The 71,461-nt window shown below is 48.0% G+C and overlaps 1 protein-coding gene across 2 annotated transcripts; it reads left to right on the top strand.

The window, feature by feature from the left end:
- The first annotated feature begins 33,657 nt into the window (after positions 1-33,657).
- TENT5C (terminal nucleotidyltransferase 5C) lies at positions 33,658-57,776 on the top strand. Of its 2 annotated transcripts, none has more exons than XM_070367421.1 (2): positions 33,658-33,869; positions 52,241-57,776. In XM_070367421.1, exon 2 carries the CDS (start codon positions 52,267-52,269, stop codon positions 53,440-53,442), a length of 1,176 nt encoding a protein of 391 aa, XP_070223522.1. In that variant the 5' UTR covers positions 33,658-33,869; positions 52,241-52,266; the 3' UTR covers positions 53,443-57,776. The 2 variants fall into 2 exon arrangements, with proteins under 2 accessions (XP_070223522.1, XP_070223521.1); XM_070367420.1 differs by lacking the exon at positions 33,658-33,869 and adding an exon at positions 34,353-34,478.
- The last annotated feature ends 13,685 nt before the right edge of the window (positions 57,777-71,461 follow it).

Here is a 71,461-nt window from a genome sequence, read left to right as displayed (position 1 = left end):
GGCATTAGCATTTGTGTTCAGGGAAGGACAGGGTTTCCTTTCCTTCCAGGCGCTCACCAGCATGGTCCTCACCCCCTCACTCCCAAAGGGGTAACTGATGAGAAATCATGAATAACCTGATGACCCAGGGTTAGAAGTCTCCTCATATACACATGCAAACACCGGAGCTCTGGTTGTTGGCTGTTGGCTGGCTAGAGGGAAGGATGGATGGTTTTCAGTCTCAACGTGTCTGCCAGCCCCAGTGCTAAAACAGATGTTTCCTTGGCAGCTCCAAACCAAATGACCATTGACTCAACTTGCTTTGGCCAGCTCAGCTCTGAGCCCCAGGGAGCACAGGCAGGGAGGTTGACATTATTCCTCCAAACTATGAGGTCCTGGTACCCTTGGCCTGACTGAACTCTGTTCAGGCTGCTGTAACAAAAACATCATCGATTGGGTGGCTTAAACAACAAACATTTACTTCTCATGGTTCTGGAGGCGGGGAAGTTCAACAGCAAAGTGCTGGCCGACTCTGCCTAATGGGGCCCACTTTCTTGTTCATAGTCAGCTGTCTTCTCGCCATGGCTTCACATGGTGCAAGGGGCAAGGAGCTCTCCAGGGTTTCTTTTGCAAAAGCACTAATCCTGCTGCTGAGGGCTCTCCCCTCAGGAACCAGTCTCCTCCCCAAGGCCCCAACTCCAAATGCCATCACACTGGGGGCTGTGTGTGTCTTAGTCACTCAGCTGTGTCTGACTCTTTGAGATTCCATGGACTGTAGCCTGCCAGGATGTTTTGTACATGGGATTCTCCTGGCAAGAATGCTGGAGTGGGTAGCCATTCCCTTCACCAGGGGATCTTCCCAATGCAGGGATTGAACTTGGGTCTCCTGCATTGCAGGCAGATTCTTTACTGTCAGAGGCAATAGGGAAGCCCACAATGGGGGTTAGGCTTTAACATATGAATCTGGGTGTGTGGGGGGCACACTCAGGCTCTAGCACTCTTCCAGTTCCATCCAGGGCAACCCAGTCTGGTTATCCAGGCCTTCTAGAAGCACACAGGTGATTATACAGATGGATGGATGGGAGATGGATGCTGCCCTTTGAGGGGGCTGCTCTAGCCCTGATTTGCCACCTACTGCTGTGTGATCTTGGCAGCCACTTAACCCCTCCATCCCTTGTTGCTTCACCTCCCTGACACCCTTGGGAGGCTGCTAGCAAGATGGAACGTGGTCACATGTGGACCCTTGGAAGGTTCGTGGAAAACGCCACATGCCTTGCAGCCTTCAGGAAGCGTGACTTCGGTTGTGTAGCCAGTGAATCAGGGTTGGTGGTCCTCAGGCTGGAAGTGAGGTCTCCCAGACTCCTCTCCACTTTGTACTCCAGTCACCCTTGGCTCAGACCCCTGCTGTGGCCACTGGCCTTGCCTCGAGCTGACCCTACTTCCACCCCAGGCTACTACCAGACTTACCATGATTAGTCTGGGGAAAACAGAGCCTCTCTGTTCAGTACCCCGGGACATCCCTTGGTTTCCAGCCAAAGCAGCCTATGTGCGGCCACTGCCGCACCCCCCCACCTTACCCCATCCCTTCTCAGCACCTCCTGGCAAGTGGCCTTCCTCCCAGTGGCCCCTTCCTCCCTTCACCTCAGAGGGGACTCATACCCTAGGAACAGAAAGACCTCTGTCTTTCATGCTCGCTGTGGACAGTGACTCAACCACTCTGACCCATTTCCTGTCTGTAAGTGAGGACCCCAGTGCCCTGCATGTTGCAGTGTAGATAAAGCAATGACATGTGTGATGTGCTGGCTCAGTGCCTGAAACATGGCATTTGCTCAAGAAATGTGGGGTTTCCTCTCCTCTCCCGGTGTAAGCTCTCAGAGTCTTCAAAGCGAAGTCCCCTGCCCGTCAAGCGTGCACACAGATAAGCCACTGCCATCAACATCATTCATGTGAGACTAGTTGAGGAGGAAAGGTGTCTGAATAGATTGTCAGCCTTTTTCTACCCTCTAGGCTTCCCTGATGGCTCAGATGGTAAAGAATCCGCCTGCAATGCAAGAGACCCAGGTTCCATACCTGAGTCAAGAAGATTCCCTGGAGGAGGGCATGGCAACCTACTCCAGTATTCTTGCCTGGGAAGTCCCATGGACAGAGGAGCCTGGCAGTCTACAGTCCACGGGGTCGCAAAGAGTGGGACACGACTGAGAGATTAACACTTTTACTTCTTGCCCCTGAAGACAGAGGAGGATGAGAGAGTCCAGCTTTAGGGCTGTCAGCCCACACCCCACCTGGAGCCCTCGGGGTCAGGTAGAAGGGGAGCAAGCTTAGCATCCACTTGACAGACAGAACGACTTGACTGGCCCCTCCTTACACATCTTCTTGGGACAGGTGAGCCTCAGAGACAGGGTTGTCCCAGGCCAAATCCACAATGAGCTTTGCTGGGCCCTGCCCCTCCAGCTTGGAGGCAGGGGGTGGGGTGGGCGCAGGTGGCGTCCAGTGCCACAGAGAGCTCCGGATTCCTGCAACGTGGTTTGGTGGGAGTCAGCGCCATTTAATCTCTACCCACCGTGTCCCGAGCACCTCCTCGGTTCCTCCTGGAGATGCAGAGATGAGTGGAGCACAGTCCCTGCCCTCCAGGGGCTGCCAGCATAGATGCTGACAAGCACCACCTACACGAGTGGTGCTCCCCGGGCAGACAGCTGGAAGGAGACTGATGCCCGGAGCCACCCAGAGCACCAAACACAGGTGCACACACGCATACACACCACATATATACACGTGCTGGACACAGCGCCTGGCTTGTGGCTCCTCCAATCCTGTGCCGATCTGCTGGGCACACTCCTGCCTCTGGGTTTCTGTTGTCTGGGGCACTCTGTTATCATGTCAGGCTCATTGAGGAATGTGATTTATATAGGCAGGAGTCATCGCTTTAAAGTGTATAGTTCGACGAATTTGGACAAATGTATGCAACTGTGTAATCACTGCTATAGTCAAGATACAGAACATTTTCCCACAGCACGAAGTTCCCTCAGTGTCCCAACAACTGGTGCCTCCCCTCCTCAGATCCTGTTTAAATCACCACCAGCGTTTACTCCCCTTTGTCCTGCTTATATTTTTCCCCAGCACCAAACATCTTGTGTACATATATACACTCACATACGCATCTTAAGTATGCTCCATCCAGTACGTGATTTTTCTGTTTGGCTTACTATCGTATTCCTGGTGGTGCTCAGGAATTGGAGCTCAAAGTTCCCAGTCCAGAGAGACAGATAACAGAGAAGGGGTGGAGGGTTGGGGAATATTGGGGGGTCTCTTTCAGTTGGGGGGACAGACCTGGAGGGCAGCAGGTGGAAAAAGGAGGAAGGAGCTTTGTCATCTGAGCCTCAGAGGTCGTTTGGTGGGGCTGATGAGAAGCGGTTGGATGGGTGAGCAGAGGGCATCAGGTCTGCTGGGCAGGGAGTTTCTCATGCATCAGACCCCCTGCCTTTTTCCCCAAAGCAGCCTCCTCCAGAGGAGGGGCTGCGTGGGAGAATTTTAAATAGGCTCTGATCCACATGTTAACAGGGACTATCTGGCTGCATCGTGGGGCAAGCCTGGAAGAGAGACAGACCCAGAGGCTGGCTGCTAGGAGCTGGGAGGCGATGGTGACTGAGATTGGATTTAGGCAGTGGGTGGGAGAGGAGAGGACCCCATAAGGTGGCAGCAGCATGTACTAGGGGCCAAGAGGCAGACTTGGAGCTGCCAACCCCTACTGGTGGTGGCCCCGGCAGGACAGTCTTGATGGAGTCAGGCCTGGAGCTGTGGCATCGCGAAGTGCTCTTAGGAGACAGCTTCACTCCCCACAAGGTGCCTAGCTTGACTGACATTACCAGGCTGTCCTTCTGCCCGGAGCCCCCTGGGCTAGAGGTCACACCTTGCTCAGTTTTTCCTGCAGGGCTCCTCCTCTGCTCTTACCTGCAAGTACAGCCTCTCAGCTCTGGCCACATTCTGCTTTTTCATTCTTTTATTTATTTTTTATGGATTAATTAATTTTTAATTGAAGGATAATTGCTTTTCAGAATTTTGTTGTTTTCTGTCAAACCTCAGCATGAATCAGCCATAGGTATACACACGTCCCCTCCCTCCTGAACCTCCCTCCCATCTCCCTCCCCATCACATCTAGGTTGATACGGAGCCCCTGTTGGAGTTCCCTGAGTCACACAGCAAATTCAGTATTTTACTTTTACTTAATTAATTTGCCTTTGTTGCTGCGTGCAGGCTCTCTCTAGCTCCGGCGAGCAGGGGCTGCTCTGTAGTTGTGCGCAGCTTTCTCATTGCGGTGGCTTCTCTCGCTGCAGAGCACAGGCTTCAGAGCATGGACGCAGTAGTTGTGGTACATGGGCTTAGTTGCCCCGCAGCATGCGGAATCTTCCCAGACCAGGGATCAAACCCATGTCCTCTGCATTGGCAGGTGGAGTCTTATCCACTGGGCCACCAGGGAACTCTTGCCTTCGTATTCTTCATTCTTCTGGTGCTTCATATCTCCACCTGCCAGGATGGCTTTCTCACTGCAGGACACCAGCGGGTGACTTCTGAGCCATTCTGGAAGCTTCCTTCTGACTCACCCTTCCAGATGGCAGGCACATCCTGCCTGTGAGGCTGTGTGATGTTTGGAACTTGTCTTGATGTTCATCTTACACATCCAGCCCCTCAGAGGCCTTGAGCTGGGTCTTTAGATTTGCTTTGCTGAAATGGGTGTGTGTGTGTGTGTGTGTGTGTGTGTGTGTGTGTGTGAAGGATGAGTCAAAAGATGTTGTTCTTGTTGCCTTCCCTGTCAGCAAATTTTAGCTGAGCCTTCAGTCAGTGCTAAGCTTTGTGACAGGAGCTGGGGGCGTGGAGATGGATAAGACACACTCATTGTCCTGAGAAAAACAGAGAAGATGACATATGAACTAATAAACCACAACACAGAGAGATACGTAGATACAGAGCATACTGTGGGACACCTCAAGAGGGTGTGATTGAACACGGGAGGGAGTATTCAGGGAAAGCCTCCTGGAGGAGGTAACATTTGAGCTGGATTTTGAAGGATAAACAGGAGTTTGCACATGGTGCCAGCAGAAAAAATAGGTTTTGCAGGGCCTGGAGGACTGAAGGTCCATGATGGGTACAAAGCTATAATCATTGATAAAGTCCTTGCTGGGTTACTGGGGTGACCAGAAAATTCTGAGAAAGCAGACATTCATCTTGGAGAGCAGTGTAGACAATCATTCACTGGCTGCTTTCAGCCTCAAATTCCGGATTAGCATTCCTTGGCATTCTGCATCTGCCATCCTTTCCCCAAGGCCTTCTCTTCTCTTCCCTCTAATGCACCCGACTCTTTCTGGGTTTGCCCCTTCCATGATAGTCTGGGCCTGGGTGCAAGGCACTTCAGGACTCCCTCAGCCACACGGAAGCGTCTGGAACTGCTCCAGCATCTTGTGGAGAGAACAGGTACAGAGCAAGGACTCCAGTGGGCAGCTAAGGCCCAGTGAGTGATCTAGTGGAGATCTGTCTGTGGGTGACAGGAACCCAGCTGTGAAGCTAAGCATACGGAAGGAAGGTCAATCCTCCCAGCTGATCACTGATCACCAAGTGGCGCTCAGAGCAGGGCTCCACCTCGGAGGGCACCTGGGGTACCAGCAGGGGTCTGCTCAGAGCCAGGCATGGGAACCAAGGCAGCGAAGATGGAGCCAAGTCCATGGGGTAGGGCAGAGGCATCAGTTAAGGATGCCTTGCCCTGGGCAGTGACAGGGAGGCTCCGAGTGCTACATGGGAGCCAGGAGCTGCCAGGTGGGGCTGAGTCCACAGTTAGAGAGACCTTCCTCTGATGTAGAGACCTTCGTCAGGCTGGAGCCAATAAGTAGGAAGGAAAACTAGCTCCATTCCTTTGAGAAGGGGTGTGTTTCATATTTTGGACTGTTTCCTTTACAGAATGCTGAAGGCTTGGCAGATGTGACAACTGAAGGTTTCACGCGGATACCTAGTATTTATCTGGGGCTTTCCATGTGCCAGGCACTGTGCTATGCATTTTGAAAACATTGCCTCACTCAATCTTCATCCGCTCTGCTCTGTGTAGGAGGTGCTGTTATCATCTCTCATAGACATGAGAAACCACAGCTCAGGGCAGTTAGATGTGGTGGCCAAGGTCGAGAAGCTGTAAGTGCTGGTGAGACTGGGAGCTGTGCCCCGGATCACCGCATGGTGCTTTCTCGTCCCCAGGGAACAGGGCAAGGGAAACCCCAGTGCCCATCCTGTGTGCCTGCCCTGTGCCCTCTGCTCCCCACTCTCCCTGCAGCCTGTGCTGTGGAGGCTGGCCATGATGGGTCCCTGTGGTGGGAGCAGGGGAGAGCTGGGTTGCTCTGAACTCAGCAAGCCATCCTGTTGGCCCTTGCCCTTCCCCGGCTCAGCAGAGCCCCAGTCTGGGCATCTGTAAATTGGGTTGGCCCTCCTGGGGCTGAGAAGCCACCGGGGCTGAGTCACAGAGATTTCCTCAGGATTAACACTCCTCTGAGGTCCATGATACCTGGTTGCGGTGGAGGCAGTTCACTCTTCCAGCCAAGCACTAATCCTAGTGAAATACTTGGTATTTCCAGTCATTCCGGCTGGAATTAAACTTAAATCAAGCCCCAGGAAGCACAGCCAGGAGAATGTGAGCTGAGTTGCCAAAGAAACCAGACATGTGGCCTGCTCGGACACTGGGCTCCCCTCTCAGGGCAGGGAGGTGGCGCGTCCACACCCGGAGAGCAGGAGGGGCAGAGACAGAGCAGCGCACCTACCGCCCCACAGCCTGGGCACCTCCCTCCTCAGCCCCGCCGGTCTGGCATGTGTCTGTGTCCTGGTAAACTACCTCGTGGTGAACGGTGCCACTCGGGAAGGCTGGCTGAGGCAGCAGGTGTCAGAAGCAGGGTCTACCCTGACTCCTGACTCGGCGTCACAGTTCTTCTGCCTAGGCTCACTCCATGGTAGTTGGTGGCAGAGAGGCAGCTCAGCTGAGTAGGGGCACCGAGGCTAGGGCCAGAGCCCAACTCCACTGCACACTGGGCAGCCACTAACTTGGAACTCTCTGAATCTGAGTGTCCCACTTTGGAAAAACAAGATAATGGGGGACTGTGAGCGTTCAGTGGTTTAATACTTATGAAGAGCAGGGACACTTCCAAGCCTGGCATATTGAAGGACTGTGTACTAGCTGTAATTATTCTCTGAGTCTTGGTTTCCTCACCTGCAAGATGCAGCTGGGGGAGGGTCTTGACCACCAAAAGCCCTCCTGTCCTGTCCAGTTCTCTGGCTATGAAAGGGGCCCACCCCCAGAACAGCTCTTGCCCTCCAAGGGAGAAGAGGCTGACAGACAGCGTTATATACTCAAGCCACCCCAACCAGTGGCTGTGCATGCACGGAGTGAGTATATCTGTGATATTTGTGTATTAGTTCAGTTCAGTCACTCAGTCATGTCCGACTCTTTGCGACCCCACGAATTGCAGCACGCCAGGCCTCCCTGTCCATCACCAACTCTCGAAGTTCACTCAGACTCACGTCCATCGAGTCAGTGATGCCATCCAGCCATCTCATCCTCTGTTGTCCCCTTCTCCTCCCGCCCCCAATCCCTCCCAGCATCAGAGTCTTTTCCAATGAGTCAACTCTTTGCATGAAGTGGCCAAAGTAGTGGAGTTTCAGCTTTAGCATCATTCCTTCCAAAGAAATCCCAGGGCTGATCTCCTTCAGAATGGACTGATTGGATCTCCTTGCAGTTCAAGGGACTCTCAAGAGTCTTCTCCAACACCACAGTTCAAAAGCATCAATTCTTTGGCACTCAGCTTTCTTCACAGTCCAACTCTCACATCCATACGTGACCACTGGAAAAACCATAGCCTTGACTAGACAGAACTTTGTTGGCAAAGTAATGTCTCTGCTTTTCAATATGCTATCTAGGTTGGTCATAACTTTGTGTATACATGTGTCTATTAATGGATATGTGCATGTGTGTGTTTGTGGATACGTGTGTACACATATACACCAGTGTCTTGTGTAGATGTGTACATGCATGTGGCGTTTGTGTGGATATGTGTGTGCATGTGCATATGTGTGTCTCCGTATATGTGTACCTGTGTCTGTGTATATGTATACATGTGTTTTGTGTGTGCATGTACATATGTGTATGTGTGCACGCATGTGTGCACATAGAGACATGTGTGAATGCAAGTTTGTGTACAGGCATATATGTGTTTGTGTATTTTAGACATGTACGTCTGATGTGTGCATGTGTGTGCAGACGTATATATGTGTACCCGGGTGGATAGTGCAGAGAGCTAGCCCATTAGGTCCTTCGTTGAAGCCCAGGTGGAACTGTGGTCCCAACCTCATCACACACCTTCTCTCAAAACCATCTAAGCAGACAATGGAGGTGACATGAACCTAAGAAGAAGGGAGGGAGTGTGGGTTAGAAAGTGAAGGCAGGGGCCAAGAGTATTTTAACCAAAGAAATTCAGCAGGAGAGTGAAGGGGGCTTCCCTGAGGGAACAATTGGTAAAAATCTGCTTGCAATGTAGGAAACCCAGCTTCAATCTCTGGGTCAGGAAGATCCCTTGGAGAAGGAAATGGCAACCCACTCCAGTATTCTTGCCTGAAGAGTTCCATGGACAGAGGAGCCTGGTGGGCTATAGTCCATGGGGTCGCAAGAGTTGGATAAGACTTAGCGACTAAACCACCATCACCATAGCGTGGAGGAGCTGACAAGTAAAAGTGAGGCCAGTCACTAGAGGGGGGCATATGTCGTAGACAAGGATAGTGAAGCTCAAAGAGGTTGAGGAACCTGCTAAGGCCCTCAGCAGTCAAATCAGTATGTGGTCTCTGGGTTGACCAGTGCAAAAAAGCGAACCGACTGGGCGGGCACCATCACCAGGCCCTTCCTCTGCAGGGCTCTAGGTCAGGAAGGGAGTCGGCCTTCCCATATTGCTGGACAGCAATGCCCCCATCCTGGTATAGGGGAGGGGGTGCTGAGGAAGAGAAGACACTAGGTCATTTCCATTTTAGTTCTGTTTACAATGTGTATCTTTGGTCAGGTCAAGTCACCTTTCTGAGCCTCAGTTTTCACATCTGTCATATGGGGTTGCTACCCCAGCACAGCCTCATAGGAAGAAGCCATATAGTGTTGGGGTTGAAAGTCCGGTCTTTGGTGCCCTCAGAGTGAATCCCAGACCCGATCCTCAGCAGCTGTGTGACTTTGGGTCAGTCACTTAACCTCTCAGCCTCAGTTTTCTTCCATGTGAAACGGGGATAACACTGGTCTTGACCTCATGGGACTGGTGAGTTTTAACTCAAAGAATGCCTATAAAGCACTTAGAATGACACAAAGAAAGTGTGTTTTGCCACTGCTATTATTTTGTAAGCTTGTTAGGGGAACAGAACTTGCTCAAAGGAGACTGCTGAGTTGTGGAAAGATCTGCTGGAAGAGAGGGACATGTATTAACATTCAGTATGTAATAACAGTTCTTTGCACTTATTCACACCCTCCTTCCTTGTGAGAGAAATGTACATTCTTACCCCACTGACTTTGGGCTTGACTATGTAACACAATTCAGCCCATGGATTGTGAATGCATGTGATGAGGTGCTCCACATCTCAGCAGAAGTTTAAAGAGAGTTTCCATCATTGCACTTGCTTCAGAAGTGTGTCAGAAAAATGAGCTGACCCTGGGGCAGCTCCTACAGCCAGAGCCTGGGGATGAGGAGTCATGGGGCCAAGCCACAGCAGCCACAGCCTACAGGCTGCTGCAGGTGATGAGCGGGGAAAAGAAATGTGTATGATTGTGAGGTCCCGAGACGCTGTGGTTGCTTATTACTGCAGCCAAACTGACACATTTGTTAGGAAGAAGAAGGGCTGGAATATCACTCAGCCATTAAAAGGAATGAAGTCTTGCCATTTGCGACAACGTGGATGGACCTAGAGGGTATTATGCCAAGTGAAATAAGTCAAACAGAGAAAGACAAATATTGTTATGATTTCACTTGTATGTGAAATCTAAACAAAATGAACAAATCAGTTCAGTTCAGTCATTCAGTCGTGTCCGACTCTTTGTGACCCCATGATCCGCAGCACGCCAGGCCTCCCTGTCCATCACCAACTCCTGGAGTCCATCCAAACCCATGTCCATTGAGTCGGTGAGGCCATCCAACCATCTCATCCTCTGTCGTCCCCTTCTCCTCCTGCCCTCAATCTTTCCCAGCATCAGGGTTTTTTCAAATGAGTCAGCTTTTCACATCAGGTGGCCAAAGTACTGGAGTTTCAGCTTTAGCATCATTCCTTCCAAAGAACACCCAGGACTGATCTCCTTTAGAATGGACTGGTTGGATCTCCTTGCAGTCCAAGGGACTCTCAAGAGTCTTCTCCAACACCACAGTTCAAAAGCATCAATTCTTCGGCTCTCAGCTTTCTTAAATAAACATAACCAAACAGAAATAGACTCATAGATACAGAGAAAAACAGGTGGTTGTGAGAGGGGAGAGGGGTAGGGGAAAGGAGAGAAACAGGGGAGGAGATTAAGAGGTAAAGACTTTCAGTTACAAAATAAGTGAGTCACAGGGGTGAAAGGCACTGCGTGAGGAATATACTCAATTATTCTGTAATGTCTTTGTATGGTGATGTATTGTAACTAGACTTATGGTGGTGATCATTTTGAAATGTATAGTAATATCAAATCATTATGTTGTACACCAGGAATTAACATAGTATAGTAGGTCAATATACTCCTAAAACAAACTCACAGAAAAAAAGATGAGATTTGTGGCTACCAAAGGCAGAAGTGGGGGGGACAGGGGAAGGGGAATAAAATGAAAGTGGTCAAAGGTACAAACTTCCAGTTTTAAGGTAAGTAAGTACTAGGGATGTGAAGCATAACACAGTAAGGATAATTAACACTGCTGTATGTTTTAAATGAAAATTGTTAGCGAATACATTCTAAGAGTTATCACAAGGAACAACTACATTTTTTTTTCTATTTCTTCAAGTGTTGTCTTGTATGAGATGATGGATTTTACTATACCTATTGTAGTAATGGTCTCACGATCCATGTAAGTCGAATCATTGTTACACCCCTTAAACTTATACAGTGCTGTGTTAGTCGCTCAGTCATGTCTGACTCTGAGACCCCATGGACTGTAGACCACAGTCTCCTCTGTCCACGGGATTCTCCAAGGTAAGAACATTGAAGGGGGTTGCCGTTTCTTTCTCCAAGGGATCTTCCCGACTCAGGGATCGAACCCAGGTCTCCCACATTGCAGGCAGATTCTTTACTGTTTGAGTCTTCAGGGAAGCCCATACAGAGCTGGATGTCAATTACATCTCAGTAAAGCTGGGGGAAAAGAAAGAAGGCGGAGAAGAACAAGGAGGAGGAAGTGGAGGAGGGGAAGGAGGGAAGGGTCTCTAAGGAGATGTCCCACCACCTACTGAGAAGAGAGGTGCCAGCTCTTGGAGCAGAATTCAAGGAGGGGATTGAAGTAGACAAAACACATGCACACGCAGGTGTGTGCCCACGCATGCATGTGCACACACACACACACGAAACACAAGGAAACCCTCAGCAGAGTCTGCCCTTTATTTCCATAAGGCCCTGCACTACTCAGCAGGTCCCTGGAGTTGGCCAGCTTTCCCACAGGGTCGCCTCGCCCCCACCCCACCCCACCCTGGGGGCTCCTCCCTTGCTCCTGGCCTTGGTTTCTGGGTCATTCTCATTAGAAAGCCCAAGAAGCCATCTGCATTGGCTCCCGTTTTGTTTGCCCTCACTTATGCCATCCTGCTGTGGACGAGCAGGCGGCACGCCAGCTCCAGCCCCCGCCGCAGACCAACGGAAACATTTCCCGGCCTCCGGTTGGATGCCGTTCCCTTCCCGTGGGTCTTCCTTCCAGAGCCAGGTCTGTAAACTTGGGGAGCAAATGGTGTGTTGCCACATTCCCTCCGGTCCAGAAGTCGTTTTTCTCAGAGGGGACGAAAGACAGAGAGGGCTGAGGTCTCGACCGAGCTGCCTGCCCTCTGGCCCCTGAGTCCTTCCTGAGGGGTCCCAAGGGTCTGGCCCACACCGCCATCTTGCTTTTTGGAAGAGGGACTGCTCAGAGATTCTGACCTCACTGGTCCGGGAAAACTTTCCATCTTGAGTGCTTGCCATCTGGGAGGCAAAGCAAACATCTGGTCACATAGTTCCCTTCCTCCATGCCAGCCTTTCCACTCGGGGATTCCAGGCATTCGTTCCATCAGTTCTTTATTTTCCTCCATACCATCTAGCTGGGCTCTGGCTGCTTCTATCCCCTCCCAGCCAGGGAGCCATTCATGGCCTCTCTCCCCTTGCGTCTGCTCCTGGCCCTGATGGGAATTTTCCTGTGGCTTTCTGTGCTCTCCAATCCTGCAATTTACCACCCAATGCTCCTTGCACTGAAGACTTTCCGGGCAGAATCTTGGTCTACTGTGGTCAGTCTGGGTAATTGTCACAGAAGGCCTTGAAGAAACCGCCTCTGTAGCCAGCTCCTGGCAGCTTTGGCCTGTGTTTGGTGCTCTTGGGGTGCAAGGACCAGACGCATGCTTGGGCAACCTCCTGCATCGCTGGCAGAGTCTGTGAGCAGGAATGAAGCTCTGGCTGGCTCGGCAGGGCTTGTGGAGTGCTGCCTCTGGGCTCCTCCCCACTCAGCCCTGCAGCTTCAACATCTCTTCCCTGCTCCTATGTCTTCAGCATCCTTGCAACTTGACCTTTCTCAGCTGCTGCTGCTCCCACGGCTCCTGCCCTCCATCTTTCTCTCCTCTCTGTCTCCTGTGCTTCTGACCGCTCATGCTGCCTAGAGCTTTGTGGCTTCCACTGACTGCCATCCCTTGTGGCGTCTCTCAGCTCTGCTGCATTCTACTGACTGGAGCCACCTCAGTGTGGCTGCTGTCAAACTTGCCAAGAGGCTCCCAGCCCACCTTGCACCACAATCCTGGCTTAGCTCCTCAAAAACACCAAACTCTGTCTCCTTGGCAAATCTATTAGCTCCATGCAACCTGAGCTGGGATTTTGGTCCCCACAGTGCCCGAATGATGCTAGCATGTGTGTATGCTCAATGAGTATTCTTGAGTGGCTAAGTGAGTGATCTTGTGCCTTGATGTGACTGGAGGGAGAAATCGTAGGTACCCAGTGAGGAGCAGGGGAAGGCAGACATGGTCGGACTGAAGGCAGCAGGCACGGGGCGGTAGACAGGCTGAAGGGAGTTCAGGTCGAACCGTGAGGCCTCAGATGCCAGGCCCAAAGTCTGGGCCTGGCTGTCACCTGCGCCTGAGGCTGAAGCTTCATGCTGAGGAAGTTGTTGTTGTTGTTCAGTCACCCAGTCGTGTCCAACTCTTTGCAGCCCCATGGACTGCAGCACACCAGGCTTTCCTGTCTTTCACCATCTCCCGGAGCTTGCTCAGACTCAGGCTGTCCATTGAGTCGGTGATGCCATCCAACCATCTTGTCCTCTGTCGTCCCCTTCTCCTCCTGCCTTCAGTCTTTCCTAGCATCAGGGTCTTTTCTAATGAGTCGGCTATTCGCATCAGGTGGCCAAAGTATTCGATTTTCAGCTTCAGCATCAGTCCTTCCAATGAATATTCAGGACTGATTTTCTTTAGGATTGGCTGGTTTGATCTCTTTGCTGTCCAAGGGACTCTCAAGAGTCTTCTCCAACACCACAGTTCAAAAGTATCAATTCTTCTGCGCTCAGCCTTCTTTATGGTCCAACTCTCACATCTGCACATGACTACAGGAAAAGCCATAGCCTTGACTATATGGACCTTTGTCTGCAAAGTAATGTCTCTAGTTTTTAATATGCCATCTAGGTTCATCACACAGAGGAAGGGGTATGCGTAATTTAGGAGGAGGCCTTTGGCAGCCACCGGAGAATGTATTGAAGCATAAGAAACCTGGAAGCCTGAAGACAAGATGGGAGGCTCTGGAAAGATGTTGGGCTTGGCTAAGGGCTAGCCAGAGCCTGGGCAAATGGATGATGTGGAGGCCTGGGAGACTGGAGAAGGAGCCAAGTCCAAGAAGAGGGGACCTGCAAGTCCTGGGGTCTCTGCGTGGGTCCCATACTCCAATCTCTAGGAGGGCAGAGGAGTGACAGAGTCTGGACACGGGCAGATGATCAGACCAGGAGCAAGGACAGTGGCCGTGCCAGTGCGGCCTGGGTGCCCATCGGCCTGGCTTGCTCCTTGTCTCTGTCACTTACTAGTTTGCTGAGCTTGACTAATCACTTCTGACCTCTGCACCTCTGTTTCCCGATCCGTCCCAAGGGAATAAGAGTGTCCTAGTTGGGACGATTCCCTAAGAAAATGCAAGCGAAGTGCCCACGTGGACTTAGTCCTCTGGAAAACAGCAACAATTCCTTTGTAACCAACATTATTATAAAATAATAACATGTTCGTTGCACACCCTGGGACCCAGAAGGACTGGTGCTTGCAGATTCAGGGACAAGAGCTCAGCTACAGACCGGGCTTCCCAAGAGAGTACAAACACCTGTGTCTGGGTTCTCAGGAAGGTTGCTAAGCTCCTCAGTGGGGGCGGAGGCAATGAAGGCTGCCCCTCAGGCCAGTGAGGCTGGAAGACTGGGGTGCAGAAGCCTGCTGGGGGTGAATTGGACTCAGCAACGAGGAGCTGGGTGGCAGAGGTGACAGAGGGGATGCCCTTCTGACTCAGTGTCCCCCTGCTCTTTGGCAATGCTTCCGACAAAAGGGGTGAGGGAGGCAGTGGGTGAAGCACTGCCCAGAGCGTGGACTTGGGGTTGGCCGAAGACGCCAGTCACCAGGCAGAGCAGTGACACAGCCACACCCAGTCACTGAAGTGGCAGATTCTATCAGCGGGAGACGTTTTTCAGGCCTGCTTTTGATTGGAATGGCTCTCACACTTCTCCGCAGCGTCTCCACTCCACCCTGTTTTCTGGAGCACTGGGCTCACTTCCCAGTGGGTCCCGAATCACCATTACGTTGCATCTGTGGGACACTGGAGCTTGGGGAGGGAGGCGACAGCTCTGACTCAGAGCCAAGAGCAAGCCTGGGCCTACGGCTTCTAAGCTTCAGGTTCCCGGCCATCCCTGAACGTCTCTCTGTTTCCTTCTGCACATCTAAACGAAATGAACACAGCACTCATGGTCGAGTCCTTAGTTTGAAAGTTCAGTCAAGGTGAGCTGGTTATCAAAGTTCATGAAGAAGCTGTCACATCAGATTTCACCCTTGAAATAAAGCTGCAGTAGGCATGCTGCAGTCATCACTATCCACATTTTCAGAGGAAACAGGTTCAGAGGGTTTTGGAGCCGGCTGAGCATAAGCCCAGGTCTTTCCACCTTGAAGCTGGTGCACTGTTCCCCAAAGAGGCGCTCTGCCTGCTTAAGGTTCAGAGCTGTGAGGTGGGTGTGAGGTGTTGATTTCTCTAACAGTCCCCCCAGATGGTGGCCTGGGGAGCATTTATAAAGCTGGGACTAGGACGGCAGAGGTTGTGCCCCCTGCTGGCAGCTTCTGACAGGGGAACAATGGAGCAAATGGTGAGAACTTCTCAAGGAGAGGTCTGCTTTCCCCTTGTCCATGGCATTAAGCTCCAAGAAAAGGGACTGAAGGACAGTGTGCCCAGAGCTGCCCAGGAGGTGTCTGGAGGCCGTCCCGCCCTCGAAAATTCGAGAAAGGTGCTGCTCTTCAGTAGACGCCAGAGCTGGAACTGGATGCCTAAATTCAAATCTTTTTTCCCAGCTGACTAGCCCTGTGGGTTTGACATGTCATTTACTCTCCCACATCAGTTTTTCCATGTGAAACAAAAGATCCTACCTCTAGGAAACAGCCCTTGGTACGGCTCCCGGTGCGCTAAATAACTGTGAGCTACTGTTCAGATTATCGCTACCACCAACCCCAGCAGCCTCTCCTCCTTCTCAGCTGCTACTGCTTTACAGCTCACGACCAGACCCAGCCAGGAATAAACCGGCGCAAGGATGAGTGTGGAGAAGAAGCAAATTCAGCAGAAGGGGTGGGCCAGCTTTGCTCCAAAGCTCTGTAATCTGCCTTGCTTCCTCCCTGCAGTCTACAGGGCCTCCCCTGTCATCCGTGTGACCAAGGGCCCATGGAACACTGGCCAGATGAAGGGACAGGCCGGACTGAGCCCTCACCCTCTGACTGACATTGCCAAGCACCATCTTGGAAATGATGGTCATTAAGAAGCTGACCTTGCTCTCCTGGACATGCACCGCAGGACAGGAGCGTGGTGGGTGGCACGGACCCGTGGTTGCTCAGCCGCCCCCTCAGAGCTGTGTCCCCTCTACACAATGCCAGAGACACAGGACTCGGTTGGCACAGTGGCCAAAGGCACAAGTCAGGCTCAAAGAGTGGGTGCCTGGAGGAGCGGTCCACTCTTCCTCTCACCGTCCTGGCGTCAAGAAGACTTGGCTCCTGGCCTTAGTGCTGGAAACTGCGTCCTCATCTTGGTCTTTCTCCATTACCACCAACTCCGCTCCGCCTGGATGGCTGCCCTGGGGAATTGGTTCAGTGCAAAACAAATAGAAATGTATTTTGTATTGGATCATTGGCAGCAAGGATGGAGTCTAACTGCCCTCTGGCCTGTTAAACTAGAACCAAGACCAAGCGTCATTCTACAGTAACACAAAGGTCAGCTCACCCAGACACACAGACCCTAGGTTAGAAGGTATGAGACTGAGGGATAACCCCCTCGGTGTGTGGATGGGTGCCCCCAAAGCTCAGAGACACTTGCCCAAGGTCACACAGCAAGGTGAGAGCCAAGAATGGGGACCCAGGTCTCTGAAACCTCCCCACCCGGGTCCTCAGCTGGTTTGTCTGGGGTTGATATAATTCTTGGATGTCTGCCAGGGCTTTAGTCTTAATGAGGTAGAAGCTGGCTTTCCCTGAATTCTAATGATTAGAAATGCCATTTCGGGATTCTCCGATACAATAATAATCTTTATTCCTAATAAGAACAACAGAACTTTGGAAGATTTTAATGTAACTTTCTAACTTTCTTTTCTTTCATTTTTTTTTTACTTTCTAACTTTCTAATCTAACTTTCTAACTTGAACATTCAATTTGTTTAGAGGAGTTTGGGAGTTTCCAGATACTCTCTATATAGTTGTTTTTGTTGTTCTTTAGTCACTAAGTCATGTCCGATTCTTTGTGACCCCATGGACTGCAGCACACCAGGCTCCTCTGTCCTCCACTATCTCCCAGAGTTTGCTCAAATTCATGTCCATTGAGTCGGTGATGCTATCTAAACATCTCACCCTCTGTCACCGCTCGCTCCTCCTGCCTTCAATCTTTCCCAGCATTAGGGTCTTTTCCAGTGAGTCGGCTCTTTGCATCAAGTGGCCGAAGTATTGGAACTTAAACTTCAGCAACTATCCTTCCAGTGAATATTCAAGGCTGATTTCCTATAAATTTAACTGGTTTGATCTCCTTGCAGTCCAAGGGACTCTCAAGTGTCTTCTCCAGCACCACAGTTCGAAAGCATCAATTCTTCCATGCTCAGCCTTCTTTATGGTCCAGCTCTCACGTGTACATGACGACTGGAAGCACTATAGCTTTGACCATATGGACCTTTGTCAGCAAAGTCTGTATAAAGTAACTATTCTCACATATTAATGTCTATAAAATCATCCAAAAAAACTGACTGTACCATCTCTCAAGGTGCCCAGGTATTTGACCACAGAGAATATCCTATTTCTCCAAAAGCTGGATACCCACCCATTCTTGGAATACTATCTAAAAAACCAGAAGTCCAAGACTTGAGTACTCAAGGTGGCTGTACAGTTGGGAGGTCAGCACAGAAGACAGGCCCCCTGCTGACAGGTGGTCTGTTTGGGGGCTGCAGCGTAGACCATGGACTAGGCAGTGGAGCACTGGGCTTCTAGATGGAGGGCTTGGCCGACTGAGAGAGAAAAGAGGAGGCTGTGACCGTGCCTGGGGTGACATGTGTTAGGATTGCCTTGTTTATCAATGAAGACTGTCATTTCAGGGCTGGCATTTCTTCAGGACATTCGAATTACCACTCATTCCTGCAACGTGTCCCTTGACAAGTACAGCTCTGCAAGTGATCTTGCAGTCAGGCTCTATCATCCTTGCCCACCCTCCCCAGAATTTGAGAGCAGCACCTCCCTTTATTTATTCTCCCCACTGCCTCAGTGAGGTTGACATGATTGTTCCCATTCCTCAGAAGAGGAAAGTGAGGCACAGAGATTAAAGAGCTCACCAAAGGCCACACAGCAAGCAAGCGGCAGAGCCAAACTATGAATCCAAGCCCACCTGACACCCAAACCTTTCTCTTAGACCAGCTTTCTTTCTTTCTTTTTATATATTTATTTCCGATTGTGCATGGGCTCTTCATCACAGCTCACAAAGCGAGTGGGCTCAGTAGTTGTGGTGTGTAGACTTAGCTGCCCTGCAGCGTGTGGGATCTTAGTTCCCTGACCAGGGGCTGAACACATGTCCCCTGCATTGGAAGCAGATTTTTTTTAACCACTGGATCACCAGGAAAGTGCCTAGACCAGGTTTCTTTAGTTATGGTCCATGGTCATCTGGATCAGACCTCCTAGGGGTGTTTGTCAAGTCTGAAGACCTCTGGGTCCCATTTCAGAGCTATAGCATAGGAGCCTTGGGGTTGGAACACAGGAATGTGCCTTTTTAACAATACCCTGAGGGGTTCTAACAGTAGGTCTCAAAGTTTGATGAACAGTTTCTTAATTGAAGGAGCAAAGTTGATGCCCACAGATGGGATGCCCTCTCTAGGCACTGAGGTCCAGATGCCAGGGATGGGCTCTCTCCCTGAAGCTCAGCTCTTTCCAGCCTGAGACACACAGCTCTTCCCTATCCCACCCTGCTATGTGGCCACCCCCTCCTCACAGGCGCAGGCTTGTCCCCAGTCATATGTTCTGCATGCTGGCTTAGCACAATGACCACAGCATTTTCTGCCACATGGTTATAGGGGGCCATCCCTTAGTGCTGTGCTGCTCAGTTATCTAGGCTGCCGCAGTCCCACCTGCAAGAACAAGGGAGAGGGGTCAGCTCACCCTGTGTGCATGATGGTGAACAGCTCAGAAACAGACTTCTAAACACTGGAGCAGGAAACCTGCACCCCACAGGCCAGGTCACAGCAGCACCTCATCTTCTGGTTTACCACTGTGTACAGATCAGGGCCAACAGATTGGTATAGTTTGCAAATGGATTTCCCTGGTGACTCAGTCGATAAAGACTCTGCCTGCAATGCAGGAGACCCAGGTTCGATCCCTGAGTTGGGAAGATCCCCTGGAGAAGGGAATGGCAACCCACTCCAGTATTCTTGCCTGGAGAATTCCATGGACAGAGGAGCCTGGTGGGCTACAGCCCATAAGGTCGGGAAGAGTCAGACACAACTTAGCGACTAAATCCTCACCATCATAGTCTGCAAGCACCAGGTCTGTGATTACTCATACAGAAACAAGCCCTTTGGGAGACAGGCTATGATGGCTTCCAGGCTCTCGCAGCACGATCCCTTTAGCTCTGGGGATGGCACCACCTTGACAGGAGAGGCTGTTTGGCTGGGAGTGAAGTTGTCCCAGAACAAGACAAGGAGGAAGGAGGGAGGAAGCAGCCCTGGGAAGGCACCCACGCTGGTGACAGCTGTGTCACTCTGCCATCCCTGCAGCCCCATTCAGCTGTGTAGCCTCAGGCTCTTGGCCCCCCTCTGCTGTCCCTTGATCACCTGTGCCTGTGATCCCATCCCTGCAACCTCGACTGAGAGCGCCTGGTCCAGGGAGGCCACCAGAGGGAAGGTGCTCACATGGTGACGGCTGATGCCAACCTCCCCCTCAGATTGTCCCTCTGGGAGTTTGAATTTTATTTTTTTAAAACTTTTTATCTTGTATTGGGGTATAGCTGATCAACAATGTTGTGATAGTTTCAGGTGAACAGCAAAGGGACTCAGTCATACATATCAGTTCAGTTCAGTTCAGTGGCTCAGTCGTGTCCGACTCTTTGCGACCCCATGAATACCAGCACGCCAGGCCTCCCTGTCCATCACCAACTCCCGGAGTTCACTCAGACTCACGTCCATTGAGTCAGTAATGCCATCCAGCCATCTCATCCTCTGTCGTCCCCTTCTCCTCCTGCCCCTAATCCCTCCCAGCATCAGAGTCTTTTCCAATGAGTCAACTCTTCGCATGAGGTGGCCAAAGTACTGGAGTTTCAGCTTTAGCATCATTCCCTCCAAAGAAATCCCAGGGCTGATCTCCTTCAGAATGGACTGGTTGGATCTCCTTGCAGTCCAAGGGACTCTCAAGAGTCTTCTCCAACACCACAGTTCAAAACCATCAATTCTTTGGCACTCAGTTTTCTTCACAGTCCAACTCTCACATCCATACACGACCACAGGAAAAACCATAGCCTTGACTAGACGAACCTTTGTTGGCAAAGTAATGTCTCTGCTTTTGAATATGCTCTCTAGGTTGGTCATAACTTTCCTTCCAAGGAGTAAGTGTCTTTTAATTTCATGGCTGCAATCACCATCTGCAGGCATACACATACATGTACTTAATTCTCCCCCAAACTCCCCTCCCATCTAGGCCGCCACATAACATTGAGCAGAGTTCCCTGTGCTATAGAGCAGGTCCTTGTTGGTTATCTGTTTTAGATATGGCAGTGTGTATATGTCCATCTATGGGAGTTTGAATTTTAAATAGCATAGGAGTTGGGGATTTATGGAGGGAGAGTGAAAGTCGCTCAGTCGTGCCTAACTCTTTGCGACTCTGTGGACCATATACAGTCCATGGAATTCTCTAGGCCAGAATACTGGAGTGGGTTGCCTTTCCCTTCTCCAGGGGATCGTCCCAACTCAGGGATTGAACTCAAGTCTCTTGTGTTGCAGGTGGATTCTTTACCAGCTGAGCCAAAAGAAAGTCGCCAGTCTCAGGAGCTAGCAGAATCATTAATCTACTGCTGAGAGGGCAATGAGGAATATGAGTCCCAGATGTCCCCTTCATGTGTGATCCCACACTGGATCCTGGGTGCCGTGAGGACCCAGACTCAGCTCTTCCCTGGTGGGGGTCTCAGTGAGATGCCTGCCTCCACAGGATCCCAGCAACTCTCCACCTGAAGCTTAGAGGGCTTATTCAGCAGAACCCCCAGTGGGGACACTTTCCAGCTCTCTTCCCCTCTGAAGTGGCAGCTGGTGGCCTTGGGCTCCAGAAAGAGGGAGGGAGAGCGCTGACACCAAAGCACCAAAGTGTGACAGGCTTTTTCCCACATCGCGTGGCTTATCTTCTGTAATGAACACAGTGCCTCTGAGCAACAGAAAGCGTGTCCTTATACGTGGGTGAACGACGTGAGAGTATTTTAGAATGAACAGCACAGTATTTTAGACCTTTGAACCCATGCTCTCTGCATGCTTGCTCCTGCTGTTGATGTGCTGTGGACATGAGGATCAGCATGGACTGCCCTGTTTTTTCTGCTGCAGCCTCTACACTTAAAACCAAAACCAAACAAACATTGGTGTCTTTCCAGAGGCCCAGAAGGTCACCTGACGGATGGCCCATGCGTCATTTCTGAGGTCAAAGGGGGTCCTTCCCTGCAGGAGAGCCATCTGCTTCGGGCCCCTTGCTGCCCAACCAGAAAACCCTTGGCTCCTGTCTCTGTCAAGGGCAGCACGTTGAGCTGGAGGGGACCCTGGACATCCCTCCTCCTTCGCTAGGAGAGGAGCCTGAGTCCCAGGGAGGGGAAATCTCTTGGATTGTGTCTAACTGACATTTTGGGAAAAATTCCTGGTTGCCACACAAAGGCACAGGACATCCATTATCTCATTTAATCCATGATACATCTAGAGGCGAGAGGTCCTCTTATTATCACCATCTTTGTTATCTTGAGATAAGGAAGCTGAGACTACTTAGCAAGGTCAAATATTCTCCCAGAGGGACAGAAGGCAGAGCTTGAAGCCAGCAGGTCTGATCCAGGAATCGCCCCCCACCCCCACCCCCCTGCTTTCAACTATCCGATGAGTCTGCCCCCTGCCCTGCCACATTCATCCTGTTGCAGAGAATTCATCTCAAATGATGCTCATGACACATGTGTGCTGTCCTTCTAGGCCCCCGTGTTCCATTGCACTTGATCAGCTTTGAATGTTGAGACTTAAGTATGTGATACTTGGTCACTACACAATAAAAGAGGGAAGGAGTGTTTTATTTGGAAAGAAAGACTGAAATACAAAATGCTTATGTGGAAGATGGGGCTAGGGCACTTTGGGACAGTGGAAGGTTTAGAAGGTGGGCTTGAGTGAAGGTGATAGAAAAATCAGGATTGATTGTCCTTAAATTGTCAGATCTGGCACTGGTCAACATGATAGTCCTACTTTTTCTATCCGACAGTATTTAAGTTGGAAAAAAAGGTATTTAATTATATCAGATGCTTTGTTTGCTGAGTATCAGAAAATAATTAAGTTGGGTAAAACACAGGGAATCATGGGCTTCCGAAAGAGAAGAGCTCAGTGGCAGTGTGGCCTTCTGGCTGCGAGTCCTTGGGTCTTTCTTTGGCTCTGCTCTTTCTGGCATATAAACTTCTTCACACATTGGCTTCTCTCATGGCAGCTAAATGGCAACAAGATTCCAGGACTCATCTGCATACCATCCTGTCCAAAAAGAGATGAGAATTTGTGGCTTGGTGAACATGAACTTGAGATAACTTCTCATCCCTGACTCATCAAGGGCAAGGGGTAGGATTACGCTGATGGCCATAGGTCCATCATTAGGACATTGGGATGTCCACATCAGTTCAACCCAAACAACACAGCAGCTTCCCAGCTGGGAAAGGAAAAACGGATGCTTGGCACCAGTGTAGAATTCCTACTATACACATTTTTCTATCATCTCTTCACTTTTAAATAAGGAACATCAATTACTTTATGCCATCCCGAGTGTTAGATTCTAGTCTTTCCCCATGATCGGTTAAACTTCATTTGCTATAATTTCTATTATCTACTAATTAAAAAGGCTTCCTTGGTGGCTCATTGGTAAAGAACCCGCCTGTAAATGCAGGAAACGCAGGTTCAATCCCTGGGTGGGGAAGATCCACTGGAGAGGGAAATGACAACCCTCTCCAATATTCTTGCCTGGGAAATCCCATTGACAGAGAAACCTGGTGGGGTTACAGAAGAGTCGGACACAACTTAGTGACTAAACAACAAAAACAACTAATTAAAAAGCAATTATTATTATTATGTACTCCCCATTTCATAGACTGAAAAAAAATAAGGTACCTTGCAGTCATGTTTTATAAATCTTGAGAGATAATTAGAATTATACTCTTCTACTGAAGACTCATTGGAAAAGGCCTTGATGCTGGGAAAGATTGAAGGCAGGAGAAGAAGGGGACGACTGAGGATGAGATGGTTGGATGGCATCACTGACTCACAGGACGTGAGTTTGAGCAAGCTCTGGGAGTGGGTGATGGACAGGGAAGCCTGGTGTGCTGCAGTCCATGGGGTTACAAAGAGCTGGACGTGACTGAGCGACTGAACTGAAAAATCACAAAGCCTTAAGCTTCCACTTTTGTTCACAAATGAGATCACAAATACTACTGGTGTGGTCTTAAAACCAGATGCTCTCAATTCCCCTGGAGAATTTCAAACCCTGACATGATCTGGACTTGGCCCAGGGGTCCTGGTTAATACCAACAAGGCACTCTCTGTTATCAGCAAGCCCCCATGGCAACCAGGGGCAGAGAAACTCACAGCCCAGCTGGAGCCATCTTCCCAAACCAAGAAAATGGACTGTTGACCTCTCTGGGGACTTTCAGGTTCTATCATTTTCTAGGGTAGAATCTATCTTATACTGTCCTGTGAGCTAGGCAAGGAAACAAGTGATAATAAATTTGATCTCATAATGCAACAGGATGCCCTCCTCTGAACCCCACAGGTAAACAGTACTGCAGTAGTTCTCAAGCTTTTTGGTCTCAAGACTCCGTGAAAGGACCCTGCAGGACCCAGCTGAAGACATGGAGGAGCTTAGTTATGTGAGTTCTGTCTGTGGGTATCGACTGTGTCAGAAACTCAAAAGGAGAAAGTTTTAAAACAAAGAACATCCCAATAGCATCCCAATGATCCCAATGTCATCACATCATGCAGCTTCTGGAAGCTTCCCTAGGCATTCATGAGAAGATGGGAGTTCAAAAGGCAAATGATGACTTAGTATCATCATCAACATCATTTTGGTGCCAGACTCACTGAAATAGAACACCGATTTTGAGAGCGGGTTTTTTGAATTGGATAGCATGGGTTCACCCTCTGGCTTCACCCTTTAAGCTCAATTTCTTTGAGCTTAAAAACCATGCCTCAATTTCTCTGTAAGTTCATTAACCTTTCCATACTAATGGAAATTACTATTTGGGCTAATTACTAATTACTAATTGGGCTAGTAATGTGACCTGCCTTTTTGGGCTGCTGGGAAAATTAAATAAAACAAATACCTATAAAGCATTTTAGAACAGACTAGTATATAGTAAACATTATCTATTATTGATAAATATTAGTTGCTATTGGCTGAAAACATTAGCTTTTATTACCATCTCGCTATTGTTAGTATAGATGGTTGTGCTGTCCCCACGGGACTTGTCCCTCTGCCTGGCTTATGATACTGCTGTTGGGACCCTAAGCTCCCTGTGAGCACGTGGGTTCATGGGGGCCAGTCTGCTCAAAGTCCACCTTAGTCTCCAGTACTGGATCTTACATCATGGAGGAGGCCACACTGGCTGCAGAAGTCAACAACTGGCTCTGCTTCAAATGAGAAATAGAGGAGTCAGAGCCAGCTGCCAGGCTCCTAACTCACTGTATTGAGAGCAATACCACAAAGCAACAGTTTTTTTTTTTTTTTTAATTTGTCACTTTTCCCATATAATTTTAAGTTGATATACTGTTTTTTTATTCTGTTTAAGAAATTCTCCCCCTCTCTCTCTCTCTCTTTTTTTTTTTTTTTTGGCTGTATGGCATGTGGGATGTTAGTTCCCTGACCAGGGATCAAACCTGTGCCCACTGCAATGAAAGCGTGGAGTCCTAACCACTGGACCATCAGGAAAGCCCCAACAATTCACTCTTCGGCTGTGGTCAAAGAGAGAATTAACTCAGAACACTGCATTTCCTAGATCTGGCATTGTAGAAATTCAAAACCAATCGTCACCCTCATAAGTGCACTTACAAAAGTGTGTTGGACAGTGTCCATCTGCCCATCCAGACTCTCCAGCCACTCTTCTATCAAGAACTCTCCACTCTGCATCACGGGGTGGAGGGGATGCTGCCTTCTGGTTGAGTCGGGGCACAGGGAGGCTCAGGCAGGAGGGTGGCGGGCATGAGTAACGAGCAGTCAGGCGGTTTTCCTCTGGCTCCCTCCCTGCTGGGAGCAGACTGCTGTTCAACCAGCGGGTACAGCTCCTGTTAGGTGTCTGTCTACTAGCTGTCCCAGGTTCTGGTTCCCTCCCTCTTCTCGTCCCTTCAGGTGTAGTGTGGAAATGGCTCATTGCTAGTCCTTCAGGGCCCCCCACCCCTTGTTAAGATTTCCCTGGACCTCGCCCAAGACCAGGTAAATGGTCCCTTCATCAAGCTCTCCTCAAGAACCATGATCAAGTGTGCCATCTATTTTCTCTGGGAACCTGACTAAAGCAGAGATAGCATACATGTGTGAGAGTGTGTCACACATATTAGTGTGAAAAGATAAACACAAGAGTATTCACAGAATTGTTGCTGTGGGACTAGCCATGATTTCTTTCTTTCGTTTCTCTGCACTTTCTGATTTTTATAAAAGGCAACGTGCATTATTTATATTTAAAAAATTGTGTGAAAAATGAAGATTCACAGATTTATGAGATCCAATGGTTTCTATCTAGGAGGACTGGGCTCAGTCAGGGGAGACCAGAAACCATCAGGTCCAGATCCTTTGGGGACAGAGCTGAGCCCTGATCCACTCTGATGGAAAGAAACTAAAGACACTGGCCATTGCCCCGTAGATCAGATGTCATGAGGATTAATGAGATAAACATGTCTGCAGCTTGGAATTCTTAATGTGATTAAAAAGAAAATAAGAGTCCCATTATCATTCTTTGGCTTTGGAAGGGCCCTTCAATCTTGGCTGCCCTGAATCTTGCTGCCATCCTGATGGTGTTATAACCAAGCCAGGTGCAGAGTAGAAGCAAGAGGGCAGGGCTGTCATGGGGCAGGGGGGATGGCTCAACCTGGTAGCCTTCAAGATTCAGCACACACAGAACTATCTGTGTGTGTGTGTGTGTGTGTATGTGTGCGTGTGTGCTCAGTCATGTCTGACTCTTTGCGACCTCATGGACTGTAGCACTTCAGGCTCCTCTGTACATGGAATTCTCCAGGCAAGTACACTAGAGTGGGTAGCCATTCCCTTCTCCAGGGGATTTTCCTGATCCAGGGATTGAACTAGAGTCTCCTGCATTGCAGGCAGATTTTTTACCATCTGAGCCACCAGGGAAGCCCATAGAAGCATCTGAGGATGTGCCAAATGCAGATTCTAAGGCACTAACCCAATAGAGGCAAGATGGGGCTGAGGCATCTGCATTCTATAGTTGGCTGTCCTCCACTCCCACACACATACACATCACAAGGAATAAAGGTGCCCCAGCCACTGAGTTTGGGGCACAGTTTCTGCCTCCTTCAAACTCTCATCCTAAGACTCAGTGAGCAGAGGAAGGGAGAAGGGGAAGAAGAGGAGGAGAGCTCTGTGGTGGTGAGAGGCAGTCATGCCCAAACCAATCTGGTCATCACCAGAAGGAAACCCACAAGTGGGACATTGAACCGCCTGGGCGATTAGTGCTCCGGAAACCACGGGGACCCACTGGAGACTTTGACTGATGCTGTGTTCTTTTCCATTTCTTCTCTGATTACATTGATCCTGTACTTTTGCTGATGTTGTGACAGTCTAATTATAGACTTCTCAGCTGCTGAGCAAACAGTCGTACCCTCTCGGTAAATCCGCCTGTTACACAAGCTCCAACTCTGGGACAGTCATTACACACAGCCAGCCCCATGGTGTGCTGGGCAGCCATGCCACACACTCTTCACCTCCTTCATGATGAGGCTGGAGCTGGAGGTGCTGAGCGTGAGCCAAACTGGGTTCCTTTTTGTTGTTGTTGTTAACATATGGGGAAACTGAGGCCCAGAGCAGTGGTTAAAGCAATGCAGAGCTAGGGATGAAATCTGAGACTTGGGGAAGGGTGGGTGATGTGTTCAAGGCTCCTTCCTTCCTTCCTTTCCTCCCTCCCTATTTTCTTTCTTTCCTTCTTTCTCTTTCCTCCCTTCCCTTCTTTCTTTCTGTCTTTCTTTTAGTGAACATCATCCACTCAGGGTCTATTTTAAGGAGTTTGAAGAGGAAAAGTATCACTGGACCAAGAGCAGAGAGTATCAGCAAGGTGGGGCCAGCTGGATGACCTCCATCCCCAAACTTCCCAATAATCCATTTCCTGGTCCTCCAACTTATGAACTTCACAAATTTGTCTGGATCTGTGTCCCAGAGCTAGATGGATCAGAGGATGCTTACTCATTCAAGACATGCTCACAAGAGATGGATGTAAAGGCTGGGAGGAAGAGGTACATGTTCTGGCCATCCAGCATCTGGACCTCCTTGCTCTGTCTGGAGAATTTCCTACCTGAAAAGGGAGAGCCCACTTCTCAGAGCTAAAGGTGAAAACATCAAGTAATCAGAAGGTTTTGAGCCTTCTTTGTGACTAGGGCTTGGGCACATGACCTTGGCTTTGCTGATCAGCTGCCCTCACCCAGATTTGGAATCAGAAACTAGCTATGGGACACAAAGATTCCATCTATCAGCGGGTGGCAGCAGTGTTCAGAGTAACAGTTACATCATTTCCAGAGGCAGCAGCAGCAACATGCATTGACTACACCTATGATGACATCATGGCATCTTCCCTGGACATACAGTATGATTTTTACTTCCCTACAGTATGATTTTTAAGCCTTGTTCCCAGTAGCACAGCCAATCAGCCAAGTTCTCTAGCCATTCTGCTGATTCTGTGGGCTCCCCCAAATCTTTAAAATAAATTTGATTTTTCTTAAATCATCCAGAGTCACTTGTGATTGCTTGCAACTAAAAATCTAGATTAATATGTAGGCTGGAGGACAATGTTTGCCATCCCCTGGGAGGTGAGGTAGACATTACTAGCAGGTGGGCATCATCTTCCTCTGGCAAGCTACACCAGAATGGCAAGAGCCTCTTTCTCAAGAGACACAGACTCCTGCCTGGGGAGGTTTAGGCATTATGGCAGCTGGCAAGACAGACATCTGGGGCCTAAATGTAAGGCAGGTTCAGAACAGATATGAAATGGTCAGTTAACAATTTACACTTTGATGGAATCCCTTTTCCTTGAAGGGACATTTGAAAACATTAATCCTTAGATAAGAGATCTGGAGCCCTAGAGGTAAAGGCAGTCACAGGAAGGCATTGAGAATTTACCCTCCTCTGCTCTCATCCAACTTGCTTGGCAAGCTCTTCTAAATAAAGGGAGAAAAGAGTCCAAGGTTGGCAAAGAGATGGATTTTGTGAACACGGCAACTGCTGTCACATGCATTCACTACCTCACTTGATCAGCACACACAGAGACCTCCATGAAGCTGGGAAGTTTGTTATCTTTCCCATTTTTGGATTAGGGAGCTGAGACTCAGAGCGGTTAAGCCATTTGAAAGAGATACTAGCCCTCTGGATACATCTTACATCCTTTCTCCAGTGATCCCTTTAGGGTGTTGAGCGGGAAGGGTGTCTAGAGACGCTAGCTCAGAGAGATGAGGTCGGCTCTGCTCATATTGGGCACGCTCATTTCTCTGGCAGTGCCACCATCACTCCATTCCCCTTTCTGGTCCCCTCTCTTGGTTCATGCTGCCTCCGTGCCCCAGCGTTTCCCCTTCCATGCTGTACTTTAGGCTGCTGTCATAGCCATGCCCAAAGATGCAGCCATCCTCTCCTCCCTGCCCCATGAGATCTGACATTCTAGGTCCTTTCCTCCTGTGCTTTGCTCTCAATAAAACTCACACCTTCTAATCTAACCTAGCACTCATTCTGCAATACCCAAGAAAAATATTGACCTAAAGAAACCTGAGAAGAAACAGGGGTTTACTGGTGAGAGTTCCAGGTGGGAAGTGGAAAGTTAAGGTATCCCTTGGCTCCACCAGAGACTTGCAAGGATGTAGACAATGCCATTGTAGAGGTTTTAAAACAGGTCTGTTAGTGCTGTGGTGCTCCTGAGTTGCTAGTGATAGGCTTGTCCAGCTTGTGAAAACTCATTGAGCTGTGCTCTTACGATCTGTGTGCTTCTCTATGTGCTTCTCTTTATGTCAATAAAAACTTTACTTAAGAATCCTTTTAAGACAAGATATTTAGACAAGGGCGTTTTAATAAATGCTTATTGAGGTGATCCATCTTGGGATAAGGTAATACAAATACACAAGAATTCAGAAAACTGCTAAGTGAGGATAGCTGGGCACTATACAAAAGGTTTTTCTTGCCTTAAAAAACAGGATTAATGACGGAATCTCTTTGTTTCCTTAAGTATTTAAATTAAATCCTATTGAGACATGCAACTTTTCCAATGTCATGGCCAAAGTTGAGTCACGCCTGCATTTTAAAGTCTATTTCCTCCTTTTCCTTTCCTCTTCTCAACTTTTCTAGGTACAGATCAGTGAGCTGCTCAGAAAGCAAGGGTGTTTAAACCATTTTGATTTGGCAAGGAGGAGTCTTGGAACGACAGTTTCAATATCTGGTTCTGTGTCCAACGGGTGGTACGTGGTGACTTCTTAAGCTCCAGGATGCCACATGGGGTAGAAAGAATAGTATATATTTTCAAAAACAAAACAAACAAATTTTAAAAATGGAAATAAAATTCTATAAAAGTCAAGTAACGCCCCAGGAAAAAAAGGGGCCTCAAAGAAAAATACATACACACATACAAATAAGGAATTTCTCTTCTGGCTCTTCCCTCCTTCCTACCACAAAACTGACTAAGGGTCCGGGAGTTGAACAAAATTTGATCTAAGCAAAGGTATAAGCAAATCAGGCTAGATCAAATTCTAGGTTAGAATTTCTGAGGTTACTTGTGCTAATGGTATGCATGACGTATCCAAAAAGTAGAAATCGTTCTAGGGCCAATGTAATATAACAATTGGCATTCACCTTATTATGATCATGCATCCTGGACTTTTCTGGGCATTCTAAACTTTAAGTAACTGGTCACTTTGTTTTTTTAATTGAATTTTTCATTCAATAACTATCCATTCATTCAACCATTCAACAAAGCTACTGGACAGCAGTGCTGGACTAATTGGATATCCATATGGGAAAAATAAACCTTGACTCCAGACTACATAAAACATTCATTCAAGATGAATCATAGGTCTAAATGTGACTAGAGATTGTTAAGTCATTTTGGAAAAATGTTTGGCAATATACTTAAAGCCTCATATGATCCTGCAGTTCCAACCATTGAGTGTAAACCCAACATAAATGGATGTTATGTCCACTAAAAGACATATATAAGAATGTTTGTAAGTGACAGGGTAAAGAGGTTCAAAACAAGTTTTGGGGAACTAATGAACACCATGGCGACTATAGTTAATAATCCTGTACTATAGACTTGAAATTTGATCTTAATCATTCTCACCTCTCCCTATGCTTACACACACACACACACACACACACACACACACAAAGTAACTATGTGAAATGATGGATAAGTTAATTAGTTTGGCTAACTAGCTTCACAATGTACATGTATATCAAAACCACATGTAGTATACTTTAAAAATATACAATTTTTGTATACCTCATTTAAGCTGGAAAAAAAAAAGGTTTGCAGCAGCTTCATTCATGATAGGTAAAAACTTTGATGGAACTCAAACATCGACCAGTGGAATATGTACATAAACTATTGAACATTTACATAATAAAATAATACACAGGAATGGGAAAGAATGAACCACTGTTATGTGCAACAACATAGATGAGTTTCACAGACACTCTTGAGTGAAAGAAGCCAGACACAAAAGTGCACATCCGATGTAATTCATCCAAATCAAGTTCAGATGTTGGTGACGGAGATCAGAGCATGGTTACCTTTGTGGGACACTGAATGGGAAAGGGCATGAGGAAGCTGGAGTTGTTCTGTATCTTGATCTGGGTGGCAATTATTAGGGGGTACAATGCAAAGAAATAGAGAAAAACAACAGAATGGGAAAGACTAGAGATCTCTTCAAGAAAATTAGAGATACCAAGGGAACATTTCATGCAAAGATGGGCTTGATAAAGGACAGAAATGGTATGGACCTAACAGAGGCAGAAGATATTAAGAAGAGGTGGCAAGAATACATAGAAAAACTGTACAAAAAAGATCTTCACAACCCAGATAATCACGATGGTGTGATCACTGACCTAGAGCCAGACATCCTGGAATGTAAAGTCAAGTGGGCCTTAGAAAGCATCATTACGAACAAAGGTAGTGGAGGTGATGGAATTCCAGTTGAGCTATTCCAAATCCTGAAAGATGATGCTGTGAAAGTGCTGCACTCAATATGCCAGCAAATTTGGAAAACTCAGCAGTGGCCACAGGACAGGAAAAGGTCAGGTTTCATTCCAATCCCAAAGAAAGGCAATGCCAAAGAATGCTCAAACTACTGCACAATTGCACTCATCTAACACGCTAGTAAAGTAATGCTCAAAATTCTCCAAGCCAGGCTTCAGCAATACGTGAACCGTGAACTTTCTGATGTTCAAGCTGGTTTTAGAAAAGGCAGAGGAACCAGAGATCAAATTGCCAACATCCTCTGATCATCGAAAAAGCGAGAGAGTTTCAGAAAAACATCTATTTCTGCTTTATTGACTATGCCAAAGCCTTTGACTGTGTGGATCACAACAAACTGTGGAAAATTCTTCAAGAGATGGGAATACCAGACCACATGATCTGCCTCTTGAGAAATTTGTATGCAGGTCAGGAAGCAACAGTTAGAACTGGACATGGAACAACAGACTGGTTTCAAATAGGAAAAAGAGTACGTCAAGGCTGTATACTGTCACCCTGCTTATTTAACTTCTATGCAGAGTACATCATGAGAAATGCTGGGCTGGAAGAAACACAAGCTGGAATCAAGATTGCCGGGAGAAATCTCAATAACCTCAGATATGCAGATGACACCACCTTTATGGCAGAAAGTGAAAAGGAACTCAAAAGCCTCTTGATGAAAGTGAAAGTGGAGAGTGAAAAAGTTGGCTTAAAGCTCAACATTCAGAAAACGAAGATCATGGCATCCAGTCCCATCACTTCATGGGAAATAGATAGGGAAACAGTGGAAACGGTGTCAGACTTTATTTTTCTAGGCTCCAAAATCACTGCAGATGGTGACTACAGCCATGAAATTAAAAGATGCTTACTCCTTGGAAGGAAAGTTATGACCAACCTAGATAGCATATTCGAAAGCAGAGACATTACTTTGCCAACAAAGGTCTGTCTAGTCAAGGCTGTGGTTTTTTCCTGTGGTCATGTATGGATGTGAGAGTTGGACTGTGAAGAAGGCTGAGCGCCAAAGAATTGATGGTTTTGAACTGTGGTGTTGGAGAAGACTCTTGAGAGTCCCTTGGACTGCAAGGAGATCCAACCAGTCCATTCTGAAGGAGATCAGCCCTGGGATTTCTTTGGAAGGAATGATGCTAAAGCTGAAACTCCAGTATTTGGCCACCTCATGCAGAGTTGACTCATTGGAAAAGACTCTGATGCTGGGAGGGATTGGGGGCAGGAGGAAAAGGGGACGACAGAGGATGAGATGGCTGGATGGCATCACTGACTCAATGGACATGAGTCTGGCTGAACTTCGGGAGTTGGTGATGGACAGGGAGGCCTGGCGTGCTGCGATTCATGGGGTCTCAAGAGTCGGACACGACTGAGCAACTGAATCGAAGGGAACTGAACTGACACATGCGTAGAAATTGTCAGTACACAGAAGCACTTAACCAAATTGATACCCTCAAAAACAAAAAGTAAAAGAAAAAAAGAATTAGACCATCCATCCTGATTTCATGTACAATAATAGTCACTGTGGTTTTCTCTACAAGCATTCATACTGATATCCTATTTCCTTAGCGTTCCAGGGGACCTTGCCCTCCCCAGGGAAGGCATATATTTGAGAGCTCCATCCTGGTAGACAGTGAGAACCACACTTGTATCAGGCAGGGACGGAAGGGGCAAGGTAGAGAAATACTGCGTGTAGGAAGTAATCTTTTCCCCACAACCCAGCAGATTAGTACAAGCTCCAAAAATGTTTATTGATAAATAACAAAAGCTACTACTTGATATAAATAACATTTACCAAACACTTTATATCAGGCACTGCACTGCTAGCTTTCCATTTTCTTATTTAATACTTATATAACCCTACAAAGCTGTTTGATTTTTAATTCCACCGTACAGGTGAAGAAACGGAGATTTATGGAGGGTTGGTTAAGTTACTTGCCCAGGGCCTTACAGATAGTTAGGTGGTGACTGGAGATTCAGTTAATCTGAATTTAGAATCTGGACTCGAAACCACTTGCTATGGAGTGCCTGGACGGCGTCCAAGCCCCGCCTGCATGTTGTATAACATACACGGCTGAGCCCTGTGACATTCCGAGTTGGGCCGACGCTGTCGCAGTTGCCAGCCTTGGCGATGGATTCCTCCAGGCCCTGAGTCCCTCTAACTGCACACAGGTGGTAACTGCGCCAGAGAACCAACTGTGCCGGTCCTTTCCCCAACGACCTCCAGGCAATTTGCGTGGGGAATCAGGAAGGCTCTCCTTGCTCAGCATCAGAAGTTTTTTCCGACTTCAAAACACACGTCGGAGGTAGGTTTGGGGGTTTCATTCTCCATTCCTGGAGAGAGACCTAAAGCAAAAATCCACAGAGAAGCAAAAGAAAAACAGGCCTGCGAGGGAGCGGAATAGAGATGGAAAAAACTTGGGTGAGAAGTTATGATAGGAATGGAGGAAAAGAGGGTAGCGGAAAGTAGAAAGAAAGGAGTCCTATCAACACCAAAGTTATGGGGTTGTCGACGCAGCCCCTGTCTATTGCGCCTGCGCAGTGCTACCTCCTTGGGCACCCCGGCAGCTTCCCGCCGCAGAAGATTTACTCGTCTCTCAGCAACCATTCACTCGAGGAGCCAATCAGAGGGCACCTTTCGCCCTGCCCTTGCCGTCAGCGCCCAGGCGGAAGGATCCTGTGGGCGCCGGCTCCGCCCCGCCCCGCCCCTTGCTCCCCCGGGAGGGCAGGCTAAGGGGCGGGGGTGGGGGCGGTGGCGGAGGGCGGGGGCGTGGTTAGGCCGTATAAGAACGGAGGGGGCGGCGGCAAGACGGCTCACTCAGTGCCGCTGCCCGGGGGCTGTAGTGACCGCGCCGCTCCTACTGGGGGGCTGCCCACGCCAAGGACCTGCCTCTGTGGTCTCCGCCGCCGCCCAGGTGAGTCCACGGCCCCCTCCTCTAAAGGTGCGAGGATGCACAGTCCCGGAGAGCCGCGCGCTCTGCCTTCGGTGGGGGGGGGTCTACCCCGGCCCAGCAAAGCTCTAGTCTTCGCCGAGCCTGGTGGGGGCGCGGGGCCGGAGGGGGAGGTGCGGACAGGTGCCGGGCCCCTATGCTCCCTTTCCCTCCCGCTCCCGCGACGTCACCCCCGCCCCCTAGACGGACCAACCCCGTGGGCCAGGCGAGACGCTCCGAGAGGGAGCTACAACTTTCCAGAGACTTCGGCTGGGGCTGGCAAACTTCAGCGAGTTCCTGCTGCGCGCGTCCCGCTGACTGCGCAGTGGCCGGGCGCGGGCCTGACGGCCGAAGAGTATGTGATGGGGGCCTTCGGCTCCTTCCCCGGTCCGATGGCGCCCGCGCCACCCCTGCCTCCCTTGCGGTCATTCGGGCTCGCCCCGGCGCTCCCGCGGGCGTGCATACCTCGGCCAACCGGTCAAGAGAGAATTCAAATGCGGCGGTTTCGGAAGGCGCAGTTAGGGACGCAGCGGTCGGTGACTGTATCTGGCCTGGGAGCCCGAGCCGGGTTTGAAGGAGAGGGCGGAGATCCCTAACTTTTCCTGGGTTTTCACTAGACTGGGGACCCTGAGAGCCGCAAAGAGATCCAGTCGAGTGACTGGTGCGCTGCTCCTCTCTCGGAAACTCCTCGGGAATACTGCGTCGGTGATCTGGTTCCTCCCTTTGTAGGAGTGAAACTTGCTTAGCCTGTCTACTGAAAGCCACGGCCGTCAGTCAATTTAGCTAGCGGAGCCGCGGGCGGCTTAGAGGCACGGTGCCCGGGAGGTGTCGCAGTCCAGATCGCGGCGGTGGGAGGGAGTCGGACGAGGGGGACGAACCTGAAGAGATGCAGGTTGGTAACCTGCACACCTAAAGGCCGAACACTTGCCGGAGAAAACAGAACGGAGCTACCTCGAAGGAAAGGGAGGATTTCCAGGGAAATGACTGGCGAGTTTCTCTGGAGAATGCGAGATGACCCGGGCTCACTGGAACCGACTGTTAGGGCTGGACCCCGCGGGAGGGATCCGCTCAGTTGCCTTGCCCCCCTACCCCTTCTTTTTTTTTTTTTTCTTTTTGTTCCGAAGGGAGGCTTCTGAAGGGTTGACTAAATCTTTGTCTTAGGTAGGGACCTGCTGTCATTGAAATGTCCATTTGTTTGTAATGGAGTTATAACATGCACACCGTGGAGTGTTGCAGGGCACTTATTACAGGAAGCCTTTGTAAAGACCGTGTAATCATTTGTATTGTGACAGTTGGTATTCAGGAGATTTGGTAGGTGGGATGGGAACCTGAAGCTCCCCAGGAAGTAAAGTGAAGATTATTAAATCCTCCTGAAGTAGGCTCCTGGCCTGGCCCAGCTGCCTGCAGCGGGTGGTGATGGTGGGGGTGGGATGTGAGTGGCCATTGTTGGCTACACTAACCTTTCAGCGTGAGTAACTTGGCAGGGAAGCCAGCTGGCTAGTGAGCCAGAGCTGTCAGGGGGGTAGGAGTGCTTACCAGGAATTGCGCCTTCTTAAATCCGCAGAGGTGTTATGGAGGGACTGAGTCCTGAACTGGAGACCCTGAGACTCTGCTATCCAAGGGGGTGGGGGTGGGCACTGGAAAACGCTGACTCTCTCCCTTTCAGGGAAGCTTGGAGGTGAGCCAGCAGGAGTTCTGCCCTTTGACATTCTTGTTTGTGAAGATAGAAAATTTAGTATCTCTGGAGTCAAGCTTTTACTTGAGATAACTCAAAGCTTGTGTCTTAAGGTATACCCACACCTTTAGAGTCCACTTATTCTCAATAAGAAGTTTTTGGAAAGCAGATTTGGGTATATTGTATATAATTGTTCAGGTAGCTGTGGATAACTTTAACATCAAAGTAAAAAAAACAACAACTTTTTTTTCTGCCTCTAAATTGTTACCCAAACAACAGTCCCAAATTTCCTAAGTTACTGTGTGTGCAGGGAATAAGCAGCAGCACTCTGAGTTTCTTCCACGATACCTGTGTTGTATCCAGAGATTAAGCTGGGGCAATAGAAGGAAAGGATTGGCTGGCACTTGGCCTGTTTGTCAGAATGGCCATGATTTAGTCGAGCGCCCGGCTCTGCCTACTTAGCATCCTCAGCTCTCCTGGGAGTGCAAGTAGCCATCCGAATCACATCCTGAGTTGCAGCCGATCCCCGGCCCCACCCCCACCCCCAGCAGTGCCCCACTGAGTCTGCGTCGTCCTGTTCAAAGCCAGGCCGGCTTGTACACATTGAGCACTGCCCATCAGAACACAGAAGTCTTCACACTTATGAGAGTCTGAGGAACTGCCTGGCAGTAAAGATAACTTCCTGTGGACTATAGCGTCCTTGTTCTCCCAGTGCCAGAAACTTGGCACATTCGATACAAAATTAGAAAATGTCATGATTTTTTCAGCTGCTCAATTATGTAGTACCCTTGTCTGGATTTTCATCTTTGATATGTTATGTGTATGGTGTCAGTCCCTAAAGAATGACAAGCCAAGAACAGTGAACGGATGTGGTAAACCCTTTCAGTGTTACCAAGAAAACATCTTGTAGATACCCAGGACTAGTTTCATGAGTTAAGTTAAACCTGTGATGATGTGTTTGGGTTTCTCAGTCTCTGTGTTTGGGTTTCCCAGACTCTAGGCTGCATCTTGTTGTTATGGGATGGGGGCGGGACTTAAAGGGAAGCAACGCAGAATCTGAGGTGTTTCTTGCGATAAAACATTACTCGGGTTAGATAAGGTCCATTGCTTTTGTGTGTTGTCACTGAGGTAAACAAGACAACATAGAAAAATGCTTTCTGCCATCTTGGTGTTTTGACTGTAACATGTTAAATAAATTGGCATAAGCAATATTGTGATGAAGCCAACACCTCTGTGTTTCAAGAAACGCTTATGTGTTTAAAGCCATTTGGGTACAGCAGTAGTGCTGATCTGTGATGCTTCCGGAGCTGCTGGTCTCAAACTTTTTTATCCTTTCACTACATGATTAATGAGGAAGTCAATTTTGGAGTTTAAATTGTTTAGAGGAATTCTAAATGGGAATGGCATCTTTGTATAGCCCAACTGTGTAAAGAAGCCTTATGAATTGTTTAGAATTCATAGATTTTGTGCAGCTGGGCCCTGTAGCCTGTTCTAGAACTGTTTGCAGAACCTCTTGGAACAATAGGGGAAAACAAATGTGAAGAAATAATTGCTGACGTTAAGCAACTCTCCACGTAGGATGTTTTTTAGTCTCGGAGCCTTTGGGAGTCTTGGTCACCCAACTGTATAAAGTGTTTATTTCTTGGATAACAGTGACCGAGTCTGTAAGTGGTTAAGTGCTTCCGAGGCAGGCATTTGTGCCAGGTGCCAAGGAGGCCAAGGGAATGGTATGTGAAAAGGCCCGTGGAAATGCTCTGGATGCAAATGGAGCTGGGCCAGCCTCAGAATGTCCTCGGGCACTCGGATTCTGCTGATTTGTTGCAGCCACTCGCATGTGAGCCCCAGGAAGGCAGGAGTCTGTGCTCATTGCTGAATGCCGGGTGCCAGGCCTGCGTGCCTGTTAACTAGGTCCACTGCCACTCCTCCAGAGAGGGAAGCACCTTTCAGGGGATGGTGTCCTGGTGGGCCAAGGTGCTGGAACACATTTTTGGATCGAAAGCTGCAGGCCCAAAATGCTGGGTGGCTTCGGGGCCTCTTAAAAACAGAGGCCTCCAGGGTGTAGGTTTGGAGCCCATGGGCAGTGACGACTAATTGGCTGACAGCTGGAAGTCCTCAGGCCGAGCTCCAGAACCCACTCCCTTCAAGCTCTTCCTCTCTGCCCATCCACCCAGCACAGCCTCACAGTGCTCACTCAGCCTTTCTCTCCATGTTCACTCGGCTGCTTGATCTGCTGAGTCTTTCTCTTTTTGAACTTTTTGTTTCCCGCTGCCATCGCTGACCTGGTTTCGGTCTGCAGACCGCTGCTTCATGAGAGCGGCAGCCCAGAGCCTCTCTCTCCCTCCGGCCAGCTCTCCACCCACCACCTCCAGCACCTTCACAAACCTCATAGGAACTACGCCTCCCTCTAGAAGACTGGCTTCTTCTGGGACCTGTACCTTTCCACCTTCCATTCGTTCCTGACCCCCCTTCCTAACTGCCCTCCCTTACCTCATGGAACACACAAATATTTGAACAAGCTAATGCTCCTCCTCCTTCCCCATATTCTGTTTTGACCTAGTTCTGGACCCTTCTCAGAAACTTATGTTCTTACCCCACCTGGTGATGCCCGTATCCCATCCCCTCCTCATCAGTACTTCTTTTCAGTTCTACCTTGTACCTTATTTTCTGTTGTTTTTTTTTTTCCCAAACCTGATCTTAACGTTGGATGAGCACAGAAAATTCCACATCTGTCTCTATATTCACTCCCTGTAAACGCATTTTGAGAAGAAAATTATCCATGAACCTTGAACTAACTGCTCCCACCATCTCGTATCAGCATCGTAAGCGTTTCTCGCCCTGCGTAGTCCTTACTAGAATGGGAGCAGGGGTGATCCTTGCCTGGAATGCCACCCCATTCCCCCAGACATGCCCTGTTTATCCCTGACCCATGCTTGTGATGATTGAGGGTGTCAGTACCACCGCAGCCAACTGACTGTGCGTGGGCTTGGCCAGCCCTGGGAAGGGTGCTGATCCAGACACAGAGATGAACTGGGTGCTGCCTGGGCACCTGCTGTGTGACCAGGTGCTGGCCTGAGGGTGTTGGATGAGGCATGGGCACTTCTGCTGTCTCCCATGCCCAACCCCTTTGTTATCTTCATCCTCCTCCACTCCCCCCACCCCCTCCCCCGCCTCTGAAGCCACCTTAGTTGTGAGGACACCTGGGTTCTGGCCCTGGAAGCACCACTATCTCTTCAGATTTGACCTCTTTAGTTTCTTCATTGTAAGAAGGACAATAGAGATATGAATCACGATTACATTCCTAGTAGTCACATTACAATAAACAGGTGAAAAAAAAATTATTTAACCCGTCATGTCAAATACTATCTTTTCAATGTGTAATCAGTATAAAAATATGAATGGGTTATTTTACTTTTCCCCCTTGTACGCAGTGCTTGAAATCCAGTGTATATTTTATGTAGACAGCACATCTCAGTTTGGACTTGTCCCATTTCAGGTGCCCGACGGCTTGTGGTGCATTATCGGGTGGCACAGATCCAGGCCATCTGCAAGAAATGTTTCATTCTCAAATCCTGATTCTCTGTGTGTGGGAGTCAAGAGTTAATAACAGGAGGTTTTAGAGAAGGAGTGTGAGCTAGAATCTAAGCTCTGTGAGGGCAGATATCTTGGTCTCTTGCTTCCTCACGGATTGTACGCTCCTAGAGCAGTGCTCGGAATGCTGTAGGCACTCTGATATCCGAAAGAATGAAAGGAAGCTCAGTCATTGTGGCCTATCTAATCATTCACTGTGTGTGTCAAACCTGACACTGAAATACAGGATGTTTGAGTCCCAGTCCTGCACTCGTTCTCTTGTTTTTCTATAGTTTCCTAGGGAATAATCATAATGTTATAGAATTTCAAAGAATTGCAGGTAAAAATCTTCTGAGACTGGCTGGGGAGCGGGAATCCAAAATTTAATTAGTCAACAATTAAAACTTGAAAATGGGAGAAGAAATAGCTGTTATGTAAAAGGTGTCTACAAGATGCCTGATAACAGCAACACATGATGCTGTTTGATGCTACTTGGTAAATGCTCATTTGATGACAAGCATCCCAGTGAGCCATAATGCATGGTCGGGCTCACACAATGGGGGACACCAAAGACAAGGGGGTGGTTTGGCCATTGGTGCAGAAATAGACATCACTCCATGGTCTCATTGCTTCACTTAAATCCTATGCCTTCAGTCCCTCCCTGCCTCCCCATCCTCCCACCTAATAAATTTCTGTTCTTAGCAGTATCAGAGGGGCCACTGAGCCTGGTGGTCTTTGCTCTGGCTGCCACCATGCTCAGTACCTGGAGGTCAGATACCTGCTATGCGAGTTAACTCTGCAGGGAAGGATCTGTGCAAAACTAAAACTGGCATGGAACTGTATATGTAACTCATGGAAATGAAGGCAGCTCCTGCTAGGTATCAGTGAAGGGGGTGTATGTATTCAGAGTCAGAGAAGTGCTGTGGTGCATTTGAGCAATTGAGAGTTGATTGTCCCTTTGCTGATAAGGCCCAAGTATGCTGTTTGTGATGAGATGGGGCTTTTAGCTGACTGAGTTGTCCTTTTAGACAACTGACAACTGTTCAAAGCTCTGAACCAGAAAGTTAGATGGTAAAGTAGCTTGTGGACATAACCATTGATAAAACCTGGAAGCTCTCAGCCCTTAAACCCTATGGATTGTATGTAAACTTGTTCATCTTTACTGTAAGGTCTCCTTGGAATCGTCCTATTTTCTCAGCCTAGTCAATGTCTGAAACTGTGGGACCAGCTCTGGGGATCTCTTTAAATGAGTTCAGACCAGTAACATCTCTGCTTTAGAAAGAGGCATTTGGTAGGAGGGAGGGAGGTACCCAGTAGCAACAAGGATTGTTTCCAGTTCCAGTTGTGTATGTAGTATAATCATGCTGACACCTTGGAAACATCAAGGCTTCTATGCCTCTCTCCCTTCCAAAGATATCTATGTTCTGATCTTGTTAATATTTGCATTTGCCACGATTCAGGGTATTCCTTTAAGCACTTGAACTTCTGTGGTGTTCCTGTTATAACATCTGGGCCAGTGTTTTGATTCTGTCTCATGCTGTTTTGCTGCCACAGCATGACTTCTTCCAGCGTTATCTCTCCAGCCACACTTGCTTAAGCATCCTATTTTGAAAGACAGGAGCGAGCTTTCTGTTCGGAGTCATCTTAGGGTGGGTGTCTGTGGGTGGGGCCCAGGCATTGATAGCTAGGAAAACTATATGTTGGCATCAGTGGGGAGGGGCGGCTGGTAGGTGCCTCTCTCCGGAAAAACCTGGGCAGAGCGAGGGGACACTTGCCTCTGTGCCTGCTTCCGCTTCCACCTGGGACACTCTTTGCCTTTGGCTCAGGCAGCATCACAGTCACAGTGGGAACTGAACCAAAATTTTTGACTCTAGTAAACATCAGAGCTAAATGGCCAGGAGGAGGCTGATAACTGAGAAAACAGATTGAGGCTTCTGGCTGAGTGTGCCGGGGCTGAATGAGAAAAGACCACCTGCTGAGTTGTTGTATCACTGACCCGAGAACTGGGCATGGCTTTGAGGCAAGGGGCACTTTTTATTCTGACTGAGGTGGAGTGTGTCTGCGGGTGGTTGAGTAAGCAACTGTAAACGTTGTTGTTGTTCAGTTGCTCAGTTGTGTCCAACTCTTTGTGACGCCATGGACTGCAGCACCCAGGCTTCCCTGTCCTTCACCATCTTCCGGACTTTGTTCAAACTCATGTCCATTGAGTCAATGATGCCATCCAGCCATCTTGTCCTCTGTCTTCCCCTTTTCCTGCCCTCATTCTTTCCCAGCATCAGGGTCTTTTCCAATGAGTCGGCTCTTCACATCAGGTGGCCAAAGTATTGGAGCTTCAGCTTCAACATCACAACTTCAGCTGTAAACATAATTTCTTGGAAAAAGTCAACAAAGAATGTATTTTCTTATACTTTTAATAAACAGGGCATTATTGTATCTGGTTCTGTTGCTCTGGGCTGTCTGCTAACGTAAACTCTTATTCCATGTACATAAACCACAGGTGTGCGTCTTGGTTATCTGTGACTTTGTAGTGTGTTTTGGGGTGGTGGGAGAGTTTTCAGAATGTAGCTGCCTTGCAGGTGCTGGGCTCACCCGGAGGCCTGCCAAGGGGCTGGCAGACAGAAGGCTTCCTCAGGCTGCTCCCTGGTCCTAGATAACTTTGGCCTTCACCACCCTAGGAATTCAAGGAGTGAAGGAGGATTTCACTGCAGAAGACTGAATCCCTGTTGACCCTGGTTTTTCTGCTTTCTGCCCACTTATCTGCTGCAGCATATATGAAGTCCATGGTCATTCCAAGCGCATGACTCTCTTTCGAGGATAAAAGGTTGCCAGGGGTCAGACTACATGCTGATGGGAAAAGAGGCAGGTGTCCAGCCTTAGGTTCAATGTGCAGGCGTTTGTCAGTCTATTCCAGGAGTTTCTGTTTTCAGGTGTGTTCCAGCTCTCCTTCCTGCATCAGCCCTTGGAGTCCTGGTCACTTCTTGCCAATTTGTCTACCTCCTCTCTGCAGCTCCAGTGGGGTTATCTGTTCTCAGATCCCATCAAATCGCCCTCTTGTCTGCAGGAAGTATCCTGTTCTGTTGCTTCGTCAGCAGATTCACAGTCCTGATCTTCCAGTCACCAGAGCAACTCCCAAAGGTTGCTCCTTTATTCTGTGAGCAGAGCATGCACCTTAGCTGCAGATCCAGACCTGGATCAGCTCATTCTTAAAAGCTCCCTCCTGCGCTATTGTTGTTTCCTCTTAATGCTCAGCAAGCTGACTGCCCCAGCTCCTTCCATTCTTGGCTTCCCTGTCCCTTCCTGACTTGCTTTCTCTGAAATCACCACCACTCCTGACCTGGCCAGCATCCTGGAGCTTCCTCAGAAGGGAGTATCCGAGGCCTTCACCTCTCAGCCATTGTTCCTTTACAACACTCATTCTCATGACTATTTAGCATGTCTGTACTTAGTTATGTTCAATTCTGGTGGCTCCCACCAGGCTGGATACACCCTCACATCCGTGATGCTTTTGAGGGCGAGAGTTCTGTGCTGACAATTGTTAGATACTTTGGTTCTAAAGACCTTGCTTTGCCAGTTGCTGTATGGTATTACTCCACCTAGGGGGCCTTAGCACTTCTGGCCAACTTCTTTCCCACCATCTTATTACAAAGCTTCATACCTTTCTTCTTTCTTTTCTTCTTATTGCCATCTTCTTCCTACAACTTCCTGAGCAACCAGCTTATCTTCAAATCCGTGCTCTGACCCCAGCATGTACGCCAAAGCTACCTGCCTCCCAGGAAGCCTCCTAAGTCCCATTTCTGTCTCTTCTGAGTGGTGTGTCCTTGGACAGTTAACACTGTGTAGTCTCTCTGTTCCCTAGCTTCCCCACCTTTAAAAGTAAGGAAATAGTATCTCCCTTGCAGGATTGTTTAAGGAATCAAACAGGTTGACCCAGATGAACTTCCAGCACTGTTTTACTGCCTGTTTGTTGTTGTTGTTCAGTCGCTCAGTTGTGTCCAACTGTTTGTGACCCTGTGGGCTGCAGCTTGCCAGGCTTCCCTATCCTTCACTGTCTAGCGGAGTTTGTTTGAACTCATGTCCATTGAGTAGATGATGCCGTCTGTTTGGGACACTGCCAGATATTTGGTTTAGTGGCTCATAGGGCACCGACCTGGGGCCGTCTCTATAGGAAGAGCCCCTGAGGCTCTGCATCTCTTAGTACTGGCCAGAGCATCTAAGCACATGGTAATATTAAGCCAGTGAGGAAAGGATGTGGTTGAGAATTAGTTAAATGTTTCTGTTATGAAACAGCTGATGTGCAGGCACCCCCGCCGTGAGAACTGGGATTTCCTGCACCCTGGCAAGGGCTTCAGTTCACTGGTGCCTCTCTGAGGGGCACCTCTAAGCCACCGAATCCTGATTCACATCTTTTGCTCAGCTGGAGTCTGCGCTCAACCTGGCAGTGAAGGCTGGTTGACTGAAGCTTTGCTGTCTTTAGTGTAAATGGTGGTGATGAGGAGTGATGGGAAGACAAGGTGTCATGGTTAAATAGTTAGCAGAAGGCAGCTTTCTCCCTTATTTGGATAAGACCAATAAAATTTATGTTTCAGAAAAGATCACTTTGGTAGCAGCAAGAACTGGTCATCCCAGTGTACGTGTGGGTGTAGCATGAGCTTACTGCCCTCTCCCCACCTGCCACTCACTACTGGCAGAACTCAACCTGCCTGGAATTTGCCACCAGTTCTGAGAGTCAGAACATTAGCTCCAGAGTTGAGGACCTGGGGTCAATTCATTTGATCTTTCCTGATCCTTATCCTTTGTGTGGGCTTCCCCGGTGGCTCAGATGGTAAAGAATCTGCCTGCCTGCAATGCAGGAGACTGGTGTTGGATCCCTGTGTCAGGAAGATCCCCTGGAAGAAGAAATGACAATCCACTCCTGTATTTTTGTCTGGAGAATTCCCCGGACAGAGGAGCCTGGTGGGCTACAGTCCATGGGGTCCATGCAGAGTCAGACACGACTGAATGACTTTCACTTTCATGTAGAGTGCTTGTACGGATTGATGGCCTTGGACATGGAGTGGCTTGTACTAAGTGCTCTTCTGTCTGCTTGTCCGCACACCTGTATACCTTCATTTTATAGGAAAAAAGAAATAGGCCCAGAGCTGTGGTTTCCATTCACTCAGCTAGATGAGGGAAGAGGTGGGATGGGATGTTATGATGTGTGTTGCTATCTACTTTCACTTCTATTTAAATTCTCTAGGATTTTATAAGCAAGGAAATAGTTCCTTTTTGCTTAAAGTGCCCTCGGTTGTCCACAGAGGAGAAGAGTTCATGTGGAACGTGGCAGCCACGGGCACAAGGTTCCCCCCCAGGGCCAGGAACCAGGGGTGGTGAGGGTCTTTGTTCCATATACACACACCTCCCCTGGACCCTGACAGCAGGCTTGGTCCACTGTCCACGGCCGAGTCTCTGACCCTGAGCTGGAAAGGGTCACGAGGAAGATCCAGACCATTGAGTTAACACCTGGTTAACAGTATGAGGGCATGTTGTCGTCAAAGGAATGCTGAACAGTGTTTGAGTGTCTTTGTGTTCTGAGCCCACAGCGGGGTCCGGGGCAGAGGTGCCGCTCAGTTGCCTGTGGGCTGGATGGAGAGGCTGCCACAGCCGAGAGCACCCTGATTCACACTGCAGTTTTTCCACAGAACCTTCTGGGACGTCCATGACAAATATCGGGACCTAGACTTAAATACACACCATTCTTTAACTTCACAGATGGACCTCTCCACATGTGCTAGGACTCTGGGTACTTCTTCCTGTAATGCCGGGCACACAGAGGAATCAGTGCTGATTTGACACTAGCCCTCGACCATAAGGCTTGAAAGTATTACGAGTGCTCTTAGCATTTGTCTCCAACCTGACCACCTGCCTGTCCTTCTGCTTGCCCTAAGTCCCATCATGCTTTCATAGTCTCTGTCACTCCTGTTTCTGGGGTCTAGATAAACTAGGGAGCAGGACTGAAAGTGAAAGTGAAGTTGCTCAGTCGTGTCCAACTCTTGGCGACTCCATGGACTATAGCCCACCAGGCTCCTCCGTCCATTGGATTCTCCAGGCAAGAGTACTGGAGTGGGTTGCCATTTCCTTCTCCAGGGGATCTTCCCGACCCAGGGATCGAACCCGGTTTCCCACATTGCAGGCAAATGCTTTACCCTCTGAACCAGCAGGACTGGAAATAGCTTTTTTTTTCTTTTCAGTGAAGGCTCAGAGTGGTTTTCAGATCCAACTGCCTTGAGTGTGCCAGGCAGTGGGAAACAAAGATAAGTTAGACATCCTCTTGTCCTCAGGGAGCTTGGTCTCATCTTCGGGCTTTAGTTCATCTTTTCCTCTTACCTTGTGCTGCCGTCTCTGCAAAGCTGTTTTCCACTCATGTGTGTATTTTATCCTGCTGCTTCAGCCAGATGCTAAAAGAAAAGGGAATTTAAGGGTACCTAAGATAGTTGTTCATCATGAGACAAACTTTAGAAGATTAAGTAGCTTAAACTGAGCAGGCAACTGCTCATCCTCATTTGTGCCTGAAAAGGTGCCTTAAAATCAATGAGATATCATGGTTGCCAGCTTTCCCAATTTCTATTGAGCAAATTCAATGAATCTGCTTCTCAGGCAGTAAAAGGGCAGTAAAAAGACAGTAAAGACAGTAAGAAGACAGTAAAAAGTACTTTAGTTTGAATTTACCAGGCTTCAAATTATTTTGTGTTCTGTTTACTATTTTGTTAATTCTGCTAATTAGAATTTGCCTTTAACCAGGGCCTTTCATGAGTTGAGACTGTTTCAAGTAATTCTCTTATATGGGGATTATATCAGTGTTGATCTCTAGTAGTTAAAAACTACTGTTACACAAAGTTCTGGTGTGTAATCTAAGCACTGGGGCCTATGACTTAGATTTATTCTAGTAATCCCACATTTGTCTAAGTAACTTGTAAATGTGCTTTGGTATTTGAAATTGTTTGGCGGGATGAGGGAAAATGAAGGATTTATTTCTAATAGGCATCGTTAACTTATTTGGGACACTTCTCATAAGCTAAACCACAAATACAAACACAACCTAAATTTGAGCTTTCAATAGCTTCAAGAGCTTCTCCAGATCTAAGTCATGGTAAATCGAGAGAATTAAAAACTATACCATGAGGACTTTCCTAGCGTTCTAGTAGTTAAGACTCTGTTTCCACTGCAGGGGGCATGGGTTCAGTTCCTGGTGGGGGAACTAAGATCCTGCATAACAAGCAGCATGGCCAAATAATTAAATAAATAAAAGCTATTTTTAAAATGATGTTTCTATCTGCAACAAACAAAGAAAACCTCAGGCTTCACGACTGAATCTAAAGAGTAACTAAATGGACAAATGTGTATAGACCAATTCAAGGCTAGCAAAAAAAAAAAACAAACAAACAACTATACCATGGACTTAGCATATGTCCCACACTGTGCTTTTATATAGACTGTTTTTTTTTTTTTCTGAGAATTAACTCCATTATTCATATATGTGTCAGAAGTTGTTGACATGGAAGATGCCAACCATAGGCATCTTGGGTTCCTGAAAAAGTGTTTATTGCATTTATTAAGGTTCTTGCAACTGCAAGCAATAATCAGCAGCACCATGAGGATAGCTGCTGTTGTTGTTCCATCGCTCAGTTGTGTCCAACTCTTTGACTCTATGGACTGCAGCACGCCAGGCTTCCCTGTCCTTCACTCTCTCCTGGAGTTTGCTCAAATTCATGTCCACTGAGTCAGTTGATGCTATCTAATGATCTCATCCTCTGTTGCCCTCTTCTCCTCTTTCTCTCAATCTTTCCCAACGTCAGAGTCTTTTCCAGAGTCGGCTCTTTGCACCACGTGGCCAAAGTGTTGGAGCTTCAGCTTCAGCATTTAAGGTTGATTTCCTTTAAGACTGACTGGATTGATCTCCTTGCATTCCAAAAGATTCTCGAGTCTTCTCCAGCACCACAATTTGAAAGCATCAATTCTTTAACACTCAGCCTTCTTTATGGTCCAACTCACATATAGCTATAGACATACAGCTCTCTCACTATAGCTATGTGTATAGACATAGCTATAGTACATCTGAAATGGGAAATAGTAATTCTTGTGAAACTACAGAAGACATTTTTGTATGTTAAATAGAATGACACTAGACGAGATGGCTTACCCATTGAAAGTTTTTTTTTTTTTTTAAAAGACCCACAATGGACGTCTTCTTTTAGACAACACATAAGTAGAAAATTGCATAATAGCCCTTCCAGATCAGAACTGTCCCTCCTCCTCATCCTGCCTGTCTAGAGATCAGTTTTTAGGCTGAAAGTGGGGGAAGCTTCTAAGTGCATTTGGTGTTGATACATGGGTATGGGGATAGTGGGATGGGCTTCAAGGAAAGGAATTAAAGAGAATAAACAAGGTAGCAGATTAGAAGTTTCATAGGGGAGAGATTTTGGAACATGGCTCATAAGATTTTAACTTTTTTCAATTAATATATATGTAAGTTCCAAATTCAAAAGAAATAAAACAAGTTTTCTTTGTACCCTAGCCTGGAAGTGGTATTTGATGTAAGCTGAGCTTATGTGTCCTTTCAGGGATTTTTGATTGTATAAGCATAGACTTGTGCCTTTACACACACAGTTTCAGACTTGATTTTTTATTAATCTTCATAAGCATTTCATATTCATACAGATAGAGCTACCACCATTCTTAGGGACAACTGCATGCATTTGTATCCTGTTGTATAGATGCATCAAGTCATTTAACCTTCTTTACTGATGAGTATTTGTAGCTTTATAAATAATGCTTCAGTGAATATCCTTGTGCATACTTGCAAGTATACTCATAGAATAAAATCCAGGGTAGACTTCCCAGAAGTAGAATTGCATGCCAAAGAACAGGTCCACTTAAAATTGAGAGTCCCACATTTTTCCTCAGAGGGAACCCATGGGCAGTGTACCAAAAGTGTCTGCTTATTGGTCTTTGCTAGTCTGATAGATAAAACTGATACATGAAGTCTAAATTTGCCCATCCCTTAAGGTAAGGTTGAATATGTTATAGGTGTCTGAGCCACTGTTATATCCTCTTCCCTTTCTTTTATCTTGGGGTTCTAGTATTTCTGATGCATGAGAGCTCCTTATTTGTTAAGGAAGTGAGTACTTTGTCTAATATTATGAGTATTTTCCTACTTTTGTCTTCTCACTTCTTTATAGTGTTTTCACCTATAGATATTTTAATTTTTATATAGGCAAATGCATCAATTTTTGTGACTGCTGTGTGATTTAGAAAGGAATACCTATTCTGTGTAAATTTACATAAATTTCATGTTTTTTCTAGTACTCTTAGGGCTTCATCTTTTTTACACTAGAAGATGAAGTCTTTGATTCATCTTCTGGATCTTAGATTGACACAAGCAAAGAGGCATCTTATTTTTTAAATCTAAATAACTATCCAAATGTCTCAATTTTCCCTTTTCTATTTTGAATGCCTTCTTTATTATACGGTAAATCCCCTTATGTACTAGATTTTCCTTCTGATTTTTAAAAATTCTGTTTTATAAATTTGTCCATCTTTGTGTGTCAGTACTATGCTGTTTCAATTTTTGTGGCTTCATATCTCCTACCAGGCTAGTAGACCTCTTTCCATTTTTTCATAACTTTTTTGACTGTTCTGCCCCTCCTCCCATTAGAACCTTACAAATTTTCAGTCTAAAATAGATTCTAACTTTGAATCTATGGCAAGTTCAGAGATTTAAAAATATATGAACATTTTCATGCATATGTACTCCCGCACCTTCCCACTGCTCCCCACCCCCTGCCCCCCGCCCCGCCAACCAAGAACAAGTGATAGCTTTCCTCATATTCTCCCAGGTCTAAGATGTCCTAGTTCTAATGTTAAGAGTCACTGTTCTGGAGGTGGAACAGTCCTGACTTTAACTCTAGATGATGACTTTTTTTTTTTTTTAAACAAGTCCTTAAAAGTGAGGACAAAAGTGATTCCTACACCTATTCACCTCTACAGCATTATTGAGTTTCTTCCTGGAGGTTTTCTTAAAATTAATTGTTCCTCCTTTTCCAAGTACTGATTGAATCTCAGCTCCTGTGTTGCTGTGACTTCTCATGCCCATATCAGAAATACGAACCTTGGAAACACACTAAGATCTGATACACAGTGTAAAGCAAGTTGTGTGTTTATAGGTAAGTCAGCGTACCTGGCAGAAATCTGTGTCACCAAATCATAATTTAGCAGGGTGTCGAAGCAGAGCTGGAGCCATGATTTTCTATAGTCATTTGGACTTAATTGTGTGGTGTCCTGCACAGTTGGCACAAGTGTACTTCATGCTCTGCCCATCATCATTAAAGGGGCCACAAAGAACCAAGTGTACATAAGAGCATGTTAAAGAGAGATCTCTACTGTCCCAAATTTGACTTGAAGCCAAAGGCCAGCCACAGTAAACGTCAAATATTTCATCACAAATTTCAGTTGGTATTGATAGCATAATCTAGATAGCCCAGGGCTTTCTAACAGTGTCCAAACAGGTTTGCAGGGAAAGTTTCATCTTCCCCTTGACAAGTATGCTTCAGCAACAAGCAGAAGGGCACCCATCCTCCACCGGTCTTCCTGGACTCTACTCTGATCACATGATCATCCACCTTCCCACTGCCAACCAGGAAGTTCAGTCCCCTAACCTCCCTACGAAAGGGAGCCTGTGATCTGACTTGAGGAGAGAGGCGCATGATGGCCAGATTGGACAACTCACCAGGTTCTTGACTGCCTGCTGCCTTCTACCGCAGTGGAGCTCTCTTGTGGCCTTTCTGCTGGCTCATATCCCTGCCCCATAAATGAGCTTTCCTGTGACTTTCCTGTTTGCCCCAGTCAACTGACACTTCTTTCTTCTGCCTTCATATTACATTTTCTTTCTCATACTGAGATGTCATGTTCTCACTCTCCTTCTTGCTGGCCAGCTCCTGGAAAGCTGCTTGTCTTGGTGTGTCCATTAGTGCCCCCAACACAGACCGACAGCCGTGCCATCAATCTGAGCTCTGCAGATAAGGCAAGGGCCCCGGGCACCACCAGCACAGGACCGAAAACCCAAGTTGGAAGCCCAGGACTACGCGTGCTGGGTGTGCTTGCAAAGGCAGCAGCTTCCAGTCAGTGAAGCTGCAGGTCCTTGGGATGGATTTTGTGTATGTAGCAAGTCAGAGAAGTGAAGCGGGTGGCAGACCTCTCTGTTTGCTGTGAAGTCTGAGGACAGCACCTCAGTCTCTTCCATCCATCTAGCTAATGCGTGACCCATGTGGAGCCACGGCACCTGGACTTTCTAATATATCTGTTTTTGTCATTCGACATCAGAATTTCCAGGGATCTTTTGTTTTGCTTTCTGAACAGTATAACTTAGTTGCAAGTTGCCAGGGTAACTTTGTGGCTCTAGCAGGCGATGTTGGAGAAGCATGCTTTTCTCCTAGTGCATACTTGCTCTGCTGTGTCCAACTCTGCAACCCCATGGACTGAAGCCTTCCAGGCTCTTCTGTCCATGCGATTGCCTAGGCAAGAATACTGGAGTGTGTTGCCATTTCTTTCTCCAGGGGATCTTCCCCACCCAGGAATTGAACCTGCGTCTCCTGTGGCTCCTGCATTGGCCGGTGGATGGATTCTTTACCACTGAGCCACCTGGGAAACCTTTTTCTCCTAGTACTGAGTGCTAACTTTGTTTTCCTTGGGTAGGTTGAAGGGATTCTTTTTCAAAATAGAGTTGAAAAATCACACTTCCCTGAGGAGGTTTCCCACATCCTGGGTGGGGCCTCCTTGCTGGGTCAGCAGTTCCAGTACTTAGGTGACCTAACCCTTTCTTACTCAGGAATCTTGTCTTTCAGACAATTTCTTGGCCCAGCCCTGGATGACAGGAGTGTTTGTTACAGGGCTGACGGGTCCTGAAGGTGAAGAGGGTACCAGCATACTTGATTCTAGCAGGACTAAGCCTAAAGTTGAGAATCCATCTATTCATGGAAGGAAGAAATCTTCTTTTGTGGCTCCTGTGTTCTGTGTTGGCATTGTGGCCTGTGTGTCAGCCAGCTCAGGATGTAGATAGGGAGCCAAAAACAGGAGAGGCAAAATTAGCAAAACCTATAGACCCTCTGTTGAATGATGCTGTGTTTTGGTTATTTGGTTTAGTAAGTTTGTCTGCTTGCCCTCACACACAAATTCTACCCCCACCCTACCTTCATGAAGACAAAATGGGCAAAACAAACACACCGCATAGAAAACAAAATGCTCAAGTTGTCGGATTGGTACAGGGTAAGCTGATGTGTATTTTGACCTCACTCCACGCGGACACCGTTCTAGATGTGTTTAACTCATTTAATCCTCACCATAGCACCCGACAGCAGGTACCACTTGGCAGTAAGGAGGATGTTCAGAGAGAAACCAGCCTCGTTTCTGAGTCCCCAGAGCTGCTTTGACACAGAGAAGTGAACCCTAACTGTTTCTCCCCCCTCCCTTTCAGTTTCCCTGGCAACAACATCCCCCAAGATGGCCGAGGAGAGCAGCAGTACCAGGGACTGCGTGTCCTTCAGCGTGCTCACCTGGGACCAGGTGAGCCGTCTGCACGAGGTCCTGACTGAGGTGGTGCCCATCCATGGCCGAGGCAACTTCCCCACCTTGGAGATCACACTCAAGGACATCGTGCAGACTGTCCGTGGCCGGCTGGAGGAGGCAGGCATCAAAGTGCAGGATATCCGGCTGAACGGCTCTGCGGCCGGCCATGTCCTGGTCAAAGACAATGGGTTGGGTTGCAAAGACCTGGACCTCATCTTTCACGTGGCTCTTCCCACAGAGGCCGAGTTTCAGCTGGTCAGGGATGTGGTGCTGTGCTCTCTCCTGAACTTCCTGCCGGAGGGCGTGAATAAGCTCAAGATCAGCCCCACGACCCTGAAGGAGGCGTACGTCCAGAAGCTGGTGAAGGTGTGCACAGACGCTGACCGCTGGAGCCTCATCTCCCTCTCCAACAAGAACGGGCGCAACGTGGAGCTCAAGTTCGTTGACTCCATCCGGCGCCAGTTTGAGTTCAGCGTGGACTCGTTCCAGATCATTCTGGACTCCCTGCTTTTCTTCTACGACTGCTCTGGCCATCCCCTGTCCGAGCATCTGCACCCCACGGTCATTGGGGAGAGCGTGTATGGGGACTTCGAGGAAGCCCTGGACCACCTGCAGAACAGACTCATCGCCACCAAAAACCCCGAGGAGATCCGGGGCGGGGGGCTGCTCAAGTACAGCAACCTCCTGGTGCGGGACTTCCGGCCCACCGACCAGGATGAGATCAAGACCCTGGAGCGCTACATGTGCTCCCGGTTCTTCATCGATTTCCCCGACATCCTTGAGCAGCAGAGGAAGCTGGAGACCTACCTGCAGAACCACTTCGCCGAGGAGGAGAGGAGCAAGTACGACTACCTCATGACCCTGCGCAGGGTGGTCAACGAGAGCACCGTGTGCCTCATGGGCCATGAGCGCAGGCAGACCTTGAACCTCATCTCCCTGCTGGCCCTGCGCGTGCTGGCCGAGCAGAACATCATCCCCAACGCCAGCACCGTCACGTGCTACTACCAGCCTGCTCCCTACGTCAGCGACGGCAACTTCAGCAACTACTACGCGGCCCACCCCCCACTCACCTACAGCCAGCCCTACCCCACCTGGCTGCCCTGTAACTAACCTTGAGACCTGAGGGTTTCCACAGGGGGGAACCCCCCACCCCCACCCCGGGCAGGGCAAGGCTCAGGTAGGGGAGCCTCCTTCTAGATGTAGGTGTTTGGCTTTTAAAGCAGAACTCAGCTCTGATTCGGCTTTTTTTTTTTTTTTTCTTTGTGTGCCCATTGGAATGGGTCTCCAGTGTATCATGAGCCAAGGGACCTGCTATTCCAGTGCCACTTTGGAAAATGCTAAAGGAAGTATGACCTCTCCACATCTTTCCAAAACAGACACTAACACGCCACATCCTGAACGTCTGAGCTCCAGGCAGTTGTTGAGATTGGGAAGCACGTGGGCAGTGCAGGAGGAGCCTCAGTTGCTGGGTTCCTCACTGGAGCCTAGGGGAGGCGATGTCAGCCCTCACTTGGAATTCTCAGCACTTAACATGAAAGTCGTGCGGATGGTCTTATTTTCTTGTATCTGTTTTAGTCAGGCAGAAAAACTGATAAACATGAGGGTGCTCTTGTGGCTTAATTTTTTGTTCAAGGGGCTAAATTGCTTATGTTTATTCTCTGTCAGCAGAGCTGAGGATTTGTCTCAATAAACCAAAGCCGATAGCTGGAGAATTTATGATCTGGTTGGATATGGTTTATGGTTTAGATGCTATGCTATCTCGAGGAATTGTGAGGTATTGCTGAGAGAAAAAAAAAATGACCTTTTCTTGAAATGTAACTTGAAAAACAAAATAAAATATGCAACATAACGTTAAGTAGAATTGTGGTGGTGGTGGGGGGTGATTGTAAATAGGAAACGTGAATGTTCAATCTTTCTTTTCTTAAATAAGGAATTCTTGTTGAATGACACTTGCCCCTGCTTATCAGCTCATCGCTTTTGTTTTGCTCTTCCCAAGACGAAGGATGGTGCCGAGTCTAGAGTCATTGCAGTAACTGACATGAGGGGCTTCCCATGTTTTAATTGGAAACCCATTCTGGTCACATTCCAAGTATGACTGGCTGTTTTTTTCTGGAGTACTCTGGCTGATTTTTGTTTTTGTTTTCTTTTCAAAAAATAGTGGTTTCCTTCTCCAGGCTTTTTGGACAGCAGGTGAACACAGGAACGTCAGTAGATCCGAGTGACCTGTGGAGCGTTCCGCACGTGTGTGGACTGTGCTGCTCACACAAGCACCAGGTACTCAGAACCTGGTTTGAAATTGCTTTAGACTCGCACCTGCTGTCCCTGTGCTGCATGGGAGGTGGACACTCCTTCCACTGGTGGGGCCTCGTGTGCGTGCGAGCCCCCAAGGCACCTCGAGAGGATTATTTCTGGTGTATTTGGGAAGAATTGAGAGAATGAAAAAGAATCTTCCTTATGCTGGTAGATTGACTGTACTTGTTTATACTCGCACTTTAGAAGGAAAACAGTGTTATTCTCTAGTCTGAAGCAAGCTTAGTAAATGGGAGAGTTCTAGGCCACTGTTGCTTTCCCAGTAGGTTTAGATAACGGACTTTGTGTTTTGAGACTTTTTGTGGGATCTCTTAGAAAGCATCACTTTAGGGTATCAAGGGCAGAGAAATGCCATAGTGCCAGCCAGCTTGGTTTCTTAAGTGATTTAATCAAATCCATACTCCTGATTTTGATGTTTTCCTGTGGCCATAAGAATCCCAAGCCCTGAGTGATTGTTTTCTCCTTGCTTGAAGCAATGAAGTTTCAATAATGTTTAGTAGAAAAGGAGTGGTTTACCTTTTTCTAAAGATTATCTTTTCAGGGTTTTTTTGTTCTTGTTGTTGTTCTGGAATGTGATGTCTTGGTCCTCTAGAAAGCAGATCAAGTGTGACTGAAACCCAGGGCTTAGTTGGTATCCCTGTTGTGGACAAGGCGAATAGAAGCCACTTCTTAGTGTAACTAGCTCCTGTTACCTGTGAGCTGATAGTTACAGTTGACTCTGCTGGCTTTGAATCAAGACTGGTTCTGCATGGAGGGGGCCCTGGGGTGCTTCAGTGTTAAAAAGGGCAGTGAAGAGTGAACCCCAGCTTTAAAAACTATGTGATCATTCACAACCTTAAAAGGCTGCCATTGTGGTCAGATGGCAACATGTTTACACAAAGATAACAGATCTGTTTAACCAAAGCTTTGAAATATGATGAAGCCGCCAACATAAGCACTTGCTCACAGAAGTCAGTATTGCTTCTACTGGAAGAAGGCTCATGGATCAGGGTAACCAGGGTCCAGATGAAGATGGGGTCAGAACTGCATCAAGTAATTAAATTTCCAGTTTGACCTTGGAGTTCTTTCTACTTCCTTTTTTTCCCCCTGTCTGGTACTAATCCTTTTAGGATGAAGGGAGGCACAGAAGTTGCTAGAAATCTCAAGCCCCTGAGTTCTTTACCATCGCTGCAGGATGGCCCTTCACCTGAAGTTCTTGGTCAGCCCAGCCATTTTGAAGTTGGAGAGTAGACCTGTGTTCTAGAACCACCAGGGTGAAAAAATGCACTCTCCGAAGCTGCACTCGCAAACACCCCCTGGGTTAGCGGTGTCTCTACCTGCTCTAGGAGCCTCTGGCCTGCCTCAGGATAAACCAGGTAACCTTGAATTTCAAGTGTCTGGAAATTCTAGCTGGAACCTGCCTTTTGTGCTGCTCACACAAGCACCAGGTACTCAGAACCTGTACTGAGTCCAGTGGTTCCTCTTCTTTGTGTACTGAGTAATGTGAAACTTGGCAGTGGCCAAGGGCACCACAGTTCAAGAGCAAGTTCTAATATAAACGCAAGCAGCCTCACTTTTGCTTCAGGGCTCCGAGCAGTTTTCTGATGCTTTCTGCAGGCATGCAGCTTGTTAGCCCAGCCTGCTTCTTGGAGTCAGGTTGAGCAGCCGCAGGATTAAAGCAGTACCTATCCCCCCTTGTGTTGGCAGAACAGGACACATCAAATTCCTGGCCTTGAGCTTCATCTCACCTTTAAATCTTCCCTTGGCAGTGAGACGCTATTCCTCACTCCATAATTTCAGCTCTGAAACCAAACTACATCACTGACACCTTCAGATCAGGGTTCCTGCTGACTGCATGTGGGAGGTGGCATGGCTCACAGCTGGGACCTGGCAGATGGAGAGAGGTGGGTAGGTAAGATGCTAGGTTCCTAATATGTGGTAACAGATGTGGTTTGGCATTCAAGGTTTGTTTTTGTTTCTTTCCCCCAGTTTGACTTTTTTTTACCCCCTGGGGATTAGAGTCACAGGAGAGCTGTGTGTTAACCTGTGTTTTGTGGTGATGCATTAGTAATCAAATTGCTAAAAGCCCAGATCTTCTTGTCCTTCACCCTCTCTGCTGGCACTGGCCCATTGCCTTCACAGTAGATTAGAACTAGTACTGCCTTGTGAACTTTGGGAAATAGTGCCACTCAAAAGCGACTTCCTAACTTGAGGAACACCTCCTTTTTAGTTAACTTTCTGGTCCCGGTGCCTTGTTTTAGGATGCAGCTGGATTCTGAGCTCAAACTTCCTCTTCCAGAGAACAAATGTAGTTGTGAGCAGAGACCCTGATGCTCCCCAGGGAAGTTGCTTCCTGGGTATGTGACTTGGGCTCCACACTGGGGAAGAACCATTGGTGTGGACTCTGTGAGGTGAAAGAGCTTCTAGTTACCAAGGCTGGATTTGAATTTTTCATCTGGCAGAGACCAGAATGTCACAGCTGACTTTGGAACATACTCTGGTTCGGCCAGTTCCATTCAGAGCACCGAGGGAGGGGTGTATAGCAGGGGATATATTTTAAAAGACCAGGCAACCTTTCAGGATTATTTGTGGAGACTTCCAAGGTGAGGATCAGGAAAGAAAATGCTTTTTTGTGAGGTCAAGTTCTAAATCTTGTTTACTATCACTTAAAAAATAGTTTTAAGTGGAAGCAAAAGAAATTGCTTAGAGTTTTGCCTGGGCTAGTGGGAGTTGGTGTAAATCGTCAAGTGTGTTTGCATACGAAGGTGAGAAGACCATCCACTAAAGAGGAAGTCATTAAATAATATGGATCTCTGGGCGTTTTAAAACTCAAGCCATCTGGTCTTTTTTTTTTTTTTTTTTTAGTGAATTTAAAAAAATTGCTGCTTTAGGAAAATTAAGTCTTTATCCATTAATTTCCAAATTACTATAGATGAAAAGATACAAATTAGACTAAATTGAAAGCTTTTTGTTATTCTGTACTTGCATAGCCTTTCCAATATTAATTTCCGAGGTTGTGTGAGGTTTCCTCTTTGGTGTAATGGCCACTGACCTTCTCATGGGATGCAGGTGAAATCACTTGTCAACGCAAAATGTGTTAGAACTTGATGAAATAAAGCTTTGAGTTTGAGAAATAAAGATTTATTTGAAAAGACCATGTCAGCTCTGCTCATTTCTTTGTGTCTCCTGGATGGTGAACTTATTTTACGTTTCAGGAAGTATGTAGCATGGTGGTGAGTGCTTATCAACATGATCAGCCTTGGATACTTGTCTGAAAGATGATGCTTTCTCTAGGGGAAGGGATGTGTGGTTACGTTTGGGGGCTGTAGCTCCTTCAATATTTGGATTTCAACTAAGCTTTGTTATCGATCACAGCATCTCTATTACAGCTAACAGGTGGTGAAATCCACCTTCAATGGCATCTTGTTTGATTCAGTGCTAAAGGCTCGGTTGTCTGGAGTTTGACTTTGGCCCCAGACCTGTTTCAGTAAGAACCAAATCAACCTCAGCTGTACTAGATACCAGTGCTATCATGGTTTCTTCACATTTGAAAAGTGTAGAAGTGATGGAGTGATAACATGAGTGGTTGTCTTTGTGTAAAATCCTTCATCCCCTTCTCTTCAACCTGCCTCTTGCTGCTCCTTCTTAAACCTTCCAGTCTGAGGATGAGAATTCTCTGGAGTCCATTATGTGTGGTCCTCCCAGATCACTGCTTTGGCTTGTTTATCTAATGACCCTTTCTCGGAAGCCCTGACTCCCAGCTGCACCATCCCTGTTGCCTCCTCACCCTCCCCTTCATCTCGGCGCTGTCAACACTGAATCAGTGGCGTCTTAGTTGGAGAAGACTCTTGAGAGTCCCTTGGACTGCAAGGGGATCCAACAAGTCCATTCTGAAGGAGATAAGCCCTGGGAATTCTTTGGAAGGACTAAAGCTGAAACTCCAGTACTTTGGCCACCTCATGCGAAGAGTTGACTCATTGGAAAAGACTCTGATGCTGGGAGGGATTGGGGGCAGGAGGAGAAGGGGACAACAGAGGATGAGATGGCTGGATGGCATCACTGACTCGGTGGACATGCATTTGAGTGAACTCCGGGAGTTGGTGATGGACAGGGAGGCCTGGCGTGCTGCTATTCATGGGGTCGCAAAGAGTCGGACACGACTGAGCAATTGAACTGAACTGAACTGAAGACTACCTCCATTCTAGCTACCAATGCACCCTGGCTGGACTTGGTCTGGGCCTCGAACTGCTCGTGAGGCTTAGAGTGACTTTCCCTCTGCTCCCTCCTTGGCCACAGGCATCAGGATCCGTCAAAGAGCAATTTTACACTCTTCTGTTTGCTTACCAGCCAGCACCAGGATCCTTTTCCTCCTCGTTTGCACTGAGTGTTCCTTCTGAAATGTTTGGCACTGCCTCCACCTCTCGCCTGGTTTATTTCATGAGTCAGGTCATTGGTCTCCCCTCCATTTTTCTTGACTCATCCGAGGGCTGTTTCTAAAACAGACTTGCCTTTGCTCCTCCCAGACATTTAAACCTGCTTAAGGTTCTGCTGTGCCAGGATGGGAGAGTCCCTCACCTTGTATACAAGCCAGCTTCAGCCTTGTATCAGTACCTCCTCTGCTGAGCAGGCCTCCCTCTGGTCCCAGAGCCCCTGAATTCAGCTGAGCTTTCGAACCTTCCTGGCTTCCCAGGCCACCTTCCCCCGCTTCTGTTTCTACTCGCTTACTTACTGGGTTACATTAGTTCTTCACCTGAATTGTGAACACCTGCTTGTTTCGTTTCCTCCGGCCTTCCTCCCACACAACTGGCAGAGATTGAACCTGTGCAAATGTTGAACTTCGCTTTTTTTTTTTTTTTTTTTGCCCCTAGAGGAGTTGAACTTGGGCCACTAGCAACCAGGAGGCTGAATCCTGGATACAAACATGGATGTGTTATCATGCCTCATTCTCATGCCAGGAGACATTTGAGTCTAGGCATCGTCCAGACCAATATTTACACACACAGCAACTGATGTGGACAGTGGTGGTGCTCAGTTCTCTGGAATGAGTAGTTATCTCCTGAATGCTGTAACTCCGTTGACCACAAGCTCTCGACCTAAACAAGGTCAATACTTACCGGCTGCAAACTTCACACTCTGCTATTTTCTTCCTAACTCCCCACCCACCTAATATCCCCCACAGACTTTTTCCCCTATGGTGTTTTAGTAGAACTCCTGAATCACCTCTGAGGGTAATTCCTCAGCATTGGAAGACTGCTCCCATGGCCACCCAGGATCTCCAGGAGCACACTTGAAATTAGTGGGCAGTTTTCCTCCTTCACTCCTTCCAAGGAGTGACTTGGCTGGAAGAGTCACTTACTTGAAATTGAGGATTAGCATTTGCTGGAAGATGCTAAGAGCATTAACAACACCTGAGAGGGTTTATCCTGTGCCTCAGGGAGAAGCACAGGCAACTGTGACACGCCCTCTATTAAACCTTCATCCTCTCAAAAGGCCTGCCCCTCCTTGTGCACAGGATGCCGAGAAGCAAGTCAAGGTGGGACTTAGTAAAGAGGTGGAAAGCACCAAGGTGAGTGGTCCCCCACCTCCCAAAAGCTAAGGGGGAATTGGTCAAGTGACTTCCTGCCCTGAGTGACAGCGCCAGAGCTGGGCCCACAGTGCTGGCTTCCTGCCTCCCAGGGCTGTGTCCCCCTTCCGAGGGTGAATGCTGTCTGGAAGAATGTGCTGGCCGGGCAGATGAACCACATGTCTCTTAGCTGCTTGATCGGCATCCCTCTCTTGAGCAGATCGCTGTGAGGGCCACCAGAAAGCCACAGAAGCTGGGCCATGGTGGGAGGCTAGGTTTCATGCCTGGGAAGGTGATTCCGCACCTGGCTAGGAGCAAGCTGGCTCACCTATTCTGGCCACGGCTGCGTCACAGGTCTGTTTCATCAGAGTCACCACTCAGGCTGCCTTTTCCTGTAGGAAGTGTCTTCCAAGGGGTCCCAGGGGAAAGCATGAGAAGCAAGTGTCACCTGCCTTCTTTCAGACGCCTTACCTGGGAAGGAGGGCTCTGAAGCTGTACTCTGTGTGTGTGTGTGTGTGTGTGAGACAGGCAGAGATGGAGACAGACAACAGAACAGTGAGTCTCCTAAACAATTTGCATCTATTTGATATGCGTAGTGTCTTGAGTTTTTGCTCAAGGGGTCTATTGGAAGCTAAAGCCATGAAAAAATGGAATGACTGTTGCTCACATTTGACCAAGGCTTTAGTGTTTACCATATTATATTACATGCATGTCAGCTTGTGGACCTCAGCGACCTGGTGACAGGGAGCAGTATTCCCACATTTCAGACAAGGACCAGAAGTTCCCAGCACTCCCAAGGCAGAGCCTTTACACAATAGCCTGACTCCAAGGCCCTGTTCTTCCCCCTCTTAAGCCCCCAAAGGCACTCTGTAAACCACAGATCACCTAACAATATTAGTTGTTATGCCAGCCCCTCTTAAGGGCCAAGGAGGTGTTGAGTTGCCTGGTAATAGATCTGCTTCCACTTGTACAGGAAAGGTATTCCTTGGACAGGCCAGCAGCTTTTCTCAGACAACCATCCCTTTGTGAATCAGGTGACAGACAGTGGGGGGACCTACTGCAGGCTTGCTACCATGTTCCAGGAATGTCACTGAGCTCTGTGTCCTGTGCTAAGTGTTTGCACTGAGTCTCACGACAACTCAGAGGGGACGATTCTGTTCACAGAGGAAACCAGACCATGGTACAGCTGAAAGAGCCAGGACAGGGCTATAGGGTGAATAACTTCGGGACTCAAGCTTTTAGCTCTTCTATGATATGCTGTTTGGCCTTCAACCTGTATTTTACAGGGTAGCATGTGGAGGAGGTGAGGAAAACAAATACCCCAACTTCCAACAGGAGCATTTGGAAAGCAAAGAGCACACCTCCTGAGTCTGTGGTTAGTAAATGTTATTAAATGGAGGCCGAAGAGACCGACTAAACTGATCAGTTTAAAACAAAAATAAAGCCAACTGACTAAGCTGAAATAAGGTGCCTCTACTGGATTGGGGTTGGCATACAGTTTAATATCACAATTAAAATGGAAACAGCATCCTTTTACCCTTAAAGAAGAAGTTACGCGATAGAGGAGTATTTAAACTACCCCCAAGCCAAAGAAGGGGGTGAGGGAGTGCAGGCAGAGTGTACAGGAGTCAGGAAATCAGCTCACCCACAGCTACGGCACAAGAAACCCACAGGGGAGGGGACTCAGAAAACTAATAGCAAAACCTGAAGCAGTTCCTGGAGTCACACACCTGTGGATTTTCATGCACTAAATATAGTGGTAGTTGGGTCATCTTATCCTTGAATAAACACCAGCTAGGCAAAGATTTTTTCAGAAAGAATCTTGACATTGGCTTGGGTCAGCTGGAGGCTGGGGGAAGCAGCCTCCTGGCAGACTCTTACTCCTCTGCTACCCCTGCTATTTCAGGTTCCCTTCTTCCCTTCTGTTAGGCTGACTCCATGTACCTGATTCTCCTTGTGCCTTTTATCTCTCCCCCAAGGTGAGGGATCAGTTTCTTTGGCCTTTACATGATCAGCGTGGGGTGGGAGAGAAGCCCCCGTCTCTACAGCTCAGTCCTGCAGGCAGCTCTCCAGTGGGCTCATTTTCCATCCTACTGCGGGTACTACTCAAAGGAAAAGGATTCTTCCCTTGCCTTTGACTTTAGAAGTTTGGCTCCTGCTTGGCCACAGCCTCTATTTCAGGAAATGTCAAATCAGAGGCTGTGTGCTCTATGCTACCAGCCTCTTGCCGGAGTGCCAGCCCCATACCTAGCAGGGTGCAAGGGACCCCAGGTGAGGAGAAAGGCCAGAGTTCCAAACTCAGTATGCCTCCCCGGCTCCTTGTGCACTCTCATACATGGCTCCCAGCCCAGCTTTCCTCAGGATGATGTCGATGATGGTGGTACACGCTTTGGGGTTGCTGAGAATTAGAAAAGCAAGCATCTGATTTAAAACCCCAAGCCCAATACCAGATGTTCCTAGATGATATCTATTCCTTGATATCCTCTGCCTTCCAGGAGATTACAGTCTGCTTGGGGCACTGAGAGAGACTGTGTGAAGGCATTAACACGTGTGCTGCAGATTCCCTGGTTCTGTTGGACATCAGGAAGTTAATGGTAACACTAGCTACAATTTATTGAAATCTACAAGGTCAGTTAAGGGTGTCACCTGTACTATCGATAATGCTATGATAGCTCTGCCAGGTAAGTGAGGGTAGTCTATGCCTCTTCCTCCCACCTCCCACTTAGCTGATGAGGAACCAAGGCTCAGAGATGTTAAGTGATGTGTTGCAGCCCACATCACTGCTTAGGGGTTGCTCAACCTGGGCTGAACAGTTTCACACCTGGAGCCAAGATGATGTGGACCGTGCCCAGCTGCTAGGCTGAAGCTGGGGTGCCAGCCAGTGCTGTGTCCTGGCAGACCGCCCCATTGTTGCCCATTGGCCCATGGGTTGCAATATCATCATAATTCCTGCTGTACAACCAATGAGCCCCATTTCCAAGGGGTTGCCAACTCACACAGTTCCCTGGAACTTCAGACCTCCTTCCCCCGCCCTTGGGCAGAGGGTCAGCAGAGAATGAAAGATACTGTTCTGGACAACCACGGTGAACTCACTGTACAATGAAGTCATTCTGTTCTTTCACTGAACAACTTTCCTGTACCGGGAATTAGAACCTATATGCTGAAAAAGCCCAGAACCCTCCTGCTCCAGTGTGGCAGGCTCTTTTGTAACTGTGTGACCCACTGGTTTTGCTGGGATGTGCACATTTCTAATAATGGTGATGATGAACAAAGAGGACTTTGCATGGCAGGGGCGTTTCCTCTCTCCAAAGCTGCTGTTTCAGATGTTCCTCCTGCCTGAGCCCCAGAGCCAGCCCCCTCATCCCCCATCAGGGCTGCTCCCCCAGGGACCTAGCAGCCCAGGAAAGTGGCACAAATGGAGCTGGAGGGAGCCAGGGCTTTCGTGGCCGGAGATTTCCTCTCCCTCACACACTATTACGTTTTCTCTGCCAGACAAGGGCCTCTTCGACTCAGAGAGCATTCAGTGGCTTCTAGCAGCATCAGCAGCCAGGTGGAGGGGACACTCTGCCCAGCCACGTGGGATTGGCTTGGGGGAGTTTTTGATCCCACCATCGTGGAAACCAATTGGATAAATAACTTTTGGGGGATGTTACAAGGATTTTTCTAGCATAAGGGTCAGCAATCATTTTCTGTAAAGCACCAGTTAGCAATCATTTAGGTTTATGTGGGCCAGTCTCGGTCACAATTATTCCTCTCTGATTTTTTTTTTTAAATCACAAAAACAGCTGGAGATAACCTGTAGATAAACAGGTATGACAGTGTTCCCGTAAAACTTTATTTCCAAACACTGAAATTTGAACTTGTATAATTTTCACGTGTCGTGAAATACCACTTTTTTTTTTACCCCAACCATTTAAAATGCAAAAATCCATTCTTATTTGCCAGTTATTATAAGCAAACAGACAGCAAGACAGATGTGGCCCCTGGCTATAGTTTGGCAGCTCTTATTCTAAATGACAGGTTGCTGCACGGGAGAAAAACTCTTCTTTCTTGCCCCCCTTCCAACCATGTCCCTCAACCAGATGGAAATGCAGACCACCAGTCCTGTCACCCATACGTCACAGCCTCCTTGTGAGCTCCCTGCTCAGGGTCTCATTGTGATGACCTATGGCACCTGCCAGCGTCAGTTGCTGTCACCATGACTCTGAACTTGAATGGGGGGGGGGCGGTCTAGCCACATAGACATCACTGCCCTCTGACCCCAGGTGGACTTCTTGGCCCAGCTTCCACCATACCTCCTACTCCCCATGAGGATCACAGCTTCTCCTGTGTTCCCCGAGAGGCTGGACTCTCTCCCTTGGTGGTTCTTTTGTTGTTGTTTCATCGCTAAGTTGTATCCGACTCTTTTGTGTCCCCATGGACTGTCGCCTGCCAGGCCACTCTGTCCATGGGATTTCCCAGGCATGAATACTGGAGTGGGTTGCCGTTTCCTTCTCCAGGGGATCTTCCTGACCCAGGGATCGAACTTGCGTCCCCTGCATTGGCCGACGGACCAATTCTTTACCGCTAATCCACCAAGGAAGCCTGGGTTCTGCATAGAGCCCTCAAATATTGAAACTCCTATTAGATAGGCTGGTTCTACTCCTTATAATTTCTCTCAGAGGACTTGAGACACTTTGCTTGACACTTTCAAGTTGTACCTCTCAGTGTTGAGTCAAATGTACCCTTCCTGCCCATAACCCCCCAGAATCCCAAAATGCTGCCCTTAGGCTAAAACAAGCCCTTTATTCTGGCATCCTGGGGCTGACTCTCAGACTCCAGAGACCACTTCTCTCTGGGGTCCCTGGGGCTGTTGTTTGAAAGTGCAGCTAACTGTGACCTCAGTTGGGTGTCTGGCAGGGTCTGTCCCATCTGACTCAGGCCGCCCTGCCCCAGAAGCTCAGCCCACACTTCTGCAGCAGGCACACGGGTTGTCAGAGGTTCAGAGAAGTGATGGCCTGACCTAGCAAACCCTCAAGAAGGGTGGAGGTTTCAAACGGGAAAACTGATGAGTCCAGAAGGGGATGGGAGGGCACTAATGACATCAGTGTGACTACAGCCATTCAGGTGTTCAAGGGACAGAGTGATGGAGGGGCCATGATGAGAGACAGGCTCAGCCCTGTCAAGAATCAGCCAAGAGGGCTCAAAGACATGAAGAGAATATCTGAAAGACGCTGGGCTTCACTAAGTGGTGGGCAAAGCTCCACCACCTGGGGAAGGAGAAAGTGGAGCAGATGACGACGTGCAGCAGCCCGCACGCTCAGTTCCTCCTGGGTGCCTGTCTTTCCCATTCAAGAGGGAACAGGCAGTGAGAATGAGAAGTGGGTGGGGGCCGAAGAGCTGGATGGACTTTGCACTGTTTCCCAACTTCGTGTCCTTTGGTCAGTTATTTAACCTTTTGGTTTCCTTGGCTGTAGAAAGGGGGGTGCTTCTCTGCTATGGTTTGTGTAAAGGAGCTAAAGTTAGTAAAGACCCTAGCAGTAAACAGATAGTTAATAAGTGATAGCTTGTGTATGTAGGCACATGTACTGTGTGTTTAAACAGGGTGATTCTTCAGTAAACAGGGCAATTCTTCAGCCTTCATTTTGGTCCTCAGATTGCATGGTAAAATCACCTGGAGTGCTAGTTAAAAATTGGGCTCCCCAGATCCCACCCCAAGATTCTGATTCAGTGGGTCTGGGGTCACACCAACCTCAGATAATTCTCATCACTTGGCATTTGGACACCACAGCTCTAAGGATTGGGCTTCCCAGGTGGCACTAGTGGTAAAGAACCCACCTGCCAATGCAAGTGACATAAGAGATGTGGGTTCAATCCCTGGGTCGGAAGATCCCCTGGAGGAGGGCATGACAACCTATTTCTCTTACCTGGAGAATCCCATGGACAAAGGAGTCTGGCAGGCTACAGTCCATAGGGTCGCAGAGAGTCGGACATGACGAAGTGACTTAACATGCACGCACACCCTCAGGGTTGAGGAGGAGATGTACCACAAGAACAGGGATGGCCAGAGGGTCCTTAAGAGCTGGAAATGGGGTCCCAGTCTCCTACGATGACCTTCCAGGGCACAGAAAACACTCGTTCATGGGATCACATGTCACAGTTCTCAGCAAGAGAAAGAGTAACCAGAAACATCAAACCAATAAGCTAGACATCCACACACACTCAGAATTAGTTTGAATTTTAAACAGTTGCCCACCCATATTCAATAAGAGAGATCAACCTGCCTGTCATTTTCTTAGACTTCCAGATCAGATGCAGAAACATGGTTTTGTCTTTGTGGTTTTAGTTGACTATTGTTAATACATTGCGTTTTAACTTTAGATTTTTTTTTTTTTTTTAAAGAAATTCTTCCTGGGGAGGAACTGTGTACTGAATGGTAATCACATCAAGAGGATTTGTGATTTGTAGGATAAAACTGAGTCTAAGAATTGGAAGTCCGCTCAGAGGGTGGTGGTAAAAGGTTTTCACTTCCCATGGTAAAATCCCCAGTCTTGAGGCCTAACTCTGTGAGGAGGATGTTCCAGTGGGCCTGGAAAGTGGCCAGCAGCTCTTCCTGCCCCTCTAGAGCCTTCTCTCTGGAGCTACACCCCACCCCCGTCCCTGCATAGGCACCACCAACACCCTTGGTTTCCCAGAGCCAGCTGAGATAATCTGGATGTTTTAAAACAACACTTTACTACATTTTAAAGGAGAACAGAGGAAAGTAAATATAGAAAGAGCAAGGATTATAACTATAGGACAAACATTGGCTCCTGGTGCTCCCCAAGGTCAACTAGTCCTTGGGGCTCCAGCCCACATCCCTGGCTGGCCAGTCCTGTGCTCCAGCAACTAGGGGCTGGCTCCTGGTCTTGGCCTTCACTGGTAGGACTCACAGTGATTGTCACCACTACTCCAGGGTCACCTCCTTGACCCTTTGGCCCTTCCTGAGTCCAGACCATAGAATCCAGGGACAGATTTCCTGCTGCTCTCTACCCAGGATCTTCTCTTTTGATTTCTACATCCACTGAGCTGAGAGTTTCCAGCAAAGACCTTGATGTGCATGTGAGATATGGTCTGCTGCTTTCTGGTGTCAGGACCCATCACCTACAGCAACCTCACGGTCCCTGGTGGCGTGCATCTCCCAGGTGGCACTCCTGCCAATGAAGGAGATTCAAAAGGCAGTCATTTGATGCCCCAGGTTGGGAAGATCCCCTGGAGTAGGAAGTGGCGACCTGCTCTAGTATTCTCACCTGGAAAATTCCATGGACAGAGGAGCCTGGTGGGCTGTACAGTTCATGGGGTCACAAAGAGTCGGACACGACTGACCACTACTTCAGTGGGAAGCCCTGTTCCAATTAAGTCAGCCTGTTTGAAGAGCCTACACTAATGCCTTGGTACCTCTAGAAAGCTCTAGATTCTCCACCATTGGCCTTGCATCACCTTCCAAGTCTCCTCCCATTTTTCCTCTCCTTAGCCTTCTACTGCTGGAGATAAGGGAAGATGGGGGAGGTGAAGCTCTCTCTTTATGTGGAAAATACTCACCAGTTTCCCACTGGTCCCATCAAACCTGGTGCAAAAACTGGCAGGACACTGGCCTGGAGCCCAGTAGACTGCATCCTAGTCTGGCATGTGAGGCCATGTGGCTTCAGACCAGGCACTGGCCCTTGCTAGGCCACAGTTTCTTCACCTGCAAAATGCAGGTGTTGGATCAGCCCATCTGTAGAGGCCTTAGCCCACAGGTCTAAGCTGAACCTCGTGTCATGGTGACCTTTGTGACTCAGAACAGCTGTGAAGGACTTGGGTGCTCAGAGGAGGCCTGACCTACGGTAGGGCCCTTGGCCATGTCTCACATGGGAGTGCCCCCGGGCCTTTCTTGGACCTCAGCCTTCTCATGAGGGTCAACTCTCTTCAGTAGGTGCTCTAGGAGTGCTTACTCCATGCCAGGCTCCGTTCTGGGCCCTGGAGATCCAAGGGCAGACGAGAAGCAGCCTGGGAGGAGCTGGTGGGCTTCTGAGAAATACTGTATAAAACACACAAGAGGGACTTCCCTGCTTGTCCAGTGGTTAAGACTTCACCTTCCAATCCAGACGGTGTGGGTTAGATCCCTGGTTGAGGAGCTAAGATCCCACAGGCAAAAACCCAAAATATAACACAGAAGCAATATTGTAACACATTATAAAGATTTTTTAAATGGTCCATGTCAAAAAAAATTAAAACTTTTTTTTAATGATAAAAAAAGGCACACAAGAGTCACACTGTGGATCATACTAAAATGGAGGGGTACAGTGGTAGGGTTCATTGGAAGGAATGACTGGAAATAACTCAACCTCGGAGCTAGGTCTTATGGAATGAGTTTATGTGTGCTCTGGGGACCAAGGAAGCTGCAGGAAACCATTGAAAGCGTTTGAGCCAGTGAGGGACAGCATCAGATTTGCCAAAGATCACTGTGGTCACTGTGCAGTGGAGGGAGGGGCAAAGGTGAGACCGGAGGCGGGGAGAGCCCCAGCGAGGCTCTGTAGTGGTGTGGTGGGTGTGGGTGTCGACGTGAACGTGGGCCCAGAACAATCACAGAGCCCTTTACAAATGGGAGCATCACCAAAAATAGCTTTATAGAATTTGTTCTATAAACCCATGGGCATGTGGCATACTTGTTTATGTTCATCAGTCATTGTATTTTACTCCCTGGAATGTTCTCATTCATCTCTATTCTCTCCAAATCAGCTGTCTTCTCTCCCTTACCCAACATACCCTCCAAAAGCCCATGACACCCTCTCAGGCTCAGTTCCTTGGTTTCTCATCTCTTTGGAATCACTTCCCTTCACTGCCTGACACCCAGTGTCTCTCACATATTTTGTCTGGTTTCAGGCAAGAGGGTAAGAACAGCTGAAAGTGGCGGTCTGAAGATTCATTTTGAATTGGACCAATTATTAGTAAAACACAAATCTTTATTCCTGCCATGTTCAGCATAGGCAGAGAATCCATAACAGTGTGGTCAGGATAGAAATAATGTTCACTGAGTACAACTCTTGAGCTTGAGGTTGGATTCAGTTTTGATGGAGCCAGCCAGGAAGCCCATGTCATCCACCCACCTCTTCCAATGGGACCTGCCATGGTGGGAGCCAGAGAATCAGCAATTGAGGCTGTGCTTGATTTCACCCAAAGGCCAGAAGTCTGGTATCTGTCTTTGGAAACTGTGGCAAAAGGATGTGGGTGGGAAGCAATGAAACCATCAGAGAGCAAGATCATTACAACAATACTGCTTTTCTGATCGAAGAGCTTACTCTAGGGACTTCCCTGGTGGTCCAGTGGTTAGGAATTCACCTTCTGATGCAGGGGACATGGGTTCAATCCCCAGTCCAGGGACTGAGATCCCATGTGCCATGGAGCATCTAAGCCTGTGTGCTGCAGCTAGAAACAAACCCTTGAACTGTAACTACTGAGCCTCTGCACTGCAGTGAAGACCCAGCACAGCCAAACTTTAAAAATAAATACAAATAAATAAAATTTTAAAAATAAATAAATAGAAAGTTTCCTCTAAGTGGTTGCTATTCAATCTCTTTAAGACACTGGATGGAGGGGCATTGCTGTTTAGGGAATCTTACTTTGGCAATTTGAGAAAGATCAAACTAACCCCAGGACTCCCTGGTCCTTTATCTCTCACCTCCAGTGGCCTTATGGGGCCACGCCTCTGAGTTATCCTGCCCCTAGGCGATAGGAGTGCGGGACCAGCTGGGGTCTCACATACCCAGAGATTAGCCGTTGAGTATCAGCCCTTCAAAAATTTTACCTTCCTGATAGAATTATTTCTAAAATTCACTAGGAACTTTTCTGCCTTAATAAGAGCAGTAAGTTGACAATACCAATGATAGTAGTAATCCTAACATGATGAGTTGGGCACAGTTTTAAGCACTTTGCTTGTATTAATTAATATAATTCTCACAACAACCCTGTGAGGTCTGTGCAAGTGTTGCCACCATTTAAGGGAACAGACACAGGAGATCCAGTATTTGTCTGAGGCTCACAAATCACCAAGGGCAATTTTATCTTTCTTGGTAACTCAGCAATACCACCAAGTCATCTAATATTGGATTGTCAGTTCAGTTCAGTCGCTCAGTCATGTCTGACTCTTTGTGACTCCATGGACTGTAGCACGCCAGGCCTCCCTGTCCATCACAAACTCTCGGAGCTTGCTCAGACTCATGTCAATCAAGTTGGTGATGCCATCCAACCATCTCATCCTCTGTCGTCCCCTTCTCTTCCTGCCTTCAATCTTTCCCAGCATCAGGGTCTTTTCCAATCAGTCAGTTCTTTGCATGAGGTGGCCAAAGTGTTGGAGATTCAGCTTCAGCATCAGTCCTTCCAATAAATATTCAGGACTGATTTCCATTAGGATTGACAGGTTTGATCTCCTTGCAATCCAAGGGACTCTCAAGAGTCTTCTCCAACAACACAATTAAAAGGGATCAATCCTTCCATGCTCAGCTTTCTTTATAGTCCAAAATATAATATTGGACTGTAGCCATGCATGTAGACACACATATGGCAGGTCTAGAAGTTTGAGAATTGACCTGGGGTCCCCCAAATTAGGCTCCTTGGGGGCTCAGTGAGGACCCTGCATTGGCCACATTTGCTCTGCATGGGGCCCTGTAGAGAAACAAGACATGGGAATGTCCCCAGAAAGTGAAGGTCAGGCAGCTATAATGGGCACTGGAAGGAGAGGGGAACTGGAAACAGCATGGTAGAGGAAGCATGTCACCATAGTGATGTGGTCGTGGGGATATCGAAACCCACGGATGGCGGCAACAATGGGCTAGCCCTTTGCATGCAGCAGGGTAATGGCTGTTGACACTTGGGTGGGTTGGATGGGGCCATTCAGACATGGCTTCACCTGTGTTGCCTGGGTAATCTTGACAGTTACCAAGCTTCTCCATGGACTAGTTTCCATATTATTAAAATGGGGGGAAATATTTAACATTTAGAGAGGACTGATTTGGATTGACCCAGAAATGTACATAAAACCCTTAATAGAATGACTGAAATATAGTAATAACTCAGTAAATGGTCCTAGCTCTTTTTAATAACGAAGTTCTGGAGTGAGGCCGAGATGAACTGTTGCCTTTGGTTACATAACACATCCCGTTCATGACTTTGAATGTAGTCTCAGAGCCACAATGGGCGAGTTGCTCTGGAGGGAGCTTGTTCTCTGAATGGCAAGTGGCTGGGTTGGTGCGGCTGCCCAGCAAGCTTCCAGCCTAAGTT

The sequence above is a fragment of the Bos mutus genome, chromosome 3, assembly GCF_027580195.1.
Source record: "Bos mutus isolate GX-2022 chromosome 3, NWIPB_WYAK_1.1, whole genome shotgun sequence".
Classification (NCBI taxonomy): domain Eukaryota; kingdom Metazoa; phylum Chordata; class Mammalia; order Artiodactyla; family Bovidae; genus Bos; species Bos mutus.
The sequence above is the reverse complement of the archived record's forward strand: the minus strand, read 5'-3'. Positions and strand labels throughout refer to the sequence as shown.

Coding starts and splice junctions, on each gene's coding strand:
- TENT5C (XM_070367421.1), top strand. CDS start 52,267: ATGGCCGAGGAGAGCAGCAGTACCAGGGACTGCGTGTCCTTCAGCGTG.